The sequence below is a fragment of the Capra hircus genome, chromosome 9 (assembly GCF_001704415.2).
Source record: "Capra hircus breed San Clemente chromosome 9, ASM170441v1, whole genome shotgun sequence".
Lineage (NCBI taxonomy): Eukaryota > Metazoa > Chordata > Mammalia > Artiodactyla > Bovidae > Capra > Capra hircus.
Window position 1 is genome coordinate 39,038,310 of NC_030816.1, and position 72,089 is coordinate 39,110,398.

Consider the following 72,089-nt stretch of genomic DNA (forward strand, 5'->3'; position numbering starts at 1 on the left):
TATTTTACTGAAGAGTTTTGTTTCACATTTTTAATGGGTGCCTGCAATAGTGCTGTAGTGGGAGACAGAAATGTTGTTGACTCTTTCAAGTAAAAGTACATCCTTGTTGACAGCTGAATTAGCCACAGGAGAATGTGGTATTTGACTTACAGCAGGCTGAAAACTAGGAGAAACAAGTATGAACAATAAAGGGATGATTGTCGTTCAGTCACACATACAAATGTGACTGAAACTATCAAGATTCAGCTATTTTATAGCTCCAATATTCCTTGCCCCTTTCCTTTTATCATCCCCTTCCGGTATTTATTTTGTTTCCACTTCTTTATTTTTCCTAGCAAAATTATTCTGTATGTTTGAATTTACTATGGGATCTGAAACGAAACTAAAGTCATTGACTCTTTGGATTTTGCTGTGAACAAAATCATTGGTCTAAGTGTCTCTCTTCATTTTATTTTCTATACACCACTTATTTCCTTGTCCTTCTATTTCTGTACCTTCAACCATGCTAAACGTAGCTGGAGAAAAGCACTACAGCCACGTAGACGATGTGTTTAAATTCATGATCATGAACTTTAACATCCCGTATTGGTGTCCAGCAATTCTACAACACTTCATCTATCCAATCACTAGTCTAGTTTCCTAGGTGATTATTCCATGACTTCTCTTCCCAAACCTCCAATACCTTCTCTTCCATTTCTACTCTCAGGCAAAGATTATGCCTTATATCCCAGTGAGAAAATAAAAGCAGACAGAAGATAATCTCCTTGAGCTTCACTGCCGTATCTACCCATCAGCCATCATTTGTACTCACGCGTTTGCCTCCCTTCCAGTTACAATACATGGACTCCTGAAGTTTTGTTTTGCTTTATAAATTGATAGATTTTATTTTTTTAAGATTTTATTTTTGATGTGATCATTTTTAGAGTCTTTATTGAATTTGTTACAATATTGCTTTTGTTGTTTATGTTTTGGGTTTTTATTTTTGTTTTTGCCACTAGGCATGTGGGACCTTAGCTCTCCAACCAGGGATCGAACATCCTGCGTTGGAAGGCTGAGTCTTAACCACTACACCACCAGGGGAATCCTATGGACACTTTTAGGAGTCCTTTTTTAAAGAACTTTTAAGGTCATTACCTCCACCCTCCACTTTGCATTAGATCTCAGAAATTCTTATCTGCCAAGGCACATTGCTCCAGTAAATTTCCCCTTTGATCTGCTTCATCAATTTTTATTTTTCCCATCAGTCATAAAAACAAGCTACTTATTTCTTCTACTAAAAAATAATAAAAACCTTTTTAGCCTTGTATTCCTTATTCCTTTCTCCAGTTCATGATGAAATTCATTCCAAAGAATTGTTTGTAATCCTTCTCCAATGTCTCTTCTATTTTTTTGTAAGCCTATTCCAATCAGGTTTTTCCCCACTACTATACAAATGTGGTCTTGTAGGTCATAAGTGATAGCCACAATGTCAAATCAAGTGGTCAGTTCTCAATCCTCCATCTATTTAGCCATCAGAAGCATTTAACCCAGTGAATCACTCCCTCATATTCAGCACCATCTTTACTTGCTTTTTTTCTAGCCTCACTGAAGGCTCCCTCCTAGTCAACTTGACTCCTCCTTCTTACCAACATCTTGATTTTGTAGTATCTCTGGGCTCAGTCCTTGGTTTTTCTTCTAGGCACATTCATTTTTCTTTTTTTTTTTAGTCTCATTGAATCTCTTAAAATAAACTACCAACATGTGAAATGACATCTTCAGTACAGATTTCTGAACTCCAGACTCGTGTCAAATTGTTCATACAGCATTTCTACTTGGATATTTATTAGGCAGCTCAAATTTAAAATGTCCAAAGAAATAGAGGAAAACAATGCAATGGGGGAAACTAAAGATCTCTTCAAGAAAATTAGAGATACCAAGGGAACATTTCATGCAAAGATGGGCTCGATAAAGGACAGAAATGGTATGGACCTAACAGAAGCAGAAGAGATTAACAAGAGGTGACAAGAATATACAGAAGAAATGTACAAAAAAGATCTTCAAGACCCAGATAATCATGATGATGTGATCACTAATCTAGAGCCAGACATCCTGGAACGTGAAGTGAAGTGGACCTTAGAAAGCATCACTATGAACAAAGCTAGTGGAGGTGATAGAATTCCAGTTGAGCATTTTCAAATCCTGGAAGATGATGCTGTGAAAATGCTGCACTCAGTATGCCAGCAAATTTGGAAAACTCAGCAGTGGCCACAGGACTGGAAAAGGTCAGTTTTCATTCCAATCCCAAAGAAAGGTAATGCCAAAGAATGCTCAAACTACCACACAATTGCACTCATCTCACATGCTAGTCAAGTAATGCTCAAAATTCTCCAAGCCAGGCTTCAGCAATACGTGAACCATGAACTTCCAGATGTTCAAGCTGGTTTTAGAATAGGCAGAGGAACCAGAGATCAAATTGCCAACATCTGTTTGATACGGAAAAAGCAAAAGAGTTCCAGAAAAAAAACATCTATTTCTGCTTTATTGACTATGCCAAAGCCTTTGACTGTGTGGGTCACAATAAACTGTGGAAAATTCTGAAAAAGATGGGAATACCAGACCACCTGACCTGCCTCTTGAGAAACCTACATGCAGGTCAGGAAGCAACAGTTAGAACTGGACATGGAACAACAGACTGGTTCCAAATAGGAAAAGGAGTACATCAAGGCTGTATATTGTCACCCTGCTTGTTTAACTTCTATGCAGAGTATATCATGAGAAACGCTGGGCTGGAAGAAACACAAGCTGAAATCAAGATTGCCACGAGAAATATCAATAACCTCAGATATGCAGATGACACTACCCTTATGGCAGAAAGTAAAGAGAAACTAAAAAGCCTCTTGATGAAAGTGAAAGAGGAGAGCAAGAAAGTTGGCTTAAAGCTCAACATTAAGAAAACAAAGATCATGGCATCTGGTCCCATCACTTCTTGGGAAATAGATGAGGAAACAGTGGAAACAGTGTCAGACTTCATTTTTTGGGGCTTCAAAATCACTGTAGATGGTGATTGCAGCCATGAAATTAAAAGACGCTTACTCCTTGAAAGGAAAGTTATGACCAACCTAGATAGCATATTGAAAAGCAGAGACATTACTTTGCCAACAAAGGTCCGTCTAGTCAAGGCTATGGTTTTTCCTGTGGTCATGTATGGATGTGAAAGTTGGTCTGTGAAGAAATCTGAGCACCGAAGGATTGATGCATTTGAACTGTGGTGTTGGAGAAGACTCTTGAGAGTCCCTTGGACTGCAAGGAGATCCAACCAGTCCATTCTGAAGGAGATCAGTCCTGGGATTTCTTTGGAAGGACTGATGCTAAAACTGAAGCTCCAGTACTTTGGCCACCTCATAAGAAGAGTTGACTCACTGGAAAAGACTCTGATGCTGGGAGGGATTGGGGGCAGGAGGAGAAGGGGATGACAGAGGATGAGATGGCTGGATGGCATCACCGATTCGATGGACATGAGTTTGGGTGAACTCTGGGAGTTGGTGATGGACAGGGAGGCCTGGCGTACTGTGGTTCACGGGGTGCAAAGAGTCAGACACGACATGACTGACTGATGAACTGTGCTGAACTGAACTGAAGAGCCAATAGCTTACAGAGTCTTACACGATCTAGTTCCTGTACTTCTGTGACTTCATGTCCTCCTGTGTTTTCATTGATCACTGTCTTAGACCTATCAGGTTGCCCTGATACCTTGTCAAGGTAGCCGTAATTTAATCTTAGAGCCTTGGCTATATGGTTCCCACAGCCTGTAATGATCAGTCCCACACCTATTAGATGGCTTCTCTCTCACCAATTTCAAGTGCTTGCTTAAATGAACCCTACCCTAAGGACTTTATTTAAAATTGTATCTTGCTTCCCACTCATTACTCTCAGTATTATTCCATGGTCCTGCTTCAGTTATGATTTTATTTCATGTTATTTCACTTAATTTGTTTTCATTATTTTTACGATTTTTTTCCTATAAATCATGATAGGACAATTGTACAGCTAGCAAAAAAATAAAGAAAGAAAGAAAGAAGGAATTAACCTAGATGCTTATCTCACACCATATGAAGTAAAACCAAAAATGTATCCTAGACCTAAAAGTAAAGCCTAAAATTCTAAAGCATATAATTTAAAAGAAAATATACCAAATAAAATCATTGCAACTTTGTTACACAATTATTTCTTAAATAGAATGCAAAAAGCAAACTTAAAAACTGGATAAATTAAAGTTATTAAAGTAAAACAGTTTGCTCTTTGAAAAACAATTAAAAAGAATAATGCAAGACATAGACTGGGAGAAAATATTAGCAAAACTCATAATTGACAAAGGACATGTAGCCAGAAAAACCCTTCAGATATCAGTAATCTAATATTTTAAAAGAGTCAAAGATTTGAACAGATTCTTCTGTTCTGACATAGATATGGCAAATAGATATATGGACAGATTTCCCCATCACCACTATATATGAAAATACTTAAATGAACAACCTGGTAATATCAAACAAGGGTGAGGATCAAACGCAACTCTCATACTTTGCTGGGGGGACTGAAAATTATATAATCTTCTGCTAACTATAAAATCTATCAATGCGTCTCCTATTTATTTATTCAAGTAAATAAGACATATGTATACACAAACACCTCTACAGCTTCTTTTTCTTATTATTAATAACTAGAAACAACCAAAAATGTCCATTACCTGGTAAATGGATTTTTTTTTAATGTATGGCTCATACATACAACGTATGGCTCTTTAAAACATAATATTATTCAATAATAAAAAGGAAAAATCTGCTTATACATTCACAACATGGATAAATTCCAAAATTATTATGCTAAATGAAAGCATGGGGTTGATGATAACCTACAGAGAAAAATAGTTTTCCTTTTCTGTGGTGACAGTTTTCTATAACTTCATTGTGGTGATGGCTTTACAACTATGAATAAGCTATGTTTATTCAAACTCATCTAAGTATATACTGTAAAATGATGGGCCTTACTCTATGTGAAGTCACATAATGACATAAAGAAGAAACGAAGACTAAAATAAGTAGATCCAAGTAAACAACAAAGCAACAGTTCACGAAGACAAAATAACCAGAAAATGTGAAATCTGGATTTCATTTAAATATATTGCAAATAAATTTAGAGACAAGAGAATGAGAAAACTGTCAGAATATTAATATATAATTAATTCTTAAATGTATGAACAAATAATTACAAACCAAAAAAAAACAGAAAAAATAATCATAGAGAAAAATCAATAGAAAAAAAATGACCACAGAGAAAAATTCAAACAAAAATTTTTCTAAGATATACTAAGATTTAAGTAATTGTGGAAATGAAAATAAAAATAAGATTTTTTTTCCTCACTTGTATTGTTGACATAAATTAACTGTTTGATAAGACCAGTATAGGTGAAGGAAATGTCTCTATTTTTAATCATGGTCATTCTATTCATGGCAGAATGACCTGGTATTGTTTTCTTGGCACGTAATTTGGCTGCATGTATCAAAACATGCAATATTTTAAATCAGTGAATTTAAGTCTAGATATCTATCACAGAGAAAAACTCAAACATGACCAAACCAAATACGAAATATGGTTTCTCAACTTTATCTGTAACAAAAAAATGTTGAAAACCTTAAATCATCCATATATGTGAGTAGTTAAAAACTATGGTGTGATTGACAAGGGTTTAATCTCCAAAATATATAAACAGCTCATACAACCCAATACCAAAAAACAAACAACTCAATTAAAAAATGGACCAAAGTCCTAAATAACATTTCTTCAAATAATACATACATATGGCTAATAGGCATATGAAAAGATGCTCAACATTTCTCATTATTACAGAAATGCAAATTAGACTAAAATAAGGTATCACCTCATATAGATCAAAATTGCCATTATTAAAATGTCTACAAATAATAAATTCTGGAGGGTGTGGAGAAAGAACTGTCCTACACTCCTGGTGGGAATGCAAATTGGTGCAGTCACTGTGGACAACAGTATAAAAGTTTATAAGACCACTGAAAATAGAGCAAACATATGATCCTCCAATCCCATTCCTGGGAAAATATGAAGAAAACCATTATTCAAAATGATACATGTATTCCAATATTCACTGCAGTACTATTTACAATAGCCAAGACATGGAAGCCAGCTAAACATCTACAGACAGATGAATGGATAAAGATGTGGTTCATATATACAATGGAATAATAGACATAAAAAATAATGAAATAATGCCAGCAACATGAATAGACCTAGAGATTATCACATTAAGTGAAGTGAGTCAGAAAAAGACAAATATCATATGATAACCCTTATAAGTGAAAGCTAAAATATGATACAAATAAAATTATTTAAAAAATAGAAACACACACAACAGATTTAGAAAACACATCAAATGGGAAAAGTGGGGTAAAGATTAAATAGGAGATTTGGATTAGCAGACACAAATTATTAATACTATATATGAAGCTGATAAACAGAAAAATCCTACTACACAGCACAAGGAACTATATTCAGTATTTTCTAATAAACCACAATGGAAAAGAATATAAATACATATAGATAGATAGATAGATAGATAGATTCTCTATATATAACTGAATTACTTTGTTATACACTAGAAACTAATACAATATTATAAATTAGCTACATTTAACTAAAAAATAATACCTTTATATCATGGTTACTATATATTCACTAAAACTGTTATATCTATATATAAATATATGGAAAGTTGCCCAAGATACTTCCTAAATAAAAGCAAGTCAAAGAATAGTTTGTACAATATGACCTAATATTTATATGTATATATATATATATATATATAAAACTATGTAGATGGGAAAATTATAAATAGTATATGAATAGGTATACATAGATAATTTCATAATTGCACACTAAATTTACAACATTGGTTACTTAAATTCAGAGAAGTGGGATTTGAAGAGAGCATTTACAAGGTAATTTTTATGATGTTTCTATGCTATTTGATTAATTTTTAAAACTGTTATGTATTCCTTCCATTTTTATTCTAATTTTAAACATTTAACAGATAAATAAGACACAGTTCTTAACTCCCAGGAGCTTATACCCCAAGGTGTGAAGACAGACACCTCAGCAAACAACTGGTATGTAATCTGATGTATTTCTTGATAGGATACCGAACTTCTGTGAAATCACAGAAGAAAGAAGATATTACATTGCCTGAAAACTGGAAAAGGTTACACAGAAAACTGCATTTTATGATTGAGTATGACCTTATCAGAAGATAAAGACCTGCAAGGTGAGTTTATTTTATTTTACTAATTTTTTTAACCTTTAAAAGTGTCTTCACAGTAAAGAGGTACTATAAAAGACTAGTTAATTTTGAACTCCATTCAGTTCAGTTCAGTTGCTCAGTCGTGTCCGACTCTTTGCGACCCCATGAATCGCAGCACGCCAGGCCTCCCTGTTCATCACCAGCTCCCGGAGTTCACTCAGATTCATGTCCATCGAGTCAATGATGCCATCCAGCCATCTCAGCCTCTGTTGTCCCCTTCTCCTCCTGCCCCCAATCCCTCCCAGCATCAGACTCTTTTCCAATGAGTCAACTCTTCTCATGAGGTGGCCGAAGTACTGGAGTTTCAGTTTCAGCATCATTCCTTCCAAAGAAATCCCAGGGCTGATCTCCTTCAGAATGGACTGGTTGGATCTCCTTGCAGTCCAAGGGACTTGCAAGAGTTTTCTCCAACACCACAGTTCAAAAGCATCAATTCTTCGGCGCTCAGCCTTCTTCACAGTCCAACTCTCACATCCATACATGACTACTGGAAAAACCATAGCCTTGACTAGATGGACCTTAGTCAGCAAAGTAATGTCTCCGCTTTTGAATATGCTTTCTAGGTTGGTCATAACTTTTCTACCAAGGAGTAAGTGTCTTTTAATTTCATGGCTTCAGTCACCATCTGCAGTGATTTTGGAGCCCCAAAAATAAAGTCTGACACTGTTTCCACTGTTTCCACTGTTTCCCCATCTATTTCCCATGAAGGGACGGGACCAGAAGCCATGATCTTTGTTTTCTGAATGTTGAGCTTTAAGCCAACTTTTTCACTCTCTTCTTCCACTTTCATGAAAAGGGAAGTTTATTTTTAAAAGCTATAATCAAATATAGCAAATAAATATAGATCTTCAAATCAGATAATATGTACACAAATTTTGACTATCTTACTTAGTAGTGGAGTCATTTATATATTACCTAACTTTCAAAGCGATGTCTGTAAAATGGGTATAATATGATTATCTTAGTCAAGTTGAGGAATGATAGTATCACTAATGTGACAAGGCATGAAGCAGGTCCATTGCATTTGAGTGTGACAATAATGAGTTTAGTTTTTAATATGTAATTGAATAATTCAAAGATTAGAAGAGTTGAAACCTGAGTAAAGAACAACAAATCAAGAACATACAGATATATTTAAATTCATATCAGTGGATTAACTGTTTAGGGAGATTGTGACTTCTGAGAAGAGGCCCAAAGATGATTCCCCAGGTCTTGTCATGCAACTGTGATCCATAGACCAGAAAAAAAAGAGCATCTCTTAGGAACTAGTGTGAATGCAAAATCTCAGGTCCCACCTCAGGTCTCTTGAATCAGAATCTGCATGTTTCCATATTCCCCAGGTGATTTGTATGCAAAGTAAATAATAAGCATTACTCTAGAGAACATCACATCTTGAGGGTCAATTATACAAGAGAGAGGTATAAGCTAAGCAACAGCCTGCATTTCCATGATATTTATAGATAACCTGGCAAGAGAAGACATGAAAAATCCATGAGGGAATTACGTTCTTTTTTAAGAGAAAAATTCTGATGGTACTAAATTGCATTCTTTTCTCCTCATCCACTCTAATCATGTTTATTGTGCTTCTGACACCTTCCATTATCCTTTCCACAGCTCATTATTTTAGTAGATATTGTGCTGCTCTCTTCACACTGAACACGATATTGTTTCTGTGGCACCAGCAGGAACTTTGTGTTCATTCATATACACATATTAAAGAGTGGATTATCATTAATTATGCACGAAAATGTTCTTGGCAACAGACTAAATGACAAAACATTTGCTTTTGTCAGAGTTCTATTAGGTGAACCCAAGTTGAACCACGGAGAAATATGACACTTTTCCTTATTTTAATCTGTATCACAAGGTCAGGATCACGACAGCGACTCTATTGTGCACATTACTTTCTCCAGCATTGTAATGATGCTGATGGAATTCTTTTAACTAAAAACTGTTTTTATCAGGTCTACAACCTATTTATTGCATATTAAGAATGAATTTCATGTTAACACTACTTAATCCACTGACAGTTTAATTCAATAATAAAAATATGCTTTTTTGAAGAATAGCATTGCTTTAAAAAGCTCAAATGATGATATATTTTTACTGTGCACAGATAATTCAAGAGAAACTGGAACAAAAGGAAAATTATAAAAATACTTTTGTGGTAGTTTGAACTATAGTTCAAAACAATACTTCTTCATTAATAACCTGCATATGTCACACATTGCATTTAACTATAGAAGTTCTTGGAGACTTAGAGCTTCTTCTTAAAATACACATGGAAAGAAGAATCTTATAAACGAAAGATTTCCAAAGGTAAATCCAATGCTAGTTTTCATGCTACTATGTTATAATTTTTCTATTGATGATTGGCTTCAGATCATAAGTAATTTAAACAACTTTAGCACACTTTTTCGTGGTACAACACAAACTGTCAATAAGTAGTATTTACCCAATTGTTCCCTGGGTAAAAACTCCTTGAATTAAAAACTGACCAAATAAAAATATATAAAACATCATTTTCTGCCAAAATTTCTGTAATTGAATTAAAATTCAGTTGTAGAAAATTTTGATGAATAAGAAAACATGATTGATCCTTTAACTCATTTTTCAGGAAGGCTATACAGATGGTGACTGCAGCCATGAAATTAAAAAACGCTTACTCCTTGGAAGAAAAGTTATGACCAACCTAGAGAGCATATTCAAAAGCAGAGACATTACTTTGCCAACAAAGGGCCGTCTAGTCAAGGCTATGGTTTTTCCAGTAGTCATGTATGGATGTGAAAGTTGGACCTTGAAGAAAGCTGAGCGCTGAAGAACTGATGCTTTTGAACTGTGGTGTTGGAGAAGACTCTTGAGAGTCCCTTGGACTGCAAGGAGATCCAACCAGTCCATTCTGAAGGAGATCAGCCCTGGGATTTCTTTGGAAGGAATGATGCTAAAACTGAAACTCCAGTGCTTCGGCCACCTCATGCGAAGAGCTGACTCATTGGAAAAGACTGATGCTGGGAGGGATTGGGGGCAGGAGGAGAAGGGGACGACAGAGGATGAGACGGCTGGATGGCATCACTGACTTGATGGACGTGAGTTTGAGTGAACTCCGTTTGATGGACATGGAGGCCTGGCGTGCTGCAATTCATGGGGTCACAAAGAGTCGGACACGACTGAGCAACTGAACTGATACTAAAACTGGATAGAAAAGAACTTCTTTATTCTGCATTTATTCAGTCTCTATAACGTGCCATTCTGCATTTCAAAGAAAAACAGTATTGCATGAGATTGGTATTCATTTACGGTTTTGTTTGTTCATTCTTAAGGGCTTCCCTGGTGGTACAGAGGTTACAGCGTCTGCCTGCAATGTGGGAGACCTGGGTTCCATCCCTGAGTGGGGAAGATCCCCTGGAAGGAAATGGCAACCCACTCCAGTATTCTTGCCTGGAGAATCCCATGGACGGAGGAGCTTGGTGGGCCACAGTCCACGGGTCACAAAGAGTCGGACACAACTGAGCGACTTCACTTTTGTTCATTCTAATGTTTTTGTTTTTAAGGTGAATTGATTAAGTTGAAACAGTTAATATTAAGCAGAGTTCTCAGAGCTTATAATGGAGAGAAAAATAAGACTAAAAACATATATCCTAACTCTGAATACAGAGTTTCTTTAAAACTTACAAAATCTTATTTACTAAACTCTTGTTTTTGGTTGGATAGATATTATATAGATCTATTCAAAGACCTTTACATGGAAATTATTAAACAGAGACTTCTTTACTTCTGCTCAACCACAGTGAAATTCTTGAGCTTCATTAAGAGACAGATTAGGAGAAGATATTAGGAAAATACCTGCATGCAGAAAATCCAGCAATAACAATGCTGAGAAAGCCCTGTTAAATAAATACTTCTAGCATAGCAGACTACACAGACAACTATCAAAACTACCAAATGTCATACACAGCCTCCCCTCTACACACTCAAAACATAGAAATGTGCAGATCTTACATTAGGTGGATACACCGTAGGTTAAAATGGACCTTTGCCCATTGGTTAACCTGATTTATTTCTCAGATAGACTATTTCTTTCATATAGCAATATGAGAAGAGCTGCCAAACTTTCCATTAGAGTAACAAGTTCAACATGTTAACATGGAAACAATCACTGATAAAGAAGCTATGTTAGAGGGACAAATTCTGTTAGAGTAATAAATGGCGTACATTTTCATACAAGTCAAATCTATCAACAAGAAGCATCTATTATCAATATGGATTTTGATTACAGATTTATAAATGACTAAATAAAAAGATAGGAAGTTGAATTTGTTTGTGCCAACCTCAGAATGGCCAAAGCAGTGAAGCTGTGGATTTGCTGTGTTCCCTGCAGCACTACTTTCTATATCTTGGATATATACCACCAACTTTCAGCAGCTAAAGGGTATTGCAGTATCTCCTATTTTGTAGGATTCTCTCTGGAGATTCAATAGGGACCCTTCCTCAGCAGCACAAATTTCCACTAACTCCATTCTCCATGCCCAATTTTGTCAACCACATCTCATCAATAGGTACTGCACCTCAGTTTCACATCCACAAAATCAAACTTTAGTCTCATATGAAAATTAAATTATCATTATGCAAATGTTTATGATAGCATTTATTTTTACAGAATTTGTCATATTATTCCCTTCGGGTCTTAGAACAGAACTCTCTCAGACTTTTAAAATACCCTTACCCAACCAAACGCCCGACTTCCAAAATCCCTCCAACTACATTGTGACAGTGGCATTTACAATAGTTATGAATGAAAGTACTCATCTTGTGTAAATGATGCACGTAGAAAATCATGAATTATTTTAGCAATAATCTAGTTATAATTTTATGCCTATTGATCTATGATTGATGATCAAAGTTAGAAATATATTAGAACTTTTATTTATTTCTATATTCAGGCAGGTACAAACCCATACAAGCTTTAGACAGTTTTATAAAACTTCTTGAATTTTCCTGCAGGTTACATATCTACTGTGGTTATTTAATTTGGTTACTTACAACATTGAGTTGAAATTACAGGCTTCATCGCATTTAAACAAGTTGCTGATTTTAGATTCTGGGCCAAGCATTACATTTCCCCCCTGGGTTTTTTGAGGTATAGTTGACAAAAATATATTTAAAGTTTACAATGTGATGATTTAAAGCATACTTATTGTGAAATGAGTATCACAATCAAATTAATTAATGCATTTATCACCATTCATAGTTATTATTTATTTTCACTTTTTGATGAGAACACTTAAGATCTACTCTCAGAAAATTTCAAATACACAATACAGAATTAATAACTATAATAAGTCCCCTACGTTGGAACAAGTTCTGTTCCAAGAGCTTGTTTTTAAGTCTAATTTTTTTAAGTTCAACAAAATTAACCTAGGTACCCAACTAACACAATTGGCTATAAAGTACAGTACTGCAATATGTTTTTAATAATACTCACACAAACAATATATAAAAAAACAAAGAAATAAAGAAAACATGCTTAATCTTACAATGCAGTATCTTGAAAAGTACAGCAGTTCAGTACAACTGCTGGCATACAGGGATTGGCATTGAGTGAAGAGGCAAGAAGAGTTACTGGCTGGAGGCAGAGGAGGAAGTGGAATGTGGTAAACTGAAGGATCTTAAGCAATAGGAGACGGAGGGCAAGCTGCAATTTCACTCACGCCTGATGTTGATGGCACAAGTTCTGATTCCTTGCTGGATTCAATTCTATCTTTCCTTGAATAAACAATTCAGTGATGTCTGGGTGGTAGATCCTTTTTTTTTTTTTTTTTCCTGCTCATTGTAGATAACACAGTGGCACTTGATTGCATTCTGAACAGCTGCTGCAACCTTTTCGTACTGTTCTATTTGGTCCTGTGCCTCAAAAGCTAACAACAGCACTTCTTCCAAAAAAGAAAATCCCTTGACATTTCCGGTGTTGTGAATCTCTTAAGTTCTTCAGCTACTCTTTCTTCCTCTTGTCTCTCTAGACCTGCAATTCCATCAAGTCTTCATTAGTAAGCTCCTCATGTTGCACAGCAAGCAAATCAACGAAGTCGTCCTCTTGCAGATCTAGCTCCAGCTTCTCACTGAGGGTCACTAAGTTGCACCCACTGATTCTTCACTGTGTTTCTTCTTCAAGTCTTCATAAAAACTTTTAGCATTCTCTTGAATCAGCAGGAAGCTGAGTGGGACTTGATGCTGATGCTGCATCCAGACACTGAGAAGTTTCTCCATCTCCATCACTTTTCTCTCGCTTCTCCAATATTATTGTTGGCATCATAATCACAGCAGACTGCACATGTTCTGTGATCTTGTACTTGTTCTTTAGAATTGTGTCAATGTTTGAATACTTCATCTTATAAGAATGAGCAATGTTTACCATCTTTTTCCTTTGCTCCACTCGTTCAATTATCTTCACTTTTGTTTTCATAGTTATGCTTGTTGCTTCTTAGCACTATGAGCGACATCACTGCTGCTTTTGTGCTTGCTTCCAGACATCCTGGAATAAAGATACTGTTCTACTGTACTCTATACATTACTGTAAGTAAAGTACACAAAAGCACAGCCACTTGCAGAGGATACATGCACATGACAAGGTACACCAGACGCATGAACCAGCTTACATGACTGACCATGCGGACATGCATTCATATCCTTGAAAATTTGAAATGAAGGTTCATCTGTAGGGGACTTACTGTACAGTCACCATACTGTCCATTACACTCTCAGAACTTATTCATCTCATAACATGTCCCAAGCTTCTCAATGTAGATCAGCAAGTAGTATATCCCAATGAAGATCCTTAGACTCACATATGAAGATCATGTAAATAAATTTGCATGTCTGAATGGCAGATCTGCATGTCTGAATGGCAACTACCTCAAGTATTTCTTCTCCATTAAAGAAATAGGCAAATAAAAATATTTTTTCATTCCATATTGCAGATCAAGACTCAGAAATGAATTCCCATGGTTAACAGGTGTTTTTCAGTTCAGTTCAGTTCAGTTCAGTTGCTCAGTCATGTCCGACTCTTTGCAACCCCATGAATCACAGCACTCCAGGCCTCCCTGTCCATCACCATCTCCCAGAGTTCACTCAGACTCACATCCATCGAGTCAGTGATGCCATCCAGCCATCTCATCCTCTGTCGTCCCCTTCTCCTCCTGCCCCCAATCCCTCCTAGCATCAAAGTATTTTCCAATGAGTCAACTCTTTGCATGAGGTGGCCAAAGTACTAGAGTTTCAGCTTTAGCATAATTCCTTCCAAAGAAATCCCAGGGCTGATCTCCTTCAGAATGGACTGGTTGGATCTCCTTGCAGTCCAAGGGACTCTCAAGAGTCTTCTCCAACACCACAGTTCAAAAGCATCAATTCTTCGCGCTCAGCCTTCTTCACAGTCCAACTGTCACATCCATACATGACTACTGGAAAAACCATAGCCTTGGCTTGACAGACCTTAGTCGGCAAAGTAATGTCTCTGCTTTTGAATATGCTATCTAGGTTGGTCATAACTTTTCTTCCAAGGAGTAAGTGTCTTTTAATTTCATGGCTGCAGTCACCATCTGCAGTGATTCTGGAGCCCAAAAAGATAAAGTCTGACACTGTTTCCACTGTTTCCCCATCTATTTCCCATGAAGTGATGGGACCAGATGCCATGATCTTCGTTTTCTGAGTGTTGAGCTTTAAGCCAACTTTTTCAATCTCCTCTTTTATGAGGTCAATATTAAAAAACTGATTCTGAAAATAAAAGCATAATCATTGCAACATTTTCTTCTATGCTCCCTACTATACCCTGTAGGATTCTAATTATAACACCTGTGTTTAGAACATGCATTCCCCAGACAAAATTTATATATATATATATATACACATATACACAATTAGATATATAATGAGTTCTAACTCATATTATGTTTACACAAATATAAATAAATAACCTATAGATGTATACATGTAATCATATAAATGTGTGTGTGTGTCTGTGTGTGTGTTAGTAGTTCAGTCATGTATGATTCTTTGCGACCTCATGGACTGTAGTCTGCCCAGCTCCTCTGTCTATGAAATTCTCCAGACAACAATACCGGAGTGGGTAGTCATTCCCTTTTCCAGAGGATCTTCCCCTCCCAGAGACTGAACCCTGCAATGCAGGGGTCTCCGGCCTTGTAGGTAGATTCTTTTACCATTTGGAAAGATATAAATTCTTTTACCATCTTACTTTTATATATATATATAAGTACATGCATATAAGCTAATTAATGTAAACATTATAGAATGCTGGTTTATAATTTAAATTTTAGGAATGGAGTAAATGCTCCAGATTACCTACTTTGTTTTACAAAGTTTCTTTCCAAAACACTAATAATATATTTTAGGGAAAACCTGACTGCTCTTATACCCCATCTGCTCTTTAATAACTCAAGGCACTATGCAATAGAAAATTTTTAACCTCCACATACATGTTTTACAAATAATTTCTGCATAATTTTGAGTCTTTATTATATATTTCTTCTTGGCATTTTTACTTTGGCCTGATAATTCAAGGCACAGTACTCAAAGCAAGAAATAGAAAGTCTACTCTTTCCCAATCTAGCTATGTGGTATAAAAAGCTTTCATAAAACAGTCTGTATCTCCTTGATGGTCTTTGACCACATTTCTCTCTCACCTCCTTACCAGGCTAAGGGATTTTTCCAGAATCCTGTTTATAGATATATAATGCATTTTTTCCTTTATTTCCAACAATAGTAATTTTACTTCGATTGTATAGCCACCAAATCATTAACCACAAGGATGCTCATAAGCAAGGTACAAGGCAGGCAATGTCTGTGATTTCCAGGAGAAGGTCATAACCCAGAATTTTTTTTTTTAAATAACTATTACAATGAGGAACAGGGTACAGCCACAGAAGGAATAGTTATAATTTATGCCTGACTTACTTCAGCAGAATATAGTTTATTTATAAACTGCTTATGGCAAATGCTGTATGCCCCTGTTCTATGCATGCGCTGAACTGTCTTCTGGTAAATTATTTAAATTACACCTAGCAGTAATTCCTGAGGACTTTCATACTTCATTTTCTCTATTAATGTAACAGGGAAAAGCTGCTTTGCGAGGATTGCTCTAAATTCCCAGAGTGTGAGTTCCAGACTCTCTGTGTGTTGCATTATGCCTGTCAAAAAACTTGTCTTCTCATGAAATTTATTACTGAAGTTTCTCCACCCGAGCTACTCATTGAAGCCTTACAGAAAGCTCATACATGATTTAAGCAGCTAACAGCACTGAAAGAAATAGGTCAGGTTAAAAAAAAAAAAAAAAACACTGAATTTAAGCTACCTTCACTTATTACTTATGCAAGATTATGCATAATTTAGCACACTGCTGAATATGCAAGGACAGAATAATTGTTTACCAAAATATTTACTCCGAGTTGGTACCTGTGTTTTAGTGAGATAAGCTGACTTCTCAGCATTTGCTAATCACTTTTGAATTAAAAAACAATGAGTGAGTTTCTGATTGGGTTGATAACTGCATAACAGTATATGTAAACAAAGATCTTGTTTAACAACTTCATTCAAGTAAAATACATGATGCTGTCACATAGACAGTGGTTTCATTAAAGTCATTCCATTTTACAAAACATTTCTTCTTTTTTCCCCCTTGACTGTAGCCCTATCACATACACACACAAGTGTTACAGAAAACCTCTCTATAAAATGAGCTATTTTTTTCTTTCTAATTTAAGCTGAACATGGCATAACATTTTTCTAAACTTTAGAAGCAGACCAAAGGTGTGAAGGGCCACTAAGGAAAGCAATATCGGTTCAAAATAGAGAGGTTAGCTACTGTTAGGTGGAATATATGCCTTATTTGACAGAACAGTATTTTGATTTATAGCTTTTCAGCAGAATTTTTTTTTAATGAAAAAAAATCTCTTGTTCCTACAAGACAGTGTTTGATGATGCTTAATTTACAAAATGAAAATCAGTATCCTCTAAATCAAAAGTTTAAAAGTGCATGGAAATACCTTACTAAAATAGTTGAAAAATGTTTCAGAGACTGTATATCTTACAATATGAATTCCCATAGTTCAAATTAATCCAAATTTCATATCCATATAAAATGTTATATGGCTATGAATTAACATATTTTAAACCCTTACATTGAACATATCAGGGTATTGAGCTATGAAATTTTTTAATGAAAACTTGTGAAAGAGAACATAAAAATAGAGTAATAACATATTAAATTCAATCTTCAGATATAGTAACAAAGTAAATGGAATTAAAACTGGTTTTCAAGAATATAGAAATAAATTGAATAAAAATCTAAAAGTAGAGTTTATTGTAGATTTGTCATATCTTAAATTGAGAAAATCAGAGTATGATAGAAAAAAAAATGAGGAATCATTTATGTAAGGTTCTTTAACTGAAACTGGGAATTCCACATATAGATAAATACCAAAGAAATTCCAACTATTCATATAGTAACAGTTAATATGTAAAATGTTTGAGTCAGAAAATGAAGAAAATATACTTTAATATTCATAAGCTCTCCTGCTGCTGCTGCTGCTAAGTCACTATAGTCGTGTCCAACTCTGCATCCCCATAGATGGCAGCCCGCCAGGCTCCCCGATCCCTGGGATTCTCTAGGCAAGAACACTGGAGTGGCCATTTCCTTCTCCAAATAAGCTCTCCTAAGGGATGGTGATTTTTAAGCTTTGAAGTGATAGCAGAATTTAGAAAGCAAAAGATAGTTAGGCTTTATTGTATGGAAATTGAGACTATGCTATAAGTTTCCGGAATAAAAAGGATTATGGCCTCCATAAAAATATCTACAGCTATTATGACAACAGGCTTTATATAACTCATTTATACAATTGATAAGAAACATATTCAGATACATTATAGATAAATACATAGCAGCAAGTCTAAAAGACAAATGACATGAACCACAATTTACATAATATAAATATAATTAGTATATGAGCAGAAGATAATATATTTAACATTAAGTGTTATGAGATAGATCTACAATTTAAACAACAAAAAAGTGACATTGTTTTTCTCTCAAAGTCATGAGTCATCCTAATGATGGTGAGGTGGAAGGAAACAATGATAGAATTACTTGTGATACTGAAAGATGCTAAAATATTCAAAAACAAATATCAGTCTTCATATATTATTTGCTGTATAGGCATAAATATGAAAATTATATAGTACATTTAGAAACAAGTAAATTTTTTATAAAGTATATATTTTAAGCTTAGTACAAAATTGTAACTATAAGACAGTATGTTTACTTATGTATATGGGAAAGTGCTGGGGTTAAAGAGAAAGAGCTAATTCAATTTTATAAAAATATCATAACTTTATGAATAACAATTTATCTTTCATTTTGCTTTAACTGTAAAACTATATTAATTTTAACAAATACTTTAGTATTGATTTTTATGAAGTATTTCCATTTAATTCTCACTATGACTCTGTGGAGAAAGCAATGGCAATCCACTCCAGCACTCTTGATTGAAAAATCCCATGGATGGAGGATCCTGGTAGGCTGCAGTCCATGGGGTCTCGAAGAGTCAGACACAACTGAGTGACTTCACTTTCACTTTTCACTGTCATGCACCAAAGAAGGAAATGGCAACCCACTCCAGTTCTTGCCTGGAGAATCCCAGGGATGGGGGAGCCTGGTGGGCTGCCGTCTATGGGGTCGCACAGAGTCGGACACGACTGAAGTGACGCAGCAGCAGCAGCATGACTCTGTGAGTTAGGAACTAAAAATGCTTTCAAAATGGTTGAAGAAATCTTTTTGCAGTGGATTGCTGGAACATCTGTCCATCTAACAAAATTTTATTGCCCAGTATATTTTCAATGGCAAGAAAAATAAAATAATTGCCACAGAATAAGTGTTTGGAGTAGGTTGATACATTATCAACATATTTCTATCACATTCTATAAAATTAATGTGGCTATAACAACTAAGTATGTTGATATCTATTTAATAGGGCAATGCATAACCTTTCTTGTAGACAAGTTACTAAATATTCTAAAGTATATTTCTATGAAAAAAGGGAAACTTGTTTATATTTAATCCAATTATTATAGTGCCTTGAAAGAAAACTGTTGCAAGCATCTTAGTGCAAAAGACATTATACATTAGTCCCACTGACTAAGTCAAGTACCCAAAATTGAAAGAATCATTTGGAAGAAAATATAACAAGATTGCCAATATATGGACAAATATCTGTATAGGGGATATTAGTCTTAGAATTTTTCAAATAAAGGTAATTTCAAATGATTGTTTCTGACCATAGACTGACTAATAAATCTATGCAAGGCCACAAGTTGTAAAAACTGCAAAGAAATATTTCACTTTATTTTTGTGGTCAACAAAAAAATGCCTCAAAATCAGTCTCATATAGGCAAAAACAGAGTATACTAAAAAAGCATATGTATTTTATTGGTTACGTATCTTAATAGGGTGAGTGTCATAATAAAGAATTTCCATATTAATTTTAATATTTCTCTACAAATACACAAAAACATTGTTTATATTTTTGTGACAATTTTTCCCAATTCCCCAACTCATTTTTTTGCTTTTTTAATTTAAGAGGTTTTCTCATAATTGTTTTTGCTCTTTGTTGTTGCTGTTCCGTCACTAAGTTGTGTCTGACTCTTTGTGACCCCAGGAGCACACCAGCCTCCTCTATTATTCACCATCTCTTTTACGCTTTATTTATGCTTATATAAAACGAAGTCTTCACTGGTGGCTCAGACCGTAAAGAATCTGCCTGCAATGCAGGAGATGCATATTCCATCCCTGGGTTGCGAAGATCCCCAAGAGAAGGGAATGGCAATCCACTCCAGTATTCTTGCCAGGAGAATTCCATGGACAGAGGAGCCTGGAGGGCTATATAATATAGTCCATAGGGTCACAAAGAGTTGGATATAACTGAGTGACTAACTTTCACTTTTTTCATATAAAATGAAACAGGATGGAAATGATAAGCAATAGCTAAATATAGTAATTTTAAAGATAATATTTTATGCTGTGTCAGGAAATGACTGCTTTGTTTTCTAGAAACTCAATTTCTAAAGGGTAATTTTACAGGATCTTTTTGAAAAAAGGATCATCAGAAAATAGCTATAATGTCAGATTTCCCACCAGGAACAAGTTTAAATTATTGCAATGGATGTTCATTATTATTAATGCGTTTTCACTTTTTTTTAAAAATTTATATGCTTTCACTGCTAAGGTACATGGTTTGATCACTGGTCAGGGAGCTAAGATCCCACAAACTGGGCAGTGCAGCCAAAAAAAAAAAAAATTCTTTAAAAGGTGTCCTTTTTATTCCTTTTAGTAATTTAAAAACCAAGATAAAAGTGAAATTTTCTTTTAAAAAGGAAGTATATGAAATACTCTAGAATGTTCCCAATTTTCATCAATGCTTACTGCATTTCAACTATGCTGCCGCAACAATGCAAATTCATATATTTGTGTCAATATCATGGTGTTTTAGGCTAGAAAATTATTAGCATCCTATCTAGGAATTTTTATTTTTGCCAAAACAATCATGATACTTGCTAGTCCTAATTTTTCTTGTTGTAGCTTAAAATGTAGTACATAAATTTATAATTTTATATTTTAAGATTTTGTTCCCCTACTTTATATCATTTGGTATTGGAAATTCATGGGGAAAAGACAATGCTCAAACAGTAGTGCTAAAATATTCATTTATTCATATAAAAATTTAGAAAAGTATTTTATAACAACAAAGAAAACAATGTATTATGAAATACTATGAAAAACAAAAAATTGGTAACTTTTGTAGAAATTTTCAGAGGATATTGCATATTCACTTTACATTAAGTAAATAGATTGATAGACTGGCAGAAAACATATGCAGGGCATTTATGAGACAAAAATTTAGTATCTAGAGCTTAGAAACAATTCATAGATATCGATAAACAACACTATTTTAAAAAGTGCAAATGATTCGAGAAGGTAACTCACAAAAAAATAAATCTGTCTAACATCTATCTTTTTGAAACTCTTCCAAAAACTCAGAGGAAGTAACACTGCCAAACAGATTTTATAAGGCCACCATGACTCTCTTACCAAAACCAGACAAAGATACAAAGAAAGAAAATTATAGACCAATATCAATGATGAACATAGACACAAAAATCCTCAGCAAAATACTAGCAAATGGAATATAATATATTAAACAGATAATATGCCATGATTAAGTGTAATTTATCACAAGGATAAATATATTAATTTAATGATAATATATTATGCTGTGGTAGGAAATGACTTTCTTTTCTAGAAACTCAATTTTAAAAGGACACTTTACAGGATATCTTTTTAAACAAATAGCATCATTAGGAAATAGCTATCATTTCAGGTTTCCCACCAGGAGCAAGTTAGCTTACTCCAGTGGATGCTCATTGTTACTTGTGTGTTGTCAATTAATTTTTTGGAGAGGGGGACAAAATTTCTGTGCTTTCAGTGCCAGGGGTGCAAGTTTGATCTCTGGTGAGGGAACTAAACGCCCATCAGCAGAGGAATGGATAAAGAAAATGTGGCGCATATATGCAATGGAATATTACTCAACCATAAAAGGAATGAAATAACGCCATTTGCAGGAACATGGGTAGAACCAGAGACGACCATACTAAGTGAAGTAAGCTAGACGGAGAAAGACAAATATCATATGATATCATTTATATGTGGAATCTTTAAAAAGTGATACTAATGAACTTTTTTACAAAACAGAAACAGTCTCACAGATTTTGAAAACAAACTTATGGTTACCAAAGGGGAAACATGGCCAGGGAGGGAATTAAGGATTAACATATACACCCTACAATATACATAAAAGAGATAACAACAAGGACCAACTGTATAGCACAGGGAACTCTACTCAATATTCTGTTATAACCCATATGGGAAAAGGATCTGAAAAAGAATGAATATGTGTGTATATGTATAAATGAAACACTTTGCTGTACACCTGAAACTAACAACATCGTAAATCAACTATGATCCAGTACAAAGAAAAACTTAAAGAAGAAGTCAGAACCCCTCCAATCCCTTCTACCCTGCCACCAGTAATCAAGAAATGGTCCAGTAGTATGTTATTTCACATCCAATGTGAACTGAGAACTTCCAGATGTACAGGTTGGATTTAGAAAAGTAGAGGAACCAGAGATCAAATTGACAACATTTTTTGGATCATAGGGAAAACAAGGGAATTCAAAAAAATCATCTACTTCTGCTTCATTGACTATGCTAAAGCCTTTGACTGTGTGAATCACAACAAACTGTAGAAAATTTTTAAAGAGATGGGAATACCAGACCACCCGACCTGCCTCCTGAGAAATCTGTATGCAGGTCACAAAGCAAGTTAGAACCTGACATGGAACAATGGACTGCTTCAAAATTGGGAAAGGAGTACATCTCTGCTGTATATTTATGCATCATGTGAAATGAGTACATCATGTGAAATGCTGGGCTGGTTGAATCACAAGCTGGAATCAAGACTGCCAGGAGAAATATCAACCTCAGATATGCAGATGATACCACTTTAATGGCAGAAACTGAAGAGGAACTTAAAAGTCTCTTGATGATGATGAAAAAGCTGGCTTAAAACTCAACATTCAAAAAACAAACATCATGGCATCTGGTCCCATTACTTCACGGCAAATAGAAGGGGAAACAGTGGAAGCAGTGACAAAAATTATTATTATTAATATTTTTGCAAGGAGGGAGCTCCAAAATCATTGCAGACAGTGACTGTAGCCATGAAATTAAAAGATGTTTACTCCTTGTAAGTAAAACTATGACAAATCTAGGCAGCATCTTAAAAAGCAGAGACATTACTTTGCAGACAAATGTCCATGGAGTCAAAGCTATGGTTTTTCCAGTAGTCGTGTGAGGATGTGAGAGTTGGACCATAAAGAAGTCTAAGTGCTGAAATTGTTGCTTTCGAATTGTAATGTTGGAAAAGACTCTTGAGAGTCCCTTGGATTTCAGCGAGATAAAACCAGTCAGTCCTAAAGGAAATCAACCCTGAATATTGATTGGAAGGACTGATGATGAAGCTCCAATACTTCGGCCACCTGATATGAAGAGCTGACTCATTGGAAAAGGCCCTGATGCTGGGAAAAGGCAAGAGGAAAAGGGAATGACAAAGGATGAGATGGCTGGGTGGTATCAAGTTTCAATGGACATGAGTTTGGGCAAACTCAGGGAGATAGTGAAGGACAGGGAAGCCTGGCATGCTGCAGTTCATGGGTTTTCAAAGAGCCAGACACAACTCAGCAACTGAATGACAAGACATGCAAAAAAAAAAAAGCAAAAACAAGCAAACAAACCCTGATATCCTGAAAATATTAAGTGTTGTCAAGATATAAAAGAAAAAGAGTACTATTATTTACAATTGACAGGAATGTAAGTTGGTGAAATCACTTAAGACAGTCAATTTAACAATATTAAATACAGATGAAGTTTCAAATTCTTAGCAACTTCAGTCAAGTTATATACTGTAAAGACATTTTCATATGTATGTATGCACAAGGCACATAAATACAAGAATGCTATCACTGTTTATAACATTTTAAAAGTAATATAAGACAAGTGTATTTGAAATAAAATTTGGCATAAAATATAATTCATTAAGTGGCAAAATTAATAAACAGGGCCATGAGTCTGATTTTCAAAAATAAAATGTTTAGTGCAAAGAGTAACTTGTTAAAACATTTTTATTTTTGTAGTATGAATCACTCGATTTAAAGTTTAATTTACATAGCCAATGCTATATGTTATTTAAACATACTTATTATAAATATAAATAAATGCAGAAACAGAATGGAAGTTAATTTGGGGCAGAGTGAGGGATCAGACAAATACTGGAGTTTCTAGCATTTTTACAGGTTATTTCTGAGGCTGGATGGCATAAAAATGGCTGTTTATTATATAATTGATACTTTATAATGCTAAATATTTTCCACAATTAAAATATATCATTGTTTACTTGTTCATTTACATAGGCACAATTCTAAACATACATTGTGATAAACACCACATGATTGGTAGATAAAATTAATGTACAATTTGTATAATACCTGTGTAAGATTATTCACACTTAAAAATACAGTTTACAGAAATAAACAATGTTCAATGTTTTTCACTTATTATTTGAGGACAAATCTCTTTGCCCTCTTTAAAAATAATCTTTATTAGGGATAATCAACTAAATACTTATATAAAATAATATTTTTACACTATGTAAACAGAACAGAAAAATAAAAGGCAAGTTATTGCAGCTTATTTCTAATCTGTGTGCAGTGACAGCTCAGTGTTGTGTCCTCATTACAAACTGTGAATCTTAAAAATCACAGTCCTGCTTCCTGATTGGAAGGGTTGTTTACTATTTAAAAGCCCCATAAATCAGGCAGAATAATCTTTTCATTCGATAGCTGTTTCTGAGTAAAAAGAACTTACTCTGAAAAAAATTCCTAGGGATACACTGTTCATTAAAATATCATTAACAATAACTTATATGAAATGCTATTCTTTTTTCCAACCAAAGTGTATAAGTGCAGAGTTAACCATAATGTGAGCATTGACAGAAGCAAGAACACAACGTTTACACTTAGTTCAGTTCAGTTCAGTCGCCCAGTCATGTCTGACTCTCTGCTTCCCCATGGACTGCAGCACGCTAGGCCACACTGTCCATCACCAACTCCCGGAGTTTACTCAAACTCATGTCCATCGAGTCAGTGATGCCATCCAACCATCTCATCCTCTATCTCTTCCCCTTCTTCTCCTGCCATCAGTCTTTCCCAGAATCAGGATCTTTTCCAATGAGTCAGTTCTTCACATCAGGTGGCCAGAGTATTGGAGTTTCAGCCTCAGCATCAGTCCTTCCAAAGAATATTTAGGACTGATCTCCTGTAGGATAGACTGGTTGGATGTCCTTGCAGTTCAAGGGACTCTCAGTCTTCTCCAACACCACAGTTCAAAAGCATCAATTCTTCAGCACTCAGCTTTCTTTATAGACCAACTCTCACATCCATACATGACTACTAGAAAAACCATAGCTTTGACTAGACGAACCTTTGTTGGCAAAGTAATGTCTCTGCTCCTCAATATGCTATCTAGATTGATCATAACTTTTCTTCCAAGGAGCATTGGTCTGCTATATAGGCCAGGAAGCATGGTGCAATTTATTTAGGTTTACAATTCCCCCAACAATATCATGCCATCTCTCACTACTCCTTGTTACTTTAGAGTAATTTAAATAATATAAGATCTCTCCTAATATATTCACTTATTCTATGATTCCATATTATAATCAAACCCTTAGTTTCAATTTTTAATTTGAGAAATTTTAATTTTTGATTTTAGAAAACAACCTTTGGTTTTCTCCGACTTTGTTTAGCCATTTTTCCATCTTCTTTTCTATGAACAAACTATTTGATAATTTTTACATACAATCTCTAAGTGCATTTATTTACCTCTGCTTTATTTATTATTGAGAAACTATACACTGTGCACTGTGCTAATCTCTGATGACACTGTGTTCAAAATGAGCACAATATCTACTCTAGGAAATTACAGTCTATTGAGAGAATGATTAGCAAACATGGCATCTGGATTCAGTGAGAATGGCCTGGCATGAGATCGGAAGTGACTGTCCTCTGAGGGACATCTAACAGTTTCAGGAAGCTAATGACAGGCTTTCTGAAGAAGGGCCATTAGCTGGGGTATGAAGAATCAGCTGAGGTTAGACAAGAAGATAGATAAAGTTAGAATGGTATGGGGGGAAAGTGTTTTAGGCAGAGGAGGGCAGCCTGGTTAACTGTTTTGAGTTGAGAGAAAGCATTTCTAACTGCGACTGATTGTTTAGGTTAACACTCCCATCTAGAACAGTAACTAAATCCACATATACAGTTACATAAAATATATAGTAAGCCTTCAAATGTCTTTCTCAGCCTTCAAATGTCTTTCTCACCCTTCAAAATATTACAAAAGCTTTTATTGCAGAACACGCACTTAATCCCACTCTGTATTTGTCAGTGTTTCATTGAGAATTTGGATGCTTTAAACATTTTAATAAACGTTTGTGTGCTGAGCTATATTTTTTTACATCTATGGAAACATATCCAACTATTCTTTAATTCATCTCAGAGGTTTTGCATTCATTTTATATTCTCACCCTCAATATCCGAAGAATGCTTTGAAAATAGTGCACATTTAGCAAATACAGTTACTGATAATGAGTACAAACAAATATCCTACTTAGGACTGTGATTAAGAAAATATTGGCAATAATAGCTCCTTTAGGATTTTAGTAGTAATTAGATACTATCTTACTAATGCAATGTTTTCAAGTATAAAAGATAAAAATCAATGTTTCATTGAAAATTAATACTCCTAAATGTAAAGGAGTATATATGTCTCCCTTGGGTACCAATATACAGGCACAAATGAGTTTTTATATGGAATTACATGGTTTTGTACTAATTGTCAGTGCCTAAAACCCCTTAATGAATCAAGGAAATGCTATATAACATAACAACATATTTTTCTATTACAAATGCTTAATTCTTATCATTCTTTGAATTTTATCTGGCTAAAAAATAAATCCCAATATTTCCAAAGAATTTTCCTTTTATTTAAAAAAAAAATAGCGTTTGGTTCCAGTTAATGGAAACTAAACAAAAGTGTAGGGGATGATGGAAAGTTTTCTGTCTCAAAATTTCATACTCAAAATGAAAATGAAACTGCTACAGTAGGAAGTTCAGGGATTTGAACCTCAAAAGCAAGTGGAACTGGGAATTTTAATGCTTCTGGGACACTCTTCATTTATTTGCTTTGATTCTTTTTACATGCTATACACATTCTCTTTGCAGGCCTACCCTTTTCATGCGGCCACTGACAGTTCCCAAGGTATACATTTTATAGCTGTAGCCACCAGAAAAAGAGAGCCCTTTTCAAGTCCCAAATTTTTAAAAAACTGGACTGTGACAGATCAGGCTAGGGTCAAGTGGGTATCCCTGAACCAATAGTAAGACATGGTAAGAGGTTATTATGATTTGGCTAGCTTGAGCATGGGAGAAGGTTTGGACGGGTACCTGGCCTATCACTTGTGTAGGGCAATTCCAGCTGAAGGTAAGCAAGCTGAGTAACTAGGTATAAGCATAAATGATAACTGCATTTATCTCCCGCTTATAATAATAACAAAGATCATCCATCTGTTGCTGAGTGAATTTCAAAAAATAATTTCAATATTCCTCTTTCAATGTTAGTCACCCAGTCATGCCCAGCTCTGTGACCCCATGGACTATAGCCCGCCAGGCTCCTCTGTCCATAGATTTTCCAGGCAAGGATACTGGAGGCGGTTGCCATTTCCTTCTCCAGGGGATCTTCCTGATGACCAGGGATCAGACCTGGGTCTCCTGCACTGCAAGCAAATGCTTTACCATCTGAGCTACTAAGGAAGTCCTCTTTCAATACATAGAGGAAATGTTCTATGTCACATGTATATTTTCTGTATCATATTAATGTACTTGTAATTAAACAGATATGTCCTGTCATTTACTCAGATCCCTAATGCCTGCTCTTTTCATAGTATTAAAATTAGAGAGATAGAGATAAATAGATATCTATCACCGTCTATCTATTTATCTATCTCTAGGGGAAAAAAGTTGAAAAACTGTCTTAGATATCATTGGTGCTGTATAAAGATAACCATGCAAAAGCAGGTTGATTAATTTGTGTTCAAACTAGCAAAACCTGTCACAGCAGATGTCATTAGTCATCTGTAGGAGGAAACTTGAGAGGCTATCTAACAATTCAGCCTCCCATGCAGAAGCTTTGCTAAAAGGAGAAAAGTCTCTGGTCAGGGCAACTTGAGAAATCTGGATTGGTCAACATTTGTATGTTTCATTGTAAATTAGTAAATTGTCATTTCATGTTTAATGAAGCACTCTGTGAAACTAATAAATGGGTATCCAGCTTTGTGGGACCCATGAACTCTTGGTGTGCTAACCAAAACAAATCGCTGATCCTGAAAGGATGAGGACCAGGCCTGAGGACGTGGCAAGTTTACTGATGGAGAGAGAGTCTTGACGACCTCTGAGTGGTCAGTCTGCAGAGTCTTTCAACTCCCTGTCTTAACAAACAGGGTCTTCAAAAGGCAAAAGATGCACTTAATTTTTTTGGTAGTTTTTCTATAAAAACAAACATTAAACAATTATTAAACACACATTTCCAGAGAAAACATTGGACCTTTCCCCTACTTTTTCTTTGTAATTGATTTCTAAGGGAAAACATTTTCATCACTTTTTAAGGAGACCACAGTCTTCTTACCATGTCAACATCAGAGCCCTGATTATATTTCATTCTGGGCTTACTGTGCACAGTCTGTTGGCTGCAAACATATATTTCTGCCAAGTTAAGTTTGTATATGTGTCTGCTTTTCTATATAATGGAATGTTTATGCCACCAAAGGGTTTCAAATGGTATAACTTTGGAATAAAAACTTGCAGATCCCCAAGTGACTCTAAACAGGATCAGGCAAAGTTTATAAAATCAAACAAATAATCTTAATCTCATTTTGTCTTTTCATTCTCCCCTTTTAAAAGAAAATGATTCTTAGTAAAGTTACAAAAAACAGTACTGGCAGCAATTTCATTGCTATGTTATCAGCAATGAAAATGAAATAGGAATCAGTCACTGATCATTAAATCTTTTTATAATCCACTAAAACATCACAGTTGATTTCTCTAGCCCTATTAAGCTCTTGTATTTAGGTTAAGTTTCGGTTGATAAAATACATCGCTCAATCACAAAACAGTTTATAACTAGTACCCTGACACTAGGCTAGATGTTAAAATAATGTTTAGCTTTCATATAAATATCATCATAGACTTTACCTTTAGTTATTTCTTTGCATTGCACTGAATGCACTGGTTGAACTCTCCAAAGTAGTTTGTTTTCAAATGAAAACAAACAAGTTAACTATATTTGTTGAAGAGATAATATAATTTATTTTCTCTTATATTATTGAACTTAAATACGCACTTATAAAGGCTATAGTAACTGCATACACACAACTGAAGTCTACAAGTTGCTAACATCATGCCCCCAAGTTCACTATTTTTCTACCTGGAAGTCTCTCCCAGTCCTTCTCTTTCTACTAGTAGGCATCCTTTTTTCCCCAAGGACCAGCTGAAAATTCACCTTGGGGAAATTCACAGTGACCGAGATCATTCCTTTGCCACATGTATACACTGTTTACAAAACAGCTCTTCCCCCCGCCTTGTCTCCTACTACTGTATGCTGTTTTACAACATTCTCAGGTTGCTTCAAATGTGTGCCATTTCTTTCCAAACAGGTTTTAAGTTTATTGTCTGAGGTCCATATCTCTTACTTCTTCATTCAGTGGATCACCTATATATCCCACAGCAACTTGACAATTTTTTTTGTCTTATGTAGAATCCATAACAAGTAAATTGAAGTTTTTTTAAGTGTCCATTTTATTATAAGCCAATTTATGATTTTACCATGTCTCTAGCTAGGACTATCTTCATTCTATTCATTCTTAATCTTAAAAAAAAAGACAGGGAATCATATTACATAACACTGTTTTTGAAACTTGACAGTATCAGATGTAATACATTAGTAATAAAATAATAGGATCAATATTTGTTTTTTAATTCTTGCTCTCCATCACAATGTAAAGATGTCAAAGATTATGAATAAATGTTAATTAGGTGAACAAAGTCAAATAGGTTTAAGTGTAAACCATTGCCCAATTCCAAACGATGTTTCCATTTCTGTTTGCATTGTATTTGTAGAGTCCTTAAATTTTAGTTTAAAAAATATGGATATTGGAATTTCCCTGGTGATCCAGTGGTTATGACACTAACTTTTCCCAATTCAGGGGCATGGGTTCAATCCTTGGTTGGGAACTAAAATCCTGCATGCCACATAGCATGGGCAAGATAAAATCTAAAGAATCTGAAGGAATTTATTTCCAGAGTAAAAAAAAATACATATGGAACTTATGTTATATACACAAATGCTAGAATCCTACTCATGTTTCTTCTAAATCATTGAGTTTGTACATTTAAGTTATGTTAATGATTTGTTGAAACATAGGTTGTACGAAGTTGCTTTAGAAGTGAAGTGAAGTGAAGTCGCTCAGTTGTGTCCGACTCTTTGCGACCCCATGGGCTGTAGCCTACCAGGCTCCTCTGTCTATGGGATTTTCCAGGCAATAGTCCTGGAGTGGATTGCCATTTCGAAGTTGCTTTAATGTCTTGACAAAATGTATTACCAACAAATGAGAAGATGTGAAATGAACAGTTATCAAGGACTTCATCATAAAAATAGACTTGGACAAACACATCTGAGTCAGTCTTTCGGCAGCATAAAGTATGTTTTGAAATGTTCTTCCGTAGATGTACAGAAGCTGTACCATTAGGAGAAAGAATATTGAACCCAGAAAAAAGTCTGAATAGAACTGTTTGAATATAATTAGTTCAATATTATCTGGGTTTGGTCTGCATGTTTGATTTGGCCTCATTGTAATCTATTCAAGATTTGAAGAATTAAGCCCTCAGTATCTTACACAGAGGTAGCATAGAAGAGTTTGAACTCTGCTGCTAGACTTTCTGGTCAAGTCCTGGATTTATGATTACTTTACTGGCTTGTGAACTTGGGAAATTTCCTTAACCTCTCTGAGATTCAGCTCTGTCATCAGTAAAATGAATAAAAATAATACTTTGAGAATTAAATGTCTTACGTTTAAAGTGCTTAAAAGAATGTCTGGGATACAGTAAATGTTCAATACATGTCTATCATTATTATTATTGCTATTAAGTTTTTATAAAAATATACTTTGCCCTCATTTTTACAGGGTATCTAATAAGGAAGAATACAGAAAGATGAATTCAATTTTGAATAATTCAAGTATTGCAGGACCTAAATACGTTTTTTACTTAATAACACTCTTCCTTGAAAAAATGTACTAAGTAGGTTGTTCTTTTTGGATGATAAAAGGCAAATTCACAAACATGCTTCCCCATTTCCCTCTTAAGGAGGTGGCACAATTAATCCTGATGTGATGTAATCTTCACAATGATAACGGCTAAACTGCTATACACAGGCCAAAAAGGAAAAGGAAAAGTCTTTCTTTTGAATTGGGATATACCGTCCCTTTAGGGCCTTCAACACTGCTTCTGATTTCTATTTCCCTGCATGGCAACCCTCCGCCCCAAATCTGAGGATTGAATCTTCCTCATCCCCTCTCTCACACATTACATTTCTTGACCTTTTGAAGTCTAACAAGTAGGAAAATCACAGTGCTTTGTGCACTGATGCAGAGAACACATATGTACCTTGTTTTTAATATTCTTTTCTATTATGGTTGATCCCAGGATATTGAATATAGCTCCTTGTGCTATACTTACATTAAAAAATTTTTAAAAACAGAGAATACTAATCTTCCTAAATTTAGTAAAACGATCAGGTATTTTCAGTATGAGAAACTTCACTATTTATTTACAATACACTGGTCATGCTAAAAGTTGTAAAATCTTTATAATATAATTATAAAGCTGTATTATATTCAGAACAAAAATATTCCAGAAGTCTATGTTTCTTTGCAACTATCAATACTTGTTAGAAGCTTTCCTAGAGAATATTTGCTTACTTTGACACTTGGGTTTCCTTTGTGGCTCAGCTGGTAAAAAATTCACCCGCAATGAGGGAGACCTGGGTTCAATCCCTGAGTTGGAAAGATCCCCTGGAGAAGGGAAAGGCTACCCACTCCAGTATTCTGGCCTGGAGAATTTCATGGACTTTATAGTCAGTCCATGGGGCCTCAAAGAATCAGACATGACTGAATGATTTTCACTTTCACTTTGACACTTGCATATATTTACTGTAAGAGAAAGTGAAAGTCGCCCAGTCTTGTCCGACTCTTTGCAACCCCGTGGGCTATACAGTCCATGGACTTCTCCAAGCCAGAATACTGGAGGGGGTAGCCTTTCCCTTCTTCAGGGGATCTTCCCAACAGAGGGATTGAACCCAGGTCTCCCACATTGCAGGCAGATTCTTTATCAGCTGAGCTACCTGAGAAGCCCTAGAGTACTAGAGTGGATAGCCTACCCCTTCTCCAGCAGATCTTCCCGACCCAGGAATTGAACCAGGGTCTCCTGCATTGCAGGCAGATTCTTTACCAACTGAGTTACCAGGGAAGCCCTTTAAATGTAAAAAATAATCTAAATATAAGACTACTAATTTTGGATTCCATGGAATTTATATTGGCCTGCTATTTCTGTATCTGTGTAATAAAATTGAAAGAACTCTGAAAAAGGACTTCAGTAAAATAAAAACAAATGGCATTTGCGAAAAGAAATCCAGGAAGAGAAAATGCATTTAAGGAAATCTGTAATAGTACAACCAAGCTTCAGACATTGTGCTCTAGATCCCATTACAGGGAGTAAGATATTTTCTCAGAAGATTTACTTTCCACACTATCTATTAAAATAGAGTATGCAAATTTGCCCATTGTAAATGGAGTCTAGTAATGGCCATTCTGGATTTAATTACACACGACCTAGACAATGTTACACCTGGCAACCAGTGGGGCATGCACACCTGCTCTTCTTGTATGCTTACATCTAACTTAGCCAATTAATTCATAAGCACCTTGGGAAAATACTATTTCCTCTCTCTGAGCTACCTGAAATTATACAGCTCTCCTTCATTTCTTTTTCATACTTACTTCTCTTTTGGTTACAAGTTCTTTGGGTCTAAGCAACTTTTCATTTTTATGCAGCTTACGAAGCACCAAATGAATTATTAAAACTAAGTGAGAAAACTAGCAAAGATCTGTTTTGAGCTTACCAACATAAGTTCTTATCAAAAGCCAGTTCCAGGTAAAATTAATATTAACCCTCTAGGCCATTGTGAGAAAGCAGGAGAGTGACCAAGAGCTGGAAAAAGTTCTAGGTGGGGAGGAGTAGAGAGATTAAATTCAAGTCACATTATTATGTGAGCCTTTCCAGTAAATTGCCTCAATTTCCTAGAACAAGACCTGTGTCTATAAGACTCCAATAGTTTGTTGTCAGTTGTCTTCTTATCCTAAATGAATATTCAATTTTTCACATAAGTTTGGAAACACAATTTTGTATTCTTTTGTTATTTAAGAGGGTGAGGTTGCTTCTCAGAAATTGTACATGCATCAGGTCCCACCTGGATCTGTTCCTTTGCCCCATACCGTCTGATATTTCTTGGAAAATTCATTTTCCAGCAGTGGTCTTTCTTGTATTTAAATGAAATGCTTATTTGTACTAATAGCAAAAACAAATAGAAATATTTAATTTTAAAGTTTTCAGTGCATTTCAAACTACATTATATGATAGTCCCTCACAATAAAATGTAGATAAAGGGGAATACTGATGTCACCTTTCTACTAAAAATGAAGAACCTAATAATTCACACATAATAATTAACTCATATAGACACCTTTTACTGAGCTCAAGCTGAGAAGAGGGAAAGAGGTGGGCTAGTGCTATTTTAACATGATCTTCCATTTCTAAAAATTGCACTATTTATTCTGAGGAAAATGGGGGTGAGAATTAATTTGGAAATAAACAAAGTCCTGCATAATATTTCCCAGTATTTCATTTACCCACCCTATGTGAAATCCATGCCAAAAAAATACTAGATGACTAAATAACAAGAGAATTAAAAAGTGAACATTAAACATTTCAGGCTTGTGACCATTAAACATATCTGGCTAGCTCTGAATTTTTTTAAAACATGTAGCCAGGATTTAATTCTTAAGTCTTGAGTTTTTATTTTGTTGTACTTTCAATTTTAAGTAAATGACAATCATTTAAGTATATGTTATCTTTCCCTAATATTTCAGTTTAAATGATTTTAAAACATTTTACAGGATGATTGCTTTTATTTTTAAAATAAGTTGCATAGCTGAAGAGTCCCATAGAGAAATAGCAGCAATACCACACAAGGTGGTTAAACAGCTTATGAATTAAACTCCATATAAGCAAATTTCTTTGTAAGTAATTTATATTGTATGGTAAACTTGTATCCAACTAGAACAGCAAATTAAAACATTAATCACATCTGTAAAATTTAAGGCCTTGTGCATACAGAAAAAAATATTAGGGAAATACATTTTCTTGTATTGCTGAAATAAATATTCCACATATGGAAGCCAGTCTAATCCTTCTCATTATTGTGTAGATGAAGATGAACATTAAGCCCATATAACATTTCTTCCTGAATTAGTCGATAGCTCATTTTAGTAGGTAGCACATATTTCCAAACCTGAAATGCCCACATTCAGTCAGATTTCCAATCCCCTTTTCCTTCACTGCTCAGGCTTTCCATCACTGTTAGGTAACCACTGTGATTATTCCATATCACATACTGATGAGATGGCAAAACAGTTACAAGCTTTCTTCCCTGCATTAAGCAGGTTGTAAGCCATGGAAAACGAACTTGCCCTGAAATTACCAAGCATTCCAGTACTCTGTAGCTGCACCAGTGCAGGCAGCCTGCCAAAAGACATCCAAGCCACCAGCCCCTATTCTCAAGCACATTTTAATCCAGCTGTTCCTCACAAAACATCCGGCATGCTTTGATTTACTACTCTACTTAATTAGTATGTAGAGTATGAGGGACCCTCTTATGCATGAGATTAGCATCCTGAATAATATTTTAAACTTTATAGAATGTGGTGGAGGTTTTGTTTGTTTGTATGTTTTTTGCTCTTATAAGCAGATAGTGAAATGTGTATGCTGCATTGTTAGTCTCTCAGTCCAACTGCTTGCGACCTCATAGTCTGTAGCCCAGCAGGGTCCTCTGTCCACGTATTTCTCCAGACCAGAATACTGGAGTAGGTTGCCATTTCCTTCCCTGGGGGATCTTCCCAACCCAGGGATCAAACCACAGTCCCCTGCATTACAGATATATCCTTTAGAGTCTGAGCCACCAGGGAAGCCCTCTGACCAATTAGCCAATTGAAACTATTGAATACAAAGGGCAATGATATGCAAAGAAAGCAATTTCAATCAGCATTCTATGTGCAGTTAAGGCAGAGTCCACTTCAAGTTCTCAATGCTGAATCTAAATAGTAGTGGTACTTCTGAAGGAGATCAGCCCTGGGATTTCTTTGGAGGGAATGATGCTAAAGCTGAAACTCCAGTACTTTGGCCACCTCATGCAAAGAGTTGACTCATTGGAAAAGACCCTGATGCTGGGAGGGATTGGGGGCAGGAGGAGAAGGGGACGACCGAGGATGAGATGGCTGGATGGCATCACTGACTCGATGGACGTGAGTCTGAGTGAACTCCGGGAGTTGGTGATGGACAGGGAGGCCTGGCGTGCCGCAATTCATGGGGTCGCAAAGAGTCGGACACGACTGAGCGACTGAACTGAACTGAAGGGTACTCCATTGAGCCTAAGTTCAGGAAAGGAAAAAACATATTTTTAAAAAATCCTGGGCTGCAAATCAGAATTTTAGGGATTTGAATGGATTCCAAGGACTTTTTACAGCAAATACTTGTGCTATTGCAAGACTTTTCCTCTGAAGATAACAGCTTTATTGATCGACTAGTCCATAAAAGTTCAAGCAGAGCTTCCACCTGCTCAAACATCAGAATAGAGGAGGGTTTCCTAATATATACAAGAAATTTCAAAACCAGGATTTAATTATGTAAATTATACTTGTAAGAATAATTTCCCAAATCCCTCCCATTCCTTGCAGATGGAAAAATGAGGGTAAATATAGTAAAATATTGAAAAATGTAGTAATACTGGGTGCTTTGGGCTCTATGATAAATTAACCCCATTATTTCACAAAATTAAGTTAGAACTTTTGTTTGTTATTCTGTACCTAGTTATTGATAAGAGATATTATTTCCTTAAAAGATCCAGTATAATTGCTCTCCCAGAGGAGATAATACATTAAGTAGAATCTATACTTTAGCAATACATATTATATAATCGTCACTGAAGTTATAACATAAATCAATTGAATGTAAGGTTTTGTTGAATCCACAGAAAACATTAGATTTTTAAGTGAGTTCCTAATCCATATGCTTACTCTAATTTCACATCTGTTTTTTTGTTTTTGTTTTTAATGTAAACCATACCAAGAGCTCTAAGGGAAAAAGAAAAGGAGGGAGGGAGGAAGAATGGAAGGAAGGAAGGAAGAAATTTTTTCAAAAGAAATGTTCCCAATAATAGATATTATGTTTTATAACTCTAATATATTTGGGGTTTAAACTATTATAAACTTGATTTTTTGTAATATAAGATTTAAACTCTGTACAGAATACAGCTAATTTACATTGTATAATAACATGTCATTAAACTAATTTATTTTTCATAAACATCTTTCATGACCAAGCTAGGAATGTGGTCTTTTAAACAGCAACTATGCTGATGGCCATTTTCAGCAAAAAATACACACTCGAAGCAACTTAGCATGCATGCACACACTGCAGCTTATATTTTAGCACTTTATACATTTGTTGAGGTTCACATGGAATATTTTTCCTCAAAATGTCCATTTCAACTTTTTAATGATCAATTTCAATCTCATGCTGCTCTTTGAATAATTATGTAAAAAGTTGCACTGAGTGCATGAAAGTGAAAATTGAAAGTGAAGTCACTAAGTTGTGTCAGACTCTTAGCAACTCCATGGACTACACAGCCCACCAGGCTCCTCAGTCCATGGGATTTTCCAGGCAAGAGAACTGGAGTGGGGTGCCATTGCCTTCTCCATCTGTAATTTCTGGAATTTCTAATTAATTACTGTTACTACATAAGTTTTTATATATTGTGTTTTAAGACGTTTCCTTCTTAAGCAATATCCATTATGAGTGACTCTGCTCCATAAATACAGGGATATAGGTGGAGATGAAAAATAAAGAAGAAGGACAAGAGAAGGAGGAGGAGAAGGAAAGAAGAGTTTAGGAACTGGAGAAATTCACTTCAAACCAGGCCAGTGGCTGCTGAAGTAGGATCTACAGAATAGTAGCTCTGTAAGATGCTTAATGTGGAGAAGGCAATAGCACCCCATTCCAGTACCCTTGCCTGGAAAATCCAATGGACGGAGGAGCCTGGTGGGCTGCAGTCCATGGGGTCGCTAAGAGTCAGAAACGACTGAGCAACTTCATTTTCATGCATTGGAGAAGGAAATGGCAACCCACTCCAGTGTTCTTGCCTGGAGAATCCCAGGGACAGAGGAGCCTGGTGGGCTGCCATCTATGGGGTCGCACAGATTCGGATACAACTGAAGTGACTTAGCAGCAGCAGCAAGATGCTTAATGAGAACAACACATAGTTTCTGAGGTCAAACTCTCTGGATAACACTGCACATTATAATCTCTCTTGAAGTTTCACATGGATTAATATTCCAATACACATTAAAGGCTCAGTCAATTTCCCCAGGAGAGAAATGAGTTTAATTTTGTTAACTACCGCAATAGGTATGGAGATGCACCACCTAGATCCCCTTATAAGGAAATATGTGCTCCCCGCTGCAGGAAGCATGTCCAGCAGACAGCCCCAGCCTTCAGCGGTTGTTTGGACCAGCCTCTGTTGTTTGGACCAGGAGTCCTGCCATGCTAACTCAATGCACAGCTTTCTGACAAGCAATCCTTGCTGGTCAGCAAGCCTCCAGGTGTGCTGTTGCTTTATCCCAGTATGCCTCCCAGCATCCCATTCCACTCCTTCCTCTGCCCTGTCACTCTTACTTCCTCCTTTCTGTGCACAAGTGGTGATCTCCCAAATTCTTAGAGTCTGAATCTGCCCAAACTGAAACAACGACGCTCCACCTAAGAACTTATTCTAACCACATGATGCATTCCTCAGCACCTGTTTTGGGTGCCAGCACAACAAACTAACAGGTTGTACTAAATCTAATCTGAAAAAAAAAAAAACAAAAACAACAACTGACTCTACCTCTGCATCTCTGAGTCCTCCAGTAGAGAAATCAATGAACTTTTCGCTGCCTTACCTCTTAACATTTTACTGCAGATATCATCTGATGTTTTTCTCTTGGATTAAATTAAAAATGTAATTTTGTGGCAGAAGCCTTTCATGTTTCAGCTTTAAATATTCTTTAAATTTTCATTCTAAAATGCCTAACACCCAAATATTCACTTTTTGCACAGAAAAATTAATGTCATCAAATGTGGAGCATTTGAACTAAAATTGAAACATTTAAACAAATGTAAAAAGAGTTCAAAAGAGAAATATCTATTAAAACAAGTTAAAATTATTTCATTATGCTGTTTTTGTATAGAATTTTAATAAAGAAAAGAAATTATTCATATTTTCTTGTTCTGAAATTTAGATAGGCTATGTTATGACAAGATGAAGACAACAGACTAAGTATATATTTAGTGAAAGAGATAGCTACCCATTCCAGTGTTCTTGCCTGGAAAATTCCATGGACAGAGGAGCATAGCAGGCTACAGTCCATGGGATCTCAGTCAGACCTGACTGAGCAAGTAACACTTTCATTTCTTTTTTCATATATCTAGTGTTATTTAGGATGTTGTTACATTTAAGTTTGCAATGAGGCTAATTTTAATGATCATTAGTTTATTGATATGGTTTCAATTTCTCAGTTCTGAGGTTTATTTGGGGTTAGGTATGAGTTTTTGTTTTTGTTTTTCCAAATGTCTAGTGAATAATTTTACTAGTCTATTCTGACAAATACACTGTTACCATTGCTAGGTAATAATAGATATGTTATATCTCCAAGCCACATACACATTTATTAAGCATGGGCGTACTATGCAGAATGTATATTTAGAGCTTGCAGGCAAAAGTAAACAAAGAAATTGAAAAAAGAAAAGAAAAGAAAAGAAAAGAACCAGAATTACTACATAAAAACAACAAAACAAACAAAACCATTAGCTTCAACTATGGTACCAGAGAAGAGAAGGTAGTTATGGTAACAATTGCCTTTTCTTCAATATTAGTAGAACTTCAATTTCCTTTAATTTTTGGAAAAAGGGTGGAGTCTCAAAACTTCTAATACATTTTGGCAGGAGAGTAAAAAGGGATGCTAAATGGATTTCCTCAAGCTTACATCACACAGTCTCTACGGCTAGGTGTACGAGTAATACATAGCAAGCAAGCTAATGAAGAAATTAAATCACTTTCCTTTTTTTTTTTTTGTCTCTTTCTTAAAGAGGTTGCATTTTGTGCTGACAGTGCATAGCTGATAAAACAGCAATTTTTGAAAAGCTTGCTCATTTAGCTACTCTCAGAACCCCTGCTGACATCACTGACATTTTCTCCAAATATGCAAATATTGTAAGTCACTTTCTAAGATGCATGCATATATTTCCAAAAATGTTATTATTTTATGATCAACTAGGCATAAATGCAGAAGCAGACTAGTTTGCTGGCTTTGTAATGCCACACTCATGAAATGACTTTTTTTTTAAAATGAGGTTTCATAGGAAACTGTCACAGCCTTGGAGATTTTTAAAGGTGAGTTATACCTTTTATATAGAGTGGGGGTTATTTTAAAGCCTTCCCATTATATAAACATAAAAATAGGAGTAAAAGCCCATAAGCTCAGCAAACTTAAAACTGGCGACAATAGCAATATTATCGTTAAACTCAGCACACAACTTTTGAAATACAGTGCACACGCAGTGGGCACGAATACTATCTTATTTAAATGTCTGTATTAAGCACAACCACTCTCTGCTAAAAATGGGGAAAAAACAAACAAGTCATATTCATCAAAGTAATTGTGTAGGTACTTTCAGTACCAAAATGCCTAGAATGAAGGATTGAACTGCTAACGGCAGCAGTGACAGCCATGAATCATGGTAGGCTACTCCGGGGCCTTTACCACCATAAAACAAAAGATGTAGATGAAAAATGCTGCAATTAAGTGATTTGATTTCTGCCCCCTTTTTCCTACTGCATTCGTGCATGGCTGCACAGCAAAGATTGATGGGAAAAATTACTCTACGTGATCTCTGACAGAGCCTTGGAACAATTCTATAAGGGAGAAACATACAAATCAAACCAGCTTTCTTGTATTCAAACAAAATAATACATATAAAGCAAATACTTTAGCCTATATCCAAAGCACCAAAATTTGCATGCACACATAAATTGTTGAGAAATGCTCTGCTATCAAAACCAAACTCATGGATTTTCCAGCTTGTTGGGTTATACTGATATTTGTTTAAATAAATGTTCAATCAGTACTGCTGAGTGGCATCCTCAATATGTCTGTGCACCAAGAACAAATTACAGATACAAATTTGTGGAGGTAAAACATTCTTATCTTTTATATCAATAAATTATTAATGAAAATACACACAAAATAAAATAATAGAAAATTTCACTGACTGTTCAACTCCCCTGTCATTATAGTCATTTAGAGGGACATTTTTAATGGGTATTCACAACTCAGTTGGGGTTCTACATACAAAAGAATCATACTCGAATGCTAAGGAATAGTTTAATATGGTTGGTATGCACAATTAAAGATGCTAAATTTGCAACATCCACAGAATAAAATAAACAATACTGCTAATATGAAGAAAGGTGTTTATTATCAGAAGTTAAAGTGAAATTACATATGTTTCATTTACTGAAGAGAGATCACTCAACCCCAGTCTGTTGTAAGAACTATACAGGTAATTTAATTTGAATTTATACAATGGAACTGTCCCTTCTATCAAAGGGGGAAACATGCATATACTTGACTTTGTTATGTGTACGAAGGCTCTATATAATGACTGCTAGTATAGTGATGTTGAATTGAGTAAATTCTTGCATGTTATCTGTAAACCTTTACGTATCTGTCTTTCAAGTACTGGGGATCTTTAAATAATGAGTTAGATGCTGATTGTGTAAGCCAGTAAACATTTTCAATGCTACTATTGATTTCTGCCTTGTCAGGACTTTTAAAAAATATGTACTGAAACTAGTATTTTACTATGGCTTTTCAGAGAGTTGCTAAAAAATGGGTAGCCACTGCTCATGTGCTTCATTGTTGTGGTTCTTGCATTGTCTATCAAGATAGGAAAATTCAGTGTCCCAGGACCAGGGCTCATTAGTGGATTCTCTGATTTTAATAATGAGAAAATCTGTGAAATACTAAAATAGTTTGATAAAATATCACAGACTTGGAAATATCACAGGAGACCTGGGTTCACCACTATTAATATTAGGTCAAACTATATGAAATCACTAGTTTTGTAGGTCAGAAACGGTTAACTATCACGATTACAGGCTGTTCAACCTATATTACTTTGGTATAGGGTAAGCAGTCAGCTTCGATTTCCTCACACATGTAAGCAAGCAAAGTGATCAATTCTTATTCTTACAAGTAAGCACTTTTTATACTTTATTCAAATTTTATGTTTTTATTCACCTGATTGGTAAATAAATGATATTTTAGCAAAGATTACTAAATTCCAACAATTATGAATTCACCAAGTATCTTAAGATATAATTAAAATATACAGTAAGTATCTTTATTACTTATTTTGTAAGTAACTGAGGTAAGTCTAACTCTATAATAAATTATTCAGTGAAATTTCCCCAAGAATTTATCTAGTCCTTCCATTTATAAATGGGGTTTTAGTTTGCTTATTGAGATACTTGAAAGACTCTTCATTTTCTTTTTGGTAAAGCATACCTCTCTTGTATAAAAATAAGAAATATAAGTAGGAAAAAATCATGCCTGAAGACCAAATAGAAATTTAAATATATTAATAATAAATGTGTTATAACTGAGCTCAAAGTTTGGCTCTGAACTTCCTGTAAAGAGTAAAGAGGGAAATAACATTAATGCCTTTTTAAATCTTTTACCTTTTAAGTTTAGATTCTTAAGGTCAGGAGACATAACCTCTAATTCATTTGGATATTCTAAAGTAGCCCCTCTTCCTTTTTCTCCTACTCCTATTCACCATTTTTCTTCAACAATCAGACTTTTGCAAAGCGATAAATAGATCAGTGTAGAAAGTTATTTTCTACAGAGAATTCTTGTTATTACGTTACTTAATAGGTTACACTTTGGGACATGGTGGTATATGTGAAAACTCTTGCAATATAACCATGTATTGAAGACAGGGTCATTCCTGATAGAAATACAATTAAGTTATTTTGTAGAAATAAGAAAATCATAGTGCTATTCTAAGAATTTTAGACTGTTACCATTATGTAAATGATGGACTACTACTAATGCTACAAAAACATAACATGTGAAACTAACAATTTTATAACATTTTTTTATGTTTTTCAATAAGGTATAAGTGACACCCAATAAACATACAATATGTTTAAAGTGTATAATTTAGTAAGATTTGGCATAGGCACACAGGCGTGAAACTATAGCCATAATCAAAATAATGAACACATCCATCACACCCAAGACTCCTCAAGCTCTTTTGCAACCTCTCTCTCCTGCCTCCCTGTTCCTCTTACTGATGTGTTTTTCTGTTTGCAGTTCTATAAATTTTATATGAATGGATTCATGTAGTATGTCTTCCTTTTTGTCTGGCTTCTTTCATTCAGTATAATTATTTTGACACTCATCCATTCTATTATGCTTATTAACAGTTCACTTTGTCAATCTGAGCAATGTTCCATTCTATGGATTCACCACTTTTAAAAATATCTAAGCTTGGCGGTCTACAGTTCATAGGGAGGCAAACAGTCGGACACAACTGAAGTGACTTAGCACACGTGTACTCATGGGTGGTTTATAGTTTGGGCTATTACAAATAAAGCTTCCAAGAACATTCATGTTTTCTCTTGATACTGTTAAGAGAATGAAGTCACAGAGTGACAGAAAGCATTTGTTAGTATATACCTTATAATGAGCATGTATTAGGAATATACACTGAAACCTCAAAACAATAATAAGAAATCAAACAACCCATTAAAAATGTGTAATTTGTATAGGCATTTAACCAAGGAAGTTATACAGATGGCAAGTAAGCACACACAAATGTGCCAAAAATCATTAGTCATTAGAAAAATGGAAGCTTAAATCACATTAAGATGCTACCTATTGGAATACCTAAAATTAAAATGGAACTGCCACACCAAGTGTTGACAAAGATGTGGGGTTATAAAGGTTCATATAATGCTGGTAGGAATGTTAAATGCTAAATATTACAGCCTCCTTGGAAAACAGCCTAGCAGTTTCTGTAAAAGTTAAATATATACTTCTCATACAATTTGGAAATTAACTGTGAAAACTGACTTTACTTAAAAAAATATATCATTAGCAAACTTGAGGCTGAGAGAACAATGCTCCCGGGTTGGCATATTTTCTGTTAATGTTTACCTCCCTACCCTTTTAACAATTCAGGCTTTACATACCATCCATATGCCATTGACTAACAACTTCATGGCTTCTCCATCATACTCCAAAGTTGTATATCCAATGTTTACTTAAGCCCCTCAAAAGTAGTTTTCTTCTCGGTTTCTCCATCTCAGGAAATAGCACTGCTAACTGCCTCGTTGCTGGACCCAAAATTCTAGGAATCATACTTGATTCCATCCCCTCCCTCACCACTGCCCTCGCTCTCCTTCCACCCAAGCTATCAAGATCTGCTGTCTTTACCTCCAAACTGTGAGCAAAATCTGTCTAGCCCCCTCCATTTCCTTTTAATACTTTTTTCATGCAAATTTCCATTACCTCTCATTATATTGCCAGAATAAATTTCTCAGAGCTATCTTTATATTCATTCAAAATCCTAATCTCTATAGCCCATTCTTCCTATAACAGTCAGAAAACTCAAAAAGATGGTTTTTCCAGTAGTCATGTATGGATGTGAGAGTTGGACTATATAAAGCCGAGCACCAAAGAATTGATGTTCTGAACTGTGGTATGGAGAAGACTCTTGAGAGACATGGGCTGCAAGGAGATCCAACCAGTCCGTCCTAAAGGAAATCATTCCTGAATATTCATTGGAAGGACTGATGCTGAAGCTGAAACTCCAATACATTTGCCACCTGATGTGAAGAACTGACACACGACAAAAAAGACCCTGATGCTGGGAAAGATTGAAGGCAGAAGGAGAAGGAGGCGACAGAGGATGAGATGGTTGGATGGCATCACCAACTTGATGGACATAAGTGTGAGCAAGCTCTGGAACTTGGTGAAGGACAGGGAAGCCTGGTGTGCTGGCTTGTCCATGGGGGTCACAAAGAATTAGACATGACTGAACTGAACTGAAGATATAAAACTCCTTGCCATAACCTAGGTCATCAAATTTTTGGCTCTTTCATGCCAAACTCAACTTTCACTCCTCCTTCCACACTGGCTTTCCTTCTGCTCATTGAACATAAGCTCATTCTCACACTTAGGCATTGACACCAGTCCTAGTGCCCCCAGGTCTTTTTTATACCTCATTCCTCTTGTCTATTCTCAGTCATCAGCTCAAATAGCTTTCCTCTAGTGAAGTTTCCCCAACTACTATAATAAATCAAAATTAGCATTCCTCCATCATCCCTTTTACCATTGCCTCATTCAATCACCATGCTATCGTCAGTTCGGTTCAGTCGCTCAGTCATGTCCTACTCTTTTCAACCCCATATACTGCAGCATGCCAGGCCTCCCTGTTCATCACCAACTTCAGGAGCTTACTCAAACTCATGTTCATCGAATTGGTGATGCTATCCTACCTCATCCTCTGTTGTCCCCTTCTCCTCCTGCTCTCAATCTTTCCCAGCATCAGGGTCTTTTCAAATGAGTCAGTTCTTTTCATCAGGTGGCCAAAGTATTGGAGTTTCCGATTCAACATCAGTCCTTCCAATGAATATTCAGGAACGATTTCCATTAGGATGGACTGGTTGGATCTCCTTGCAGTCCAAGGGACTCTCAAGAGTCTTCTCCAACCCCACAGTTCAAAAGCATCAATTCTTCTGCGCTCATCTTTCTTTATAGTCCAACTCTCACATACATACATGACTACTGGAAAAATCATAGCTTTGACTAGACAGACCTTTGTTGGTAACGTAATGTCTCTGCTTTTTAATATGCTGTCTAGGTTGGTCAACATTCAGAAAATGAAGATCATGGCATCTGGTCCCATCACTTCATGGGAAATAGATGGGGAAACAGTGGAAACAGTGTCAGACTTTATTTTGGGGGGCTCCAAAATCACTGCAGATGGTGAGTGCAGCCATGAAATTAAAAGACACTTACTCCTTGGAAGAAAAGTTATGACCAATCTAGATAGCATATTTAAAAGCAGAGACATTACTTTGCCAACAAAGGTCTGTCTAGTCAAGGCTATGGCTTTTCCAGTGGTTATGTATGAATGTGAGAGTTGGACTGTGAAGAAAACTGAGCATGGAAGAATTGATGCCTTTGAACTTTGGTGTTGGAGAAGACTCTTGAGAGTCCCTTGGGCTGCAAGGAGATCCAACCTGTCCATTATGAAGGAGATCAGCCCTGGGATTTCTTTGGAAGAAATGATGCTAAAGCTGAAACTCTAGTACTTTGGTCACCTCATGCAAAGAGTTGACTCATTGGAAAAGACTCTGATGCTGGGAGGGATTGGGGGCAGGAGGAGAAGGTAACGACCAAGGATGAGATGGCTGGATGGCATCACAGACTCGATGGACATGAGTCTGAGTGAACTCCGGGAGTTGGTGATGGACAGGGAGCCCTGGCGTGCAGCGATTCATGGGGTCACAAAGAGTCAGACACGACTGAGTGACTGAACTGACTGACTGACTGAGGTTGGTCCTTGTTTTCCTTCCAATTAGCATGCATTTTTATATTCATGGCTGCATTCACCATCTGCAGTGATTTTGGAGGCTCCAGAAATAAAAGTCTCTCACTGTTTCTATTGTTTCCCCAGCTTTGCTATGAAGTGATGGGACCAGATGCCATGATCTTAGTTTTCTGAATATTGAGCTTTAAGCCAACTTTTTGACTCTCCTCTTTCACTTTAATCAAGAGGCTTTTTAGTTCTTCTTCACTTTCTGCCTTAAGGATGGTGTCATCTGCATATCTGAGGGTATTGATATTTCTCCCAGCAATTTTGATTCCAGCTTGGGCTTCATCCAGCCAGGCATTTCAGATGATGTACTTTGCATATAGGTTAAATAATCAGGGTGACAATAAACAGCCTTATCGAACACCTTTCCCAATATGAAACCAGTCTGTTGTTCCATGTCCAGTTCTAACTGTTGCTTCCTAACCTGCATAAGATTTCTCAGGAGGCAGGTCAGTTGATCTGGTATTCCCATCTCTTAAAGAATTTCAAATAGGAAAAGGAGTACATCAAGGCTGTATATTGTCACCCTGCTTATTTAACTTCGATGCAGAGCACATCATGAGAAACACTGGACTGGAAGAAACATAAGCTGGAATCAAGATTGCCAGGAAAAATATCAATAACTTCAGATATGCAGATGACACCACCCTTATGGCAGAAAGTGAAGAGGAACTAAAAAGCCTCTTGATGAAAGTGAAAGAGGAGAGCGAAAAAGTTGGCCTAAAGCTCAGCATTCAGAAAACGAAGATCATGGCATCTAGTCCCATCACTTCATGGCAAATAGATGCGGAAACAGTGGGAACAGTGTCAGACTTTATTTTGGGGGGGCTCCAAAATCACTGCAGATGGTGAATGCAGCCATGAAATTAAAAGACGCTTACTCCTTGGAAGAAAAGTTATGACCAACCTAGATAGTATATTCAAAAGCAGAGACATTACTTTGCCGACTAAGGTCCGTCTAGTCAAGGCTATGGTTTTTCCTGTGGTCATGTATGGATGTGAGAGTCGGACTGTGAAGAAGGCTGAGCGCCAAAGAATTGATGCTTTTGAACTGTGGTGTTGGAGAAGGCTCTTGAGAGTCCCTTGGACTGCAAGGAGATCCAACCAGTCCATTCTGAAGGAGATCAGCCCTGGGATTTCTTTGGAAGGAATGATGCTAAAGCTGAAGCTCCAGTACTTTGGTCACCTCATGCAAAGAGTTGACTCACTGGAAAAGACTCTGATGCTGGGAGGGATTGGGGACAGGAGGAGAAGGGGACGACCGAGGATGAGATGGCTGGATGGCATCACGGACTCGATGGACATGAGTCTGAGTGAACTCCGGGAGCTGGTAATGGACAGGGAGGCCTGGCGTGCTGTGATTCATGGGGTCGCAAAGAGTAGGACAAGACTGAGTGACTGAACTGAAGGAATTTTCAACAGTTCTTCCTGATAGCAGAACAAAGGATTGAGCAAATAACAAAGGATTTGGTATTAGCTGCATAGTGGCCCCTCCCTGCCCAGAGGCAGAGAGCTGGAAGGCAAGGGGCTGCTACAATATCAGTCTCAAAGAAGGCATCTTCCACCAAATTTTGAGCAGGCTCCCAGCTGCTACCAGGTCTTCCTGAGATCCTGGATGGTTGACATCCACCAGGACGGTCTGAGATAAGCTCTCCAGAGGAGACATATGGGACACCTGAGACAGTGCTCTCATGGCACACTCAGGAAACCAAGCGGCCAGGACCAGGTGATGATTAAGACGCATGGCCCACATGGGAGAGTGTGCTCGCAAAGCACCTGGTTGCCTGAGCTGCTCAGACCTGGGAAGGGCCCCAAATGCAATCCCAACCCACAGGGACTGAGCCAGAACTGTGTCCTAGTGTCTCCTGTGGAGGTACAGGTCAGCAGTGGCCTGCTGCTGGTTGCAGCAGACCTTGGCAGGGCATAAACCCTGTTGGAAAAGGTCGCCATTAACCCCACCATAGAACCACCAGAACTTACACACGACTGGGGAAACAGATTCTTGGAGGGCACAAACAAAACCTTGTGTGTACCAGGACCCAGTAGAAAGGAGCAGTGACCCCACAAGAAACTAACCCAAACAATCCCATGAGTGTCCAGGGAGTCTCCAGCGGAAGCCTGGGTCAGTGACGGCCTCCTCCAGGGTTGGAGGCACTGAATGCCGCAGTGCATGCATGGGACCTTTTGAAGGAGGTCTCCATTATCTTCATTACCTCCACAATAGTTTGGCCTCAGGTCAAGCAACAGGGAGGGAACATAGCCTTACCCATCAACAGAAAATTGGATTAAGATTTACTGAACATGGCCCATCAGGAAGCTTCCATAGGCCTTTTATCCTTATCTATCAGAAGCCAAAGAGAATGAAAACCACAAAACCGTTCATGTATGACCCATGCTATCATATCAATTAATTTATGTTATTGTATATTATCTGTCTTGCTTCCTCTGGGACATTGTCAATATTATCAAAATATTGAAATCTTGCCAATATTGTTTATTCTACATCCCTAGAACCCAGAGCAGGGCTTACCAAGTAGGGGGACACTCAATTAATATTTTATGAAGAATTCTTTTGTGAAAAATATATTTTCATGAAAGTTGAAAGTAATTTTACCCTCCAAATATCACTATGTTTTTAGTTTTGCATATTTATTTGCCTTATAAGAAAACTTTCAAAATCAGAGGTTAAAAAGAATTAAAAAAACAATAAATTTGAATGCAAAATTTTGTTACAGAATAATAGTTCTTATAATACTTTCATTTTAAGTAACCAGAAGGTTAGGAAACTGTTGCTTGATAAAGCAGTCATTCTGGGGAAGAAGACTAAAGCATAAAGCAGGCACTCATACTACAGTCTTCTAACTCCATGAATCAAGTTTATGGCAGCCACATGTAGCACCACCAGATGCTGGGATTTTTAGTACCTAGAAAATCTTGACTTTGCACCAGATGCCCACTAACTGGAGGGTAGCGGGTAGAGGAAGCATAGAAGTTATACCACTTTCCTATTATCCACAAGGGTTTAAATGACAGCTATTTGGCCAGCTTCTATAGTCCCAGAAACAAATATTTCCTTTGATTATTCCTAGGAGCTTTGAATGTCATAAGACCTGATCAAAAAGAGAGAAAAGACAGAACCCTACAAAAAATTACTTTTCATTTCCATGGGTGATAATTCTTGGTGGTGACACTATCCGTCAAAGTCAATCCTTTCCTTCCAAAATGGTGTTTAATGCAGTATTCAGAAGAAAAGAAAATGACCCTTTTATGTACAAGATATGAAAAATAGAACCATTAAAGTCAATGAACCTAAGTGACTTGTTGGTTGTGGAAGTGAAAAAGCATCCTTAATGTACAGCCAGTCACAGAGCACCCAGCTTGAGTGAAGACGTAGGAAACATAAAGCAGGGACATGCAGTGACCACAGGAAAAGTAAGACAGTCCAGGAGAGGGACCTCAGGGAGAGGAAGTGGTGAGAGAATAATGGGGGACAATCCACTTAGTGTGCCATTTCCAGAGACAAATTGTGTAGGGAAAAGTGGAAGAAGGTGAAAGGGCTAGCAGTGAAATCTGCAAAGACTTTGAATTGTTAAAAATGGAACATTGAAAAAAGGCAATCTATAAATATTCCCCTACCTCATGTGGGAAAATGGGTCAGAGGAGGCCCATTGAGATATCCAAGCATAATTCATGCGATAAAGTTTAAAAGGGGGAATTAGCATTTACACCATACTCAAAGTTATGTTTGACTTAATTGATTCATAAATATGGCCATTAGTTTATATGCATGGTGTAAAATTTGCTTATTACATATATTTACTTTAAATTTAAGCTTAAATTTATAAACTTTATCAGATAATTAGCTGTTTGCAATACAGTAGAGCTTCAAATATCAATCAAATGCCATGAAGAAAGGGCAGGCTATTCTTCATTTGATCTACTGTAACCCAACTTCCTTGACAGAGTAGATAGAGGAGAAAAAAACTGGAATATTGAAAAGGCATGAGTATAAATGAACACAATGAAAAATACAAATTACAAAAGAAGGAGAAAATATTTCTTTTCTTTAATATAGGACCAATAGGAGATATCGTATAGGGAGTATCAACAGGAATAACTGAAAGTGGGTAGGCTTTCCTTAGGAGCAGAAAGTAACCTAGACTCTCTGAGACACTGAGAATATTTCTTCTCTCCTGGGTTTCTATTTCTCTAATTACATTAATCTATTCATCTGTTAATCATCTATTTTTTAAAAGACTAATTTTTTTGGAAATCCATAGTGCATGCACAGTCATGCCCAACTTTTTGCAACCCCATGGACTGTAGTCCACTAGAATTGGAGAATGTGAATGCTGATTTGGGAAACATAAGTCAAACAAGAGCAAAAGTTTATCTTAATTTTAATGCTTGTCTATTAAAAGCTCCAAACTGCTTCATTTTCTTTTTTACATAGTAAACTCACACCAACTCACAATCAGAGAAGTAAAATCATATTCAATATTCACTCAACAAACATTTATTGAAAATTCTCTTTAAGAGGATATGCTTAGCCCTGTGTTCAGGACCATCATTCCCTTGAAGATCAAGAAAAGAATTTTGAATCACATTCTATATCCTGTGACCTGAAATGTAGCATTTATATACCCAGTGTTGGTATGATGCCCCCAAAGCAAAGTTATAGTTTTGATTTAAGATTATCCCTCCAAACTTTCAGGCTTTACTTTTTTTAATGCATTCTGGTATCTTAAATTTAAGGTCTTTACTAACTTCAAATAGATTTAATGAAAACATATTAATCAATTAGTTTCTTTCATTATATTTGATTCACGATATTCAGAAAACTAATTAATGATTTTTTAAAATGTAGTGGCTCAGGGATTTAATAACATGAAACTTCCTTTACAGAAAAATAAAACTATCGCTATACTCACTATAATTATATAGGACATATAATGTAATTACTATTTTTAAGTTCACATACCTTAAAATCTGATGTAAATGTTTTCATGGAAATAAAACTTCAGCTTATAAAACCATTATTTTAAAATTTACTATACATCAGGAGCTAACCTGAAGATCAGCCAAAATCCACAGTTTTCCCTGGCGCAATTCTAAATATATAATAAAATATGTGTCATTTGCTCTCAAACCTTTATATTTAGTGGTTTTAAATTATATACTAATCAGTCTCGATAAGTAAATTCATCTGTTAAAATTTGATATCTTAAAACTAAATACATTCAAATTAAGAGAGTATATAACACTGAGAGGATCAATCTTTTAATATTTTTAGAGTAGGGATAAATATAATTGAAATTTAAGAGCTTAATTTTTACAACTTCTCAAATATCATGCTCATCATATACTGCAGTTAAAAATTTCCTTTATTTAAAGAAATTGGTGATATTTTTCAATCATCAGTTCTATAGGTACATTTAACTATAACCCTGGCACTGCCAATGCATCAGTGACTCAGTCACTGATGCCAGGGATGCCAGTGACATACCACCGACGCGACAGACACGAGTTTGAGTAGATTCCAGGACCCGGGGTTGGACAGGGAAGCCTGGTGTGCTGGAGTCTGTGAGGTCGAAAAGAGTCAGACACGACTAAGAGACTGAACTGAACTGAAACATAACATACTTACCACCTGGAAAAAGTCAAAAGCTTACAATTATTTTTAGCAGAAATAATTTACTTTCTTGAAGACTATTTTCTTTTTCTCTTTCATTCTTTAACAAGTTAAACACAAAAACTTCCAATACTACTCTAAAAAATAATGAAATTTTCAAAATAAGAATCTTTGTCTTTCTTCAAACTGTATAGGTTCAGTTCAATTCAGTTCAGTCGCTCAGTCGTGTCCAACTCTTTGCGACCCCATGAATCACAGTATGCCAGGCTCCCTGTCCATCACCATCTCCCGGAGTTCACTCAGACTCATGTCCATCGAGCCCGTGATGCCATCCAGCCATCTCAGCCTCGATCATTGCCTTCTCCTCCTGCCCCCAATCCCTCCCAGCATCAGAGTCTTTTCCAATGAGTCAACTCTTCGCATGAGGTGCCCAAAGTACTGGAGCTTCAGCTTTAGCATCATTCCTTCCAAGGAAATCCCAGGGCTGATCTCCTTCAGAATGGACTGGTTGGATCTCCTTGCAGTCCAAGGGACTCTCAAGAGTCTTCTCCAACACCACAGTTCAAAAGCATCAATCCTTCGGCGCTCAGCCTTCTTCACAGTCCAACTCTCACATCCATACATGACCGCAGGAAACACCATAGCCTTGACTAGACGGACCTTAGTCGGCAAAGTAATGTCTCTGCTTTTGAATATACTATCTAGGTTGGTCATAACTTTTCTTCCAAGGAGTAAGTGTCTTTTAATTTCATGGCTGCAATCACCATCTGCAGTGATTTTGGAGCTCCCAAAAATAAAGTCTGACACTGTTTCCACTGTTTCCCCATCTATTTCCCATGAAGTGATGGGACCAGATGCCATGATCTTCATTTTCTGAATGTTGAGCTTTAGGCCAACTGTTTCACTCTCCTCTTTCACTTTCATCAAGAGGCTTTTTAGCTCCTCTTCAATTTCTGCCATAAGGGTGGTGTCATCTGCATATCTGAGGTTATTGATATTTCTCCCGGCAATCTCGATACCAGCTTATGTTTTTTCCAGTCCAGCGTTTCTCATGATGTGCTCTGCATAGAAGTTAAATAAGCAGGGTGACAATATACAGTCTTGACGTATTCCTTTCCTATTTGGAACCAGTCTGTTGTTCCATGTCCAGTTCTAACTGCTGCTTGCTGACCTGCATACAGATTTCTCAAGAGGCAGGTTAGGTGGTCTGGCATTCCCATCTCTTTCAGAATTTTCCACAGTTTATTGTGATCCACATAGTCAAAGGCTTTGGCATAGTCAATAAAGCAGAAATAGATGTTTTTCTGGAACTCTCTGGTTTTTCCCATGATCCAGCGGATGTTGGCAATTTGATCTCTGGGTCCTCTGACTATTCTAAAACCAGCTTGAACATCAGGGAGTTCACAGTTCATGTATTGCTGAAGTCTGGCTTGGAGAATTTTGAGCATTACTTTACTAGCATGTGAGATGAGTGCAATTGTGCGGTAGTCTGAGCATTCTTTGGCATTGCCTTTCTTTGGGATTGGAATGAAAACTGACCTTTTTCAGTCCTGTGGCCACTGCTGAGTTTTCCAAATTTGCTGGCATATTGAGTGCACCACTTTCACAGCATCATCTTTCAGGATTTGAAACAGCTCGACTGGAAGTCCATCACCTCCACTAGCTTTGTTCGTAGTAATGCTCTCTAAGGCCCACTTGACTTCACATTCCAAGATGTCTGGCTCTAGATTAGTGATCACATCATCATGATTATCTGGGTCGTGAAGATCTTTTTTGTACAGTTCTTCCATGTATTCTTGCCACCTCTTCTTAATATCTTCTGCTGCTGTTAGGTCCATACAATTTCTGTCCTTTATTGAGCCCATCTTTGCATGAGATGTTCCCTTGGTGTCTCTAACTTTCTTGAAGAGATCTCTAGTCTTTCCCATTCTGTTGTTTTCCTCTATTTCTTTGCATTGATCACTGAAGAAAGCTTTCTTATCTCTTCTTGCTATTCTTTGGAACTCTGCATTAAGATGCTTATATCTTTCCTTTTCGCTAGACCATTCAGGTATGACCTAAATAAAATCCCTTATGCTTATACAGTGGAAGTGAGAAATAGATTTAAGGACCTAGATCTGATAGAGTGCCTGATGAACTATGGAATGCGGTTCGTGACATTGTTCAGGAGACAGGGATCAAGACCATCCCCATGGAAAAGAAATGCAAAACAGCAAAAATGGCTGTCTGGGGAGGCCTTACAAGTAGCTGTGAAAAGAAGAGAGGCGAAAAGCAAAGGAGAAAAGGAAAGATATAAGCATCTGAATGCAGAGTTCCAAAGAATAGCAAGAAGAGATAAGAAAGCCTTCTTCAGCGATCAATGCAAAGAAATAGAGGAAAAGAACAGAAAGGGAAAGACTAGAGATCTCTTCAAGAAACTGTATAGGTACAACAACTAAATTAATTGATTCTAGGATAATACATCTAAACCATAAAATATAGATAGACAATTTGCACAACTGAAGAAACGAGTCATAGATTAGCATTATTGATCAAGAATTATCCATACCTTGGACAAGAAATATTAACAACATTAATAGCAACGATTTTTATTTCCCTACTAAGTCCCAGGCCTCATCCCAGGACTTTTGCATGTATCATTATTAATAGTCACAAGAGCCTTGCAAGGTGCAGTTTCCTTTTTCATTTTTACAGTTGGAACAACTGTGCTCCAGTACTCTTGCCTGGAAAATCCCATGGCCGGAGAAGCCTGGTAGGCTACAGTCCATAGGGTCACAAAGAGTTGGACATAACTGAAAGGCTTCACTTTCACTTTCACAACTGTGCTTCAGTCCAGATAAGCATTTGCCTGAGGCCAAAGAAGTAGAAGAGCTGGAAAGTGAAAGTGAAGTCCCTCAGTCCTGTCCAACTCTTTGCCACCCCATGGACTGTAGCTCCGTGCGATTCTCCAGGCAAGAGTACTGGAGTGGGTTGCCATTTCCTTCTCCAGGGGATCTTCCCAACCCAGGGATCAAATCTGGGTCTCCCACATTCCAGGCAGACGCTTTAACCTCTGAGCCACCAGGGATGCCATAACAGAGTAAATGAAAATATCTCAGGTCTTCAAACATTTCAAAGGGAGGAAAGGAAGCCAGGTTGAAAGGGGGAGGAGGCGGCAGGGGTGGGGAAGAAGAGCTGGAATTCAACCTCAAATCTCTGTAACTTCCATCTTGGAGCTTTGATTTCATCATCTATGCAAAATTACATTCAAATATGCTTCCTAATTTCTTCAAAATTCACTATCAATTAAAATGTTTTCAGAAAGGACATCTGACAACAGACCAGCCACACGCTTCATTAAAGTACTGAGACATTTGGGGAATATTTTGCTAATATTAACAATGCCCAAAGTTTGAACTTTAAAATTTCACTATTTGTAGTATAATCATGATAGCTGAGACAGAAGTGATTTTAATTTCATTTTCAAACATTTGTTTTAGACTGCTTTTGAAAAACAAGGGGATGCTGCACTGGATAACAAATGTGTAAGACCACTCCAAAAAATGTTACACTTACACTTAATTTCACAAACGCACAAAACTACTGAATGCTTTCTGTTGGGGGCTAAGTGCTTCAAATACATTGTTTAACTTTTACAACAACCTGTGAGAAATACTGTTACCATGACATTCAGTTCAGTTCAGTTCAGTCACTCAGTCGTGTCCGATTCTTTGTAACCCCATGAATCACAGCATCCCAGGCCACCTGTCCATCTCCAACTCCTGGAGTTTACTCAGACTCATGTCAATCGAGTCAGTGATGCCATCCAGCCAAATCATCCTCTGTCATCCCCTTCTCCTCCTGCCCCCTATCCCATCCAGCATCAGGGTCTTTTCCAATGAGTCAACACTTCGCATGAGGTGGCCAAAGTATTGGAGTTTCAGCTTTAGCATCAGTCCTTCCAATGAACATCCAGGACTGATCTCCTTTAGAATGGACTGGTTGGATCTCCTTGCAGTCCAAGGGACTCTCAAGAGTCTTCTCCAATACCACAGTTCAAAAGCATCAATTCTTCGGTGCTCAGATTTCTTCACAGTTTAACTCTCCCATCCATACATGACCGCTGGAAAAACCATAGCCTTGACGAGATGAGCCTTTGTTGGCAAAGTAATGTCTCTGTTTTTAATATGCTATCTAGGTTGATCTTAACTTTCCTTCCAAGGAGTAAGCGTCTTTTAATTTCATGGCTGCAATCACCATCTGCAGTGATTTTGGAGCTCCCAAAAATAAAGTCTGACACTGTTTCCACTGTTTCCCCATCTATTTCCCAAGAAGTGATGGGACTAGATGCCATGATCTTCGTTTTCTGAATGTTGAGCTTTAGGCCAACTTTTTAACTCTCCTCTTCACTTTCATCAAGAAGCTTTTTAGTTCCTCTTCACTTTCTGCCATAAGGGTGGTGTCATCTGCATATCTGAGGTTCTTGATATTTTTCCCAGCAATCTTGATCCAGCTTGTGCTTCTTCCAGCCCAGCGTTTCTCATGATGTACTCTGCATAGAAGTAAAATAAACACGTGACAATATACAGCCTTGATGTACTCCTTTTCCTATTTGGAACCAGTCTGTTGTTTCATGTCCAGTTCTAACTGTTGCTTGCTGACCTGCATACAGATTTCTCAAGAGGCAGGTTAGGTGGTCTGGTATTCCCATCTCTTTCAGAATTTTCCACAGTTTATTGTGATCTACACAGTCAAAGGCTTTGGCATAGTCAAGCAGAAATAGATGTTTTTCTGGAACTCTCTTGCTTTTTCAATGATCCAGCAGATGTTGGCAATTTGATCTCTGGTTCCTCTGACTTTTCTAAAATCTGTTTGAACATCTGGAAGTTCACGTTTCATGTATTGCTGAAGCCTGGCTTAGAGAATTTTGAGCATTACTTTAGTACTGTGTGAGATGAGTGCAATTGTGCAGTAGTTTGAGCATTCTTTGGCATTGCCTTTCTTTGGGATTGGAATGAAAACTGACCTTTTCCAGTCCTGTGGCTGTCTGAGGAGGCCTTACAAATAGCTGTGAAAAGAAGAGAAGCGAAAAGCAAAGGAGAAAAGGAAAGATATAAGCATCTGAATGCAGAGTTCCAAAGAATAGCAAAAAGAGATAAGAAAGCCTTCCTCAGTGATCAATGCAAAGAAATAGAGGAAAACAACAGAATGGGAAAGACTAGAGATCTCTTCAAGAAAATTAGAGACACCAAGGGAACATTTCATGCAAAGATGGGCTCAATAAAGGACAGAAATGGTATGGACCTAACAGAAGCAGAAGATAAGAAGAGGTGGCAACAATACACAGAAGAAGTACACAAAAAAGATCTTCATGATCAAGATAATCACGAAGGTGATTATCACCTAGAGCCAGACATCCTGGAATGTGAAGTCAAGTGGGCCTTAGAAAGCATCACTACGAACAAAGCTAGTGGAGGTGATGGAATTCCAGTTGAGCTATTTCAAATCCTGAAAGATGATGCTGTGAAAGTGCTGCACTCATTATGTCACCTATAAAACCCAATAAAACAATAACAGTGCTGTGCTGTGTGGTGTTTCCTTTGGTACTGTGTACCTAAAGTAGGGGCTCAATAAATTCTGAATCAATTGAATTAAACTCTGCTGCTCAAGACTCATCCTCATGTGCTTAGTGGGCTAAGTCATGTCTGACTCTTTGCAACCCCATGGACCATAGCCTGACAGGCTTCTTTGTCCAGGGGATTCTCCAGGCAAGAATACTGGAGTGGGTTGCCCCAGGGGATCTTCCTGACTCAGGGATCAAGCTCCCATATCCTGTGTCTTCAGCATTGGCAGGCAGAGTCTTTACCACTGAGCCACCTGGGAAGCCCAGAAAGAGTATTAAGACCTTTTAAAACATTTAATTTCCATCACTGAACATTGTAGCTAAACATATAACCGAAGTTTTGTTGTTGTTTTGCTATTACTTCTATCCCTTCCCATAGGCATTGTAGAGATTTTAAGGATGGCCAGATTGGAGACACAGAGATGAATCCTAATCCCCATCCTGCTCTGCCAAGGCATGTATGACCTGGGAAAGTCACCCAACCTGTCTGTTCTCCTGTTTGTTCATCTTTAACATGAAGAAAATACCAGTACTTATTCCAAAGGATTGTGTGAGGAAAAAAATGTATAAGTGCTTGAAACAGAGTGAACTTGAGAAGAGTTAACTATTATTTGGTATTGTTACTATTATGTTATGAAACTGAGAAGTTATATTATACAGTTTATGTTTAATAGCTAAAGAATTCAAAAAAAAGTAATTAGGGCAGAATGTTCACTGCTAGCATACTTTGGATGAATTCTAAAATTTTATTTATATATAGGTATATGTGTACATGTGTATTACAAACACCTGTGTCTATATACACACGTATAACACATATATATATTCAGTGGTATTAAACATCTACTTAAACACTAAATTTTCACTTGCATTTTGGTCTCTTTTTTTCCCCCAATATTTTTAGATGGTATGGTTGACACAATCAACATCAGATTTAGCATGATAATATGCAAAAGCCCACAGAATTCTCACATGTATAAATGCTGCCTAATTATTTTAAAACATTTTGTAGAAACTACTAAAATTGTGGAGATTGGACAATGATGCATCGACTGAATTAATCAATATCATCACTCTTCTAAAGAAAAAACAAAGCAACTTGAGCACATTCAATCATCATGAACACTAAGAGAATGGAGCTGCATAAAACCAAGACTGGGTTCCTGTTGTAGGGGATGTTGTAAAAAATTTGCTCCACAATTCCCAAATTCTGAAATTCCCGTTTATAAATATGATGGAAGGAGGGCATTTTCATTTGCTTGTCTGTTTTTATTTGCTTTGTTTGTTTCTTACAAATAGAAAATGAAACTGTTTTACAGGACTATGGAACCAGATATTTGAGGCTATCGGTGAATTTTATCTGATGGTAAGACTCAAAATGACATGTAAGTTTCAAAGACACAGAGTTGAGAAAGGCAATTTTTTTTTTTTTTTTAATGCTGGCAATTCTGAGAAATTTAAACTGCTTTTCTCACCAAAACTCAAACATAAATATGGAAACAATTCCATGGCTTCCAGGTTTTTGCACTTTTTTCATAAATATGATTGCTTGCCACTGATTCAAATGCATATCTGCCCCATGTGCTTTTAACTCAAAAAAACTCAGATACCAAGAATATCTTTGTAAAGGGCTTTGAAAATAAGGAATAGCCTCTACACTTACTCACTTTAGCAAGAACACAAAAAGGTAACATATTCAGCTAATCTCTAATATTTCACTTACTATTAATTGTTTGTTAATTAACCACAGTCTAATATTTTGCTTTGTGATTTATTCCAAGAACTGGAATGTTAAATAATGATTATATTATTGTTAGAAGGATATATATGGTAACCAATGCAGTTGAGGCAACTTATAGATAAGGAATAAGTGTCTGGTTTTGTGGATTTTTAAATTTTATATTATCTCTCTCTCTCTCTATATATATATATATATATATGCCATATCATCTTATGAGGTATTTTCCTCTCCATAGAGCATTTTTCAAGTGTTATCCTATAGATCAATTTTGGACTTGCCACTAAAGACCACAAACAAACATAATACTGCAAAATGGGGTATGCTGAAGTAGCAGCTATTAGTAATTGCTCACATGTGTGTGGAAAGAGAGAAAGAAAAATGGCTTAGTGCATTCTAGTTCATTCATAGAGCTTTGGGAATTAATTACAATTATATTGCTCAATACTAACAGTGAGAATCAGGAAACAAATACTGGGGTATAAATATAAGAAGTGAGCCTATAATTTTATGTCTGCCTTCACTTATATTTCTATATGTATCTTTATAATATGCATATATTTCATATCTATGTATAATATAGGTATATATTTTACATGTATATATTATATATAAATATAATAAAAGCTATTATAAATATGTTTCAATATATATAATAAGGGAAAAAAAGGCAAATAAGTCACTTTTAAACAAAACCACCATCAAAATATACTGCATATGTTCTATTTGAAGGGTATGATTCAATTTGTAGATATCAGAGTTAGCAACAGTCCTCTGTTTATACCATCTGAAGCAGCAGAGAGATGATCACTTAGCTTCTGTTTTGGTTCCAATTCATTTTTTTCAAGAATTGTAATTAAAAACTGCATTAATGCCACCAATTATGGCCTCCAAGGGACCAGAAACCCCATGTTACTCTGTGATGGAACACAACTGAGCTGCAAACATCCATTTACCATTATAATACTCATTAATCCTGCCAAAAACAACTCATTATGGGACTTTAAGGAAATCATCTCATAGGCAAACAGCACAGAAACTGTCACTTCATTCTTCACAGCAGAGTTGCAGAGGTACAAATAGCTCAAAGTTACTAATTTATGAAGCTTAAAATCTATGATTTCACTTTCTCCACGCTAAGACCTTTACATGAAAGAACTGCACTAACCTCTCACCCTTAAAGGAAAATCTTAACGAGAGGCACTTTGAGTGAAAAATCTCAGTAATACAAGCCTTAAAATTTTTACTAAACTATGTATCAAATTCTCAAAGAACCCAATTCACCTCTTTGGACATCAATACCATCAGTATTTTACCTCTCAAAGCAGTGACAAAATTCCCATGACAGTCATTGTCATCTTTCTGGCTGGATTTAAAATAAAATATACACCCCCTCTCTTCTTTAGTCAATTGAATATATTCAAACATGTCTGTTCCTTTTTCTGTCCCTGACTCCAGGGAAGTGTGCAACCCACATGATCTCTCTGAATGCTTGTTGGTGATTTGATGCCACTGTTCTAGGAAAAGAAGTCTTAAAATACCCTAGAGCAAATAAAACTTACAGAGTTGTCAATTCATTTTATAAGCAATTATTGTAAAGATGAATGATTAGAGATTTCTTTTAAATACATGAACAATCATGTTTCAAGATTGAAACAAACTCTTTCTCTTCAACATCATATTTCCTCTGATAGTTCAGGAATCTTTGCTTAAGCAAAAATTACCTAAATATGGTATCTGAATAAATTTTCTTAAATAAATTAGATAAAATACTAAGAAGCTAAACTTAAAATATTTGGTTATTCTTTTTACAGGATTTACAAGAAAGGAAGAAAAGGAAATTTGTAAAATCAAAAATAAGAAATTCCCAGCAACTATACTTTTTCTCTCATAAAATTTTAAAAAAGAAATAAAAGGTAAATGACAATTTGCAATATCTGCTTTTTGCAATATCTGAAAACTATTAAGTGACAACTTTGAAGTGAAATTGTCTTCTTAGAGTTTAAACCAAATTTACTTCATAGGTTTTTTAAAATACCTTATTCCACACAATTCTAATATAACAGTTAGCAATATTAAACTTGGTTGAATCAGTAGCAAAGTTAGGTTTAACATGGCTTCCTTCTTCTAACAAATTCTGAAAGTTTATACTTGACATAACAGTTGAAAAGAAACATACAATTTACAAAGTGATGAAACAAAATATTCATCCCTATTGTTTATTTTCAGCTTTCAGGGTTGGGATTTAAGTCTCAAGAACAGGTTCAAAGCAGATGCTGTGTGCTCCCACCAGGAGTTACCTGCTCAATTGTCAACCTTTTAAATTATAGAAGCTTTCTGCTAGACTCTAAGTTTTGTGAGAATTCTGTTGTACACCACTGAGTCATCAGCTCTTGGCACCATATTGTATGCATCTCAAAATGTCTAATGAATTTTAAAATTGTTGACTTTTACCAGGATAATAGCCTGAGAACATGCAAATATCTGCATTGTCCCTACTGCAGGTCTTTCCTCCCCATCCACCCCCATCCCAAGAAGATGGATTGGTTTTATACCCTAAGTTCTGAACTCTTCCTTGAAGAAGCAGGTATGTTATGAGCAGGAAGCAGGTTTTCAAACACTAAAGAAAAAATTCACACTTCTTTTCTGTTGATGGAAGAAAGCTTTACCTACTGAGATATATAAGAAAGACAACTAGAAATGAGATGAATGATTTACACTGACAGTCTTACAGGCTTTGATTTACTCATTGCATCTAGGCCTTGGGTGGGGCATTACTTTGGACCATTTAACCCTGTGGAGGCTGGAAACTTTGCCCAGTTGAGAGGATCAGAAGAGCTCTCTGAGGGCTAAGTTGAAGTCAGCAGAGAGCCTATGACTCTGAAAGAGCATTTCTGATTACACCAAGCACAGACTGCCCTTTGGGGCAAGTAAAAGAAAACAGAAGAAGGAAATCTTGGCTTGGGATGCAATTCATCCATCCCCCAATATACCTGGCCTCTAGTAAGACCAAGATCTTTCCATGATCCTAGTGCAAGTCTGAATATCAGGAGTTAAAATAGGTTAAATATTACTTTTAAAAAGGAATATGAATATTCTTGTACTCTTGTTTCTTGGACCAAAATCTATACCCATACAAAATGAATGTCCCAAATCCCGTACTCCTATTTCCCCTTGCTAGTAGAGTTTCAATATGGATCTTAGTTTATCAGACTAAAAGTTGATCCAGTTGGAAACAAGAGTGAGGTCTGGCAGGTACTTCCAGCTCCTTTCCCAAACTCTAGCAAATAAATATAAATATTTGCTTCTTGATGGCATCCTTGTTCCTGGTGGGCATCAATTTAGATGGGAGGACTTCAAACTGTGAGGTAAGATGAGGGAGGAATCCTCAGTATTGTGATAGTTACTAGGTACTAAATCTTGCATGAGACAAAATATGGAAGATTTTGTCACAAAAGGATTTTTTTCAGGTTTTGAAAATGAAATGGCTTTAAATGTAACATGCAAATGGGAGAGGGTCATGTTTGGATGGGCACCATATTCACATTCTAGAGTTCCAGTTAATGAAGAGAATACCGATCATAATAAATAAAGATAATTCTTAGCTGCATTTTACTTGTTTCAAAAAGACTGATGTGTAGAAAGAAACTAATTTACAATTTGTAAGTGGGCATTTTTGAATAGCCAGTTCATATGAAAGTGTTCAAACTGTCAAGCATCAGTGCAGTTCCTGTTCCTGGGGTACAGAATATGGGATGTCCAGATCTCTCTGAGGTGTAGAACCTACATTGTTGAACATACCAACTCATCTCTGGATGGCCCAGACCAGGAAAATTTTGGAAAATTCTGTCATTTCAGGAAAATTTTTAAATGTTATCTAGCATTTCATTATCATCAGAATAAAGTGTCACCATCAAGGTGTTGCAAGAGGTTACAAACATTTGCATTTATTAATATAGCTTAATTTGTGTTTTCTGTTAACAGCTCCAGGAATAACAAATAACTCCAGTTGTATAAGTAACATGTACAGTAAATGCCCTATCAACACACACACAGACGAAAATGAAAATATATCAGAAGAAAAATTTAGCACTTTTTTTAAACGGCACAAAAAGATTTATACAAGACTATGTTTCCTAAAGTCCTGCGGGAGGCCACCTGTGCTCACAATCTACTGTTAATGTAAAATGCATACAATAAATGCACATGTGTTTTGGATTATTTAGGGTTATTTCATTGATAATCATTACTGCCAGAGCCAAGTTAAAACTAATATACCTTGATTTTAAGAATGAATTGCCAAGCAATTGTTGCCATTTAATTTTCTAATTCAAGTCTTTGCCATCTTACACGTTTCCCCTTCCTACCCTCACTACTGTCTCCACTCTCATCATTTAAGCAAACTAAAATAGAAGAACAATAATCATGAATGTTGCTGCAAAGTATATTTTAAAACAGGCTGGAAAGTAATAATAAAATATTTGCTGAATTATTCTGTTTAAATATTAGGTTCTTTTCAAGGACATGTGACCCCATGGACTGTAGCCTACCAGGCTCCCCGCTCAATGAGATTCTCCAGGCAAGAATACTGGAATGGATTGCCATTTCCTATTCCACTGGATCTTCCTGACCCAGGGATAAAACCCACCTCTCTCACATCTCCTGCTCTAAGAGGCAGATTCTTTACCACTGTACCCCCAGGGAAACCCATTTATCTGTTAAATGGGGATAATTATACTTTCTTTATTAAGTTAAATATTTAATGCATTAATTTATATGTATATTTGATAAATAGCTTAATAATCATATCTAAATTAATCATTATTTGGGGGGGTTTCAAGGAACAAAAATATATAAATTCATAGTAGATTTAGAATATGGTAGAGTTGGAGACATTTTACTATAATAAGTACAGTAGACCATTCTTGACTTCAAAATTAATATTAGAATGTTTTATTTACTAACATAGGTGTACTATAATTTCAATCAACCAAGAAATGCTTATTATCTGTCATCCATATATATAGAAGCAATGGTAAATATTTTATAAAGGTGTACACAATTTAAATTACTACAATACCATGAAGGAATCCTATAAATACATTTTTAGAAAAAAATTTTTTAAAATATTCACCATCTAATATATTTCAATTTGTGGAACAATTTGAGTTTGCTTATTGCTTATGTTCTCTTCAAGTAAGCTCTATTAAAAGGGTACAATCTAAGAACAATTGTGTTTAAAAGCGAATTGAGGGAGCATGACCATATGTCCCAGGCATTATGTGCAGCTTCCTCAAGAGCTTACAACGTGGATAAAGTTTCTCTGACCAGAAAACTGAAAATTGGGCAAGCAAATATAGTGGACATTATGAGCAGACGTGTCTTTGCAATGGTGTTTGGTTGATATGGACATCAGTAGACTGTGTCACAGGATGTCTCACATGCACAACAGTGAAACTGGCTCTTCAAGCATGACCCTGGACAAAAGGCTTGATTTCCTTTGCAACACTAAGGAGACTGCTTTTGTATGGGAAAGAGCAGGAGTAACTCCATTCCCTACTGGGGTCCAGCCTCAGCAGAGTCCAGGGATACCCTCAGGATGAACGGCATTGGTGAACGAATGAATGACACGGGGAGACCAAGCTTCGGTGAGCGAGGCCCATAACTTTATTTTCAAAAAGAGCTTTTATACCCTGACTTGTACCTAGAAGAAAATGAAAGATGCAAAGTCATGCAGAGTCAGCTCAGACATTCCAGTAGTTTTGCCCTTATCGAAACCAGGACTTTTTTCTGCATACCTTTCCCATAAACAAGGATCTTATGTTGTGTACATTATCTTCTGGCCCCCTTGGAGGCCTGTTGATATTTTATGACCCTTTTTTGATAAAGGTCGATCAACCAGAAAACTTGTTTTCCCTTGAAGTGTTTTTTCTTTATACCTCTAATCTGTGTCAGCCTCAGAAAGTACTAAACAGAGTTACATTCTCATGGAGCAAAGGTGCAGTGGGTTACAAAAAAGAACTTATTAGCTCAAAGGTCTGATGTGGGTAATACCAAGGCTACTACTTGTTTTTCTTACATTCCAACTATATTAACTAATGCACTCCCAGGCACACAATGGATAAGGGATATGGGAACTTGGCAGCAAGCATTGGCTCAACAATGAAACCCTTCACCAGTATTATTTTAATAAAACTTTTTCACCTCTCGAAGGGTTCTATATTTTTAGAATGCTTAGGCTTCCCGTGTCATAGTTTGTGAACAATCATATGCATAGTTGCAAGAGTCTGGATAAACCTGCCAAGCAAGCTAGAATGCTAACAGAGGGGTTTGAATTGAAATGCTCCTTTCATGCCCAGGAAACTTATCAACTAGAGCCCTAAGTTGATTTTCTCCAGAGAAAGGTGGACAGGGATAGCCCCGTGTTAATGTCAGAAGAGTTGGTGAAAGGCATAATATAGTATACAGCAGACAGACAGATTTTTGTTTGGGGTAGATGCTCGAGCAGGTCCAGGAAGTCCCTCAAGTCCTGATCCGCCTTGCCTGTCAGGTCTCCTCCGCATGACCTTGTCATGGGTGGGATCTCCCATGCTGGCTCCCAGCAATTCTCCACTGAGAATCATCACAGACATAAACCTCTACCCTGAAGCAGATACAGAACTAGAGGCCACTATGAGCAGCTTTAAGAACTCCCTGACAGAGGGGGAGAGATGGGAACACTGAAAGAGCAATGCCAAACAGTGGCAGCTGGCAGGAGCGCAAAGAGCTCCTCGGACTCCAAAGACTACAGGACATGGAAGGGCCCTGTGATTCTGAAACTGTGCGGTGCTCTGGGGTTTCATTTACCACTGGAGCCCCAGGATTTGGTTATACTTAGTAAAACTGTGAAATCAGCATTTTCTTTTTTTCGGATTCTATAGGTATTTACAACTTTAAAGTTAATTTTACATTAAAGCAAATAATGTTGGGTTTAATTTTTTTCCAGAATTGAATATTATCTCTTACATGGTCCAACCATGTAAGTTCAGAAATTGACCAAAAACAAAGCCACAGAATCATTGATGGGGCTTTTCTTAGTGTCTTAGTGTGCTACTTCACAGACTCAAAGACCTTGGTATGTTTTATAACTAAAATCTATCAATTTTCTCCAATGTTTTTTAACTGTTCCCACACCTCAGAATACACAAAGAAGCTGAATCTTAAAAAATGAGTCTTTCTATAAGGTGTGAAATCTATGGTTTTTCCACTAGTCATGTATGGATGTGAGAGTTGGACCATAAAGAAAATTGATTTCCAAATAATTGATGATTTTGAACTGTGGTGTTGGAGAAGACTCCAAGGGACTTCAAGGATTCTTGGACTGCAAGGAGATCTAACCAGTCAATCCTAAAGGAAACCAGTCCTAAATATTCATTAGAAGGACTGATGCTGAAGCTGAAACTCCAATACTTTGGCCACCTGATGAGAAGAACTGACACATTGGAAACGATCTTGAGGCTTGGAAAGATTGAGGGCAGGAGGAGAAGGGGACGACAGGGATGAGATGGTTGGATGGCATCACCTACTCAATGGATATGAGTTTGAGCAAGCTCTGGGAGTTGGTGATGGACAGGGAAGCCTGGCGTGCTGCAGTCTATGGGATCGCAGAGTCAGTCACGTCTAAGCAACCAAACTGAACTGAACAAGGTGTCTTAATAATTAAGAGTAATATATTTAGTTGCTAGTCCTATTAATGTGATTTAAAAAGATTGAGAGAATTAAAGACTGAAAAAATCGCTTAATATAAGAAAATATTATTTCTAATTATCTTTTGAGTTATGGATTTTAGGACTAAAAGTTATTGACTTAGACTAAACTTTCAAATACTGAATCCTTAAGTTGCAAAGCTATGAGAAGACTAATAGCTTTAAAGATCTCAAAAAGGTCTTTTGCCCATGATATATGCAGCACAGTAAAGTAACAAAAATATAGATCTGCCCATCTAGATGAATGAAACATATACAGTGAAGTTGTAGTATCTGATGCCAGATATTGATTAGTGAGAACATAATGAATTGTATGATCTATAAGACCATAATCCTGCTATTAATCTGCCTTTCAGGTCATAATCAAATCCACTTCAAAAAGCAAAGCCAAATAGCAAGAGTTCTTCAATTGAATTCAAATTATTGAACTTATATACAAATTAATGTTTGCAATTATTCTGTGAAAACTGAACTCTTTCAAATACCCAGCATCAGACTGACTGTAAAACAGAAACATCACCTTCTCTGTACTGATCAACTTTGTATAAATAAAAACACTGGCATGACTTGATTTTAAAGGGTCCATCTAGAGGTGTTATCTTCCCCATCATCACAGATGTTAAAAGAAACTTTAATACTTATAATGTTCCCATAATCCTGCTATCAAAAGATAATTTTTATTTACTGCCCTGGAAGATTCTCAATACTAGTAGGTTATCAATATATACAAATATCTATCACTACAAATGCAAAAGTGTACTTTATTATTAAATTTATTTCATCCAGTAAATTGGTAAATGTATTGTTACTTTTATGATTTTCATAGGTCTTTTCCTTTAGCAGGAATATCCCCCAAAGCATGCCAGCTAAGGAATATATGTTCTGTTTAAAAGGATTGTAAAAGAATGACTCATTTAGAGTTTTCATTTTAAATGTTAATAATATTTCAATACAAGTTTTCTTTCTCTTATTGTCATACTCTTATTTTCTCCTGCTCATCTATCCCATCTCTTGGTTAGAAAGAAACAAATAACAGAATTCTATGAAAAAAATTCCTTTATTGTGGTCACATTTTTCTTCTGAAAGTTCAAATTTTCATTTTAAAATATTTTATAACATTTCATTACTTAATATCCATACCAAATAGTTTGATGCTGTTTGATTGTTGTATTATTTATAACTTGCATTGCTTCAATTTTTTTTCTTTCTGGAATAGAGCTTCACTTACAGGTTATTTAGTAATATTTTATCTTTCTGTCACTAAAATGGGGTCAGTGATATCCATTGTGGAACGTCTCCCCTACATATCATTTTTTGCAGTTTAGACAGTTTACTTATTTACTTTTTGCTTATAGGCAGATATAAGCAAATGGTTGTGATAGGAAACCTCCAAATTTTGAAGACCAACAAGATTTCAATCAGCCAATTTTTAACTTTACCACAGTTTTAGTCACTTTATACAGTTCCTGGTCTAGTTCTTTTTTAAAACCTTGAATATTATGGAGCTTAACATCTGAAAAATATTAGAGTATAACATACTATTTATGAGACTATTGCTTCCAGATTTCTGATAATAAGTTTCTCATTTTGAATTATGGATCAATATAATAATAATGTTTTTATTCTTACTTTCTGAAAAATAATGTATTATAAAATTAATTGCTGTGTAATATTTTATTTAATAGCATACAAAGACATGCTTGCAATATTATTGGGGACTAAAATTTTCTCATGGAAATTTAGAGATACAAAATACAAGTCAAGCCAATAAAATAAAATATAGGAGAAAAATATGCTAATGATCATTACATTTGAAAAATAAAATATCATGGGTTTTTAATGATGAGTAATAAGCCATGCTTTTGAACTGTGGTGCTGCAGAAGACTCTTGAGAGTCCCTTGGACTGCAAAGAGATTCAACCAGTCTATCCTAAAGGAGACCAGTCCTGGGTGTTCATTGGAAGGACTGATGCTAAGGCTGAAACTCCAATACTTTGGCCACCTCATGCAAAGAGTTGACTCATTGGAAAAGACTCTGATGCTGGGAAGGATTGGGGGCAAGAGGAGAAGGGGACGACAGAGGATGAGACGGCTGGATGGCATCACTGACTCAATGCATGTGAGTTTGAGTGAACTCCGGGAGTTGGTGTTGGACAGGGAGGCCTGGCATGCTGTGATTCATGGGGTCGCAAAGAGTCAGGGTCTATGGGGTCACACAGAGTCGGACAGGACTGAAGTGACTTAGCAGCAGCAGCAGCAGCAGCAGAGTAAGACATGACTGAGCGACTGAACTGAAATGAGGATAATACCAGAGTTGGACATGACTGAGAGACTGAACTGAACTGAACTGAACTGAATAAGCCAAAGTAAGTATCTAAAGTAATCATAGGTCTTTATACTGAAACATCTGAAAGAAATTAGAAACTAAGAAAATACTTCATATTTCATCAATGACAGATAAAAGGACATGAGCTTTGATGTATCATTTATTGATGAAGAAAGGAACATAAGCTCCTTGAGAGTAAGAATTTTGTCTAATTTGTTCACCAATATATTCCCCAGCAGAACACTGACACTTGGCACTTAAACAGTTGTTCAGTAAAAGGGAAGTATATTTTTTCTAATGAAACATTTTCTTTCATCTCTTCCACTCACTTCCTCTGCTCACTGAGCACGTATATATTGGATTTATCTCACTCTATTTTTTTTTCATCTCTGAACTTCTTTCATTTTTCTCTTCTGCTTAGATACCTAGTCTTCCCTCTTGAGGTTTCAGTTTTATTTAGTCATACCATAAAGGAACTTACCCTGACCTAACACACAAGGGTAGTTTCCTCCTATTTTTTGCTCCTATATCATTCAGATTTCCCTTTTAATGAAATCCCTTGGGTTAGCAATTTCTACTTTAAAGCTAGTGGGCTTCAACTAGACTATGCGTGCGTACAGGCTAAGTCGCTTCAGTCATGTCTGACTCTTTGTGACCCTATGGATTGTAGCCCAGCAGGCTCCTCTGTCCATGGGATTCTCCAGGCAAGAATACTGGAGTGAATTGTCATGTCCTCTTCCAGGCCCAAGGATCAACCTTGAGTCTCTTATGTCTCCTGCATTGACAGGCGGGTTCTTTACCACTAGCATCACCTGGTAAGACCAACTGGATTATAAATTCCACCAAAAAATGGATGGATGGCCAACTTTTTTTGTTCTAACTCTACAGTCAAATAACTGGGATACAGTAGGTGTTCAACAAATCAGAGGAAGCATGGAATGGAAAAAGACAGGAAGGAGTAAAAAGGTTCACACTTATCCTTTAGGCTCCTGTGAATACTACTATTGTCATTGTTTGGGAAGAGAGCGGTCATAATTCATGGAATAAAATTACTAGCTATGTCATAGAAATCATCAGTAGGATCCCAAACAAGTAGAAGAAAATCAATTTAGAATAAAAGTAAAATTTAAACAATCTATATTTAGAGAATTTCTTTGGTAGGGATAAATTATGTGGCCCACTAACATCAGCACACAACAGGGTTCTGAAATGCATGAGAAAATGGTTAATACAACAACACACACAAAAGCAAAAACCAGAAAAACAAAACTACATACATAAGTTATTCCCCAGCCTACTGCTTATCTAAATCTCAGCTGATGCCATATACCAGTTGAAATTTGACCAGCATCTCATTCCATCATTCTACATGAATCTCTAGAGCAGTTGTGACTCTTTGGGACTCATGAAACACTTGTGATTTTTTAAAGCTATCATATTGAGTCATCTGAAATGATTTCAGTGCATTTCCCCAGCCACTGCAGCTGCTGCTGCAGCTAAGTCTCTTCAGTCGTGTCCAACTCTGTGCGACCCCATAGACGGCAGCCCACGAGACTCCCTCGTCCCTGGGATTAAGGCAAGAACACTGGAGTGGGTTGCCATTTCCTTCTCCAATGCATGGAAGTGAAAAGTGAAAGCAAAGTCGCTCAGTTGTGTCCGACTCAGCAACCCCATGGACTGTAGCCTACCAGGCTCCTCTGTCCATCGGATTTTCCAGGCAAGAGTACTGGAGTGGGGTGCCATCGCCTTCCCCAGCCACTAATGCACTGATTAATTCTCATGGTCTCTTTTTTTGTGGGGGACAATATCAAAAATTATTCTGATCTGCCTTACAAGGTGGCTTGGAAATGATATAGTGAATGGAGATGTACTCCACCATAAAAAGATACAAAATGCAAGAAAGGAGATTAAAATGTATGTTATTTTTCAGTTTTGGAATAAATTTTAGCTTCTCAGAAACATATTTATCAGAAACTTCATTTGAAAAGTAATCTTGTCTATAGTAAGTCCAAAATGAGTTAAACATATTTTCTCATGCCAATAATTTGCACCGTGACTTGCTTTGTGCTATCAATTAGAAACATTTTGATTTGTTAAATATTTCATTTCCATCCAATATAAAACATAATATAAATATAAATACAGTTATGAGGGAATAGCATTTTGCCAGTATATCTATCTGTGAAGAACCTATATAAAGATAAATAGGGGTTTTAGCCTAAACAGTGAAAAAAGTGATAAACACATATGCCATTCTGTTCCATATGTGTTTATTTTTATACCACTTAAGGTAAAATATTTATGAAAAAATAAAGACTCTAATAAATAATATGACCCCAGTGTGACTATAGTCTAAATATATAATAGGTATTCTGTCTTATTATACAGGAATAATTATGGGCTTTACTTAATTTTTTAAATAGGTATAGCATTAAGCTTCATATACATTTGTTTTTACCATTTTAACTAGGGTATTTCTGTCTATATATAATAGGGTATATATAGACTGAGTGCCTGAAGAACTATGGATGGAAGTTCGTGACCTTGTACAGGAGGCAATGATCAAGACCGTCTTCAAGAAAAAGACATGCAAAAAGGCAAAATGGTTGTCTGAGGAGGCCTTACAAATAGCTGTAAAAAGAAGAGAAGTGAAAAGCAAAGGAGAAAAGGAAAGATATACCCATTTGAATACAGAATTCCAAAGAATAGCAAGGAGAGATAAGAAAGCCTTCATCAGCAATCAATGCAAAGAAATAGAGCAAACAATAGAATGGGAAAGACTAGAGATCTCTTCAAGAAAATTAGA